This window comes from Colossoma macropomum, unplaced genomic scaffold (genome assembly GCF_904425465.1).
Source record: "Colossoma macropomum unplaced genomic scaffold, Colossoma_macropomum, whole genome shotgun sequence".
Classification (NCBI taxonomy): domain Eukaryota; kingdom Metazoa; phylum Chordata; class Actinopteri; order Characiformes; family Serrasalmidae; genus Colossoma; species Colossoma macropomum.
Window position 1 is genome coordinate 14,874,865 of NW_023494804.1, and position 72,089 is coordinate 14,946,953.

Below are 72,089 nucleotides of genomic sequence, written 5' to 3' on the forward strand. Positions count from 1 at the left end.
CACTCCTTAGATCTAACTTCATGAAGTACTTGGCGCCTTTTAATTGTTCTAATGATACTGGAACTAAGGGAAGAGGATATGGGTAAGTCTTGGTAATCTGGTTAAGTGCACAATAATCTATACATGCACGTAATCCCCCGTCTTTATTCTTAATGAAGAAAAAACTAGAAGCAAAGGGGGAAGTGGATGGTCGAATGAACCCTTGTTCTAAAGCTTCTTGGATATATGTATCTAAAGCTATTTCTTCCTCCTGAGTCAGAGGGTAGATCCTAGATTTGGGGAACATGTAATTATCCACTAGCTCAATAGCACAGTCGTATTCTCTATGTGGGGGTAGTTTGGTAGCATTCATCTTATTAAAGGCTTCCTTTAAGTCTGCGTATTCTGGAGGAATGTTTACTGTACTAATGGCGTTAGAGCTCTCTATAGAGGTGGATGAGATAGAAATTGTGGGTTGGGTGATACAGGCTTGCATACAAAAATCAGACCATCTGAGGATAGTGTGAGCAGACCAGGAAATAGACGGGTTGTGTTTCTCTAGCCAGAGCAAACCCAATATCATTTCAAACTCAGAATGTTCAAGCACTAAAAAGGGTAGAGTTTCTTTGTGGAGAGCACTGGTCATTAATGACAGGGGCTGAGTCACTTGAGAGATGGTTCCCAGGCCTACAGGTCCTCCGTCCAGTGCAGCCACCTTCAACAGGGTTTTCAGGCTTTCCACAGCAATTTGAAGTTTCTCCACCAGCCTGGCATGAATAAAGTTCCCCTCCACTCCCGAATCTAGTAGGGCTGAGACAACAACAGATTGGGGATGACAGTATACAATAACAGACAACATGAAGGACTTTGAAACCAACCCCTTTGTGGGCACACTCACATTACTCCACGTGCTGTCCAGGGGTCGGCGCCTTGTGCGTTTGTGGTCTGGCTCGGCACTCACGAAGCTGATGTCCAGCATTACCACAGTAATAACATAGATGATTCCTCATCCGGCGCTGTCTTTCCTCTCGTGACAAGCGAAAAGAGTCACACTGCATGGGTTCTGAAGTCTCCTGCGGTTCTGATGTGACTTTCCCTCTTGTCGGTGGTCCTTTGACATTTCTTTCCATCTTTGGTTTTTTACGGTGGTGCAGGAGATGGTCTAATCGGATGGCCAGGGTGATGAGCTGATCCAGATTCAAGTCATCATCTTTACACTCGAGTTCTACTAGAATATCCGGATTCAGTCGTTGTCTAAACATTGCTAACAGGGCTGCCTCATTCCAGCCACTGCTAGCAGCTGGAGTACGGAACTCTAGAGAGTAATCTACTACTGAGCGATTCCCCTGATGTAATTTGGATAATAATTCCCCACTAACCTTGCCTTCATACTGGTGGTCAAAAACGGTTTTAAACTCTTCAAGGAACTGAGAGTACGATAGACGATGAATGTTAGTCCAGCTTGCAGTTGCCCACTCAAGAGCCTTGTCCGTCAAGCGAGAAATTATAAACGGAATCTTAGCTCTATCAGAACTATTTGGGGAATTCTCAAAGTAAACTGAGCACTGTAGCAGAAACCCACGGCACTTATCGGGATCACCATCATATTTATCGGGTTTACTAACTGGAAAGACAGCATAAGTAGTCCTGAGATTGGGGGCGATTAATATTAACTTCTGTGGCAGCAAGGCTCATATTCTGAAGTTGAGTGGTTAACCCCTTCACCCTCTCGACTAGTTGGACTAATTGAGCCTGCTGTTCAGACTGCTGGTGAGCTAAGGATTCGAGGGATTGAGTTACTCCAGATAATACCTGTTGGTGTTGTCCCAGCATTTGTCCTTGCTCTGCCAGCGCTTTCTGGAAGGCCCCCAAATCCGCCGTCTGCATTGTAGGAAAGGTATTCTGTAACGTGCCAAACAGATTCAGACGCTCGCTGATGTAAGATACAGAAGGGGCTTTACTGAGAGAATCACAGTTCAAAGTCGTCGTCACAAAACAGGCAGGGGTCGAATCCAAAAGGCATAGAAAATACACACAAACATACATCTGACAATGCATCCAGTTCAAAAAGGGGACAGGCAACAGCGTGGTCGAAGATACAGGCAATGGGTCAAAAACAGTAATCCGAAATCAGGCAAACAAATCCAAAGGGCAGAGCAAAAAGGCAAAGTCGAGAAAACGAAAGACAAAGATCATACACAAGATAAATTCTGAGAAATGAACGCTCATTAGATCGCAAAAGTGGATACAATACCTCACAACTATTCTGAGCTAAAGCCTGGGCTTAAATACTAAACTAAGTATGTCATATGACAAATAACACAGGTGCTTCACATCAGTATTCGGGAGATCTAGAGCGCTGATAAGAGCGCGGAGTCACGTGAAGGGTCAGGTGATCTCCCAGAGGATTCTGGGAGATTGAGTCCGAATCCACCCTAGAGCTTGGTGGATGCGTGACAACCACAAAGAAAAAAACATATATAAACAGGATCCAGAAACACTGCTGCCTTCTCTGGGCCTGAGCTCACTTAAAATGGACTGAGGGGAAGTGGAAAAGTGTCCTGTGGTCTGATGAATCAACATTTGAAATTCTTTCTGGAAATCATGGATGCTGTGTCCTCCAGACTAAAGACCACTCAGCTTGTTCTCAGTGCACAGTTTAAAAGCCAGTATTCATGATGGTATAGCGGTGCATTAGTGCACATGGCATGGGTGACTGGCACATCTGTGAAGGCACCATTAATGCTGAACAATATATACATGTTTTGGCAACATATGCTGCCATCTAGACGATGACTTTATCAGGGAAGGCCTTGATTATTTCAGCAAGACAATGTCAAACAACATTCTGCATGTATTACAACAGCATTGCTCCGTATTAAAAGAGTCCAGGAGCTAAACTGGCCCGCCTGCAGTCACCACTGAAAACATTTGGCGCATTATAAAATGAAAAATTAGACAAATGAGACCCTGAACTGTTGAGCAGCTGAAATCCTATATCAAACAAGAACAGGAAAACATTTCACTTTCAAAACTACAGCAGTGTCTCCTCAGTTCCCAAACGCATCAAATTGTAATGTATTGCAGCAAGATGGTGAAAAAATGACAAGGCAAAGTAAAGTTTAACCAAACTGGCTCGACCAAAGGCTGGCGAATCAGGCTACTGAATTACATTGAAATAATGGTTGGGGGTCTTTCATTGCGCCAGCAAACTCACAAGTGCACTTCAAAAAACTTCATTCCAAAATAAAATGTAGTGAATTTCATTTAAAACATCAGTGAAATTTAGAGCTGGAAAATGTTCAGCCACCATCGTTAAATCATTCTAATTACTGTGTGCCTAGGCGGTGTAGGTAGCCGCAGTCTAAATAGCCATAATCACCTGTCCATTACTGAGGGTCAGTACTTCTGACTGGAGTAATTCCACATGTGGCATAGTCTAATAAACTGGAACATGCGTTATTATAGTAAAAAAGTAAAAATTTTAATAATAAATTGTCAACATGTGCATCCACTTTATTAAAGTTGAATGTTGCTAAAAAAATAAAACACAATGAAATCAACAAACAGTCTATGTGGTTACATGATGATTGAGTAAAATCATAAAAAGTGTGTAAAAAAATCTCAGAAAAGTTCTCAGAAGTATAAAAGGTTACATGATAAATATTCTAATGTCACATTTGAATTCACGCCTGAGGCGTCCACTTTACTGACCACATGAGCCGCAGTGTAACTTTTATTAGAGGATCCAGTCCAGATGAGCTCACTGTGCTGCATTTCATGACGTTTTTGTTGATGTTCTTCATATTTCTCTTTGCAGAACCAGCTTCAGCTCTGATTTGTGCATTCACTACGGTCAGTATTTATATCAGATTTATCTTTAGACAGGCCTGTCTCACTGATGCAGAGTCCAGCATTCTGCCTCGTTAAATACCTGATTCAACTCATCAGCTAACAAGCAAGGCCTTCATTAGCTGATCCTGGACCCCCTTCACACCAGCAGCCAGTTGCACCAGCTGAACTTAAGTTAGATAATAGTCTAGTTTGAGCGTAAACTGTCACTTCGTTCAAGTTTACGAGCTACTAAAATTTAACTGGTTGCACTAAGTAACATAAGTTCAACGTAGCTTTAAGTTAATGTAACATTTACACATAGCCTATAGTAGGTGTAAGTTCCGCTGTTAAAAATCTGTTAAAATGGCTGGTTGATTTGGTCGATGAGAAAACTAGCAAGAAAACCAAATACATCTCAATTTGCGTCAGCAATAACAGCATCTCCATCAGTGCTCAGATGTAACTAGCATAGCTAAAATTACCTGTCGGTCTCTCAGCAGATTGAAATAGCGATTAGAATAGCCGCAGCTTTGCTTCTTCACTGTTAAAATATTGTGCACGAGAACCCAGTTTGAACATTAAAAAATTTCAGCAGCAGAACAGAATAAACACGCATATGAGAGACAGACGTTTTGAGGACACTTTGAGGTCTTTTTGAATTATAGCTAATACGACTGACACACCTCAAGCGAAGTAAGCGTAGCACGTAAAGAGAAAAGCGTGAGCGATTTCATTGCACGTGGAGATCATGCGTGTACTGTTTCCTGTTTATGTCGGGTAGCGTTAACTGATTGGCTGCAGAGTGAAAACGTCATTCTGTGTGACAGTGTTTAGGACGGACTTTATAGCCCAACTTACGTTCAGCTGGTGCAACTGGCTGCTGGACACTTCATGCATCTTAAGTATCAGGATTATATCTGGATGAGGCCAAACCAGATCAACAATGCAAGTGCAAATGCATTTAAAGCAGATTAAATCTGAATCACTTCTTGAGGATAAATGTGGTTCTATATAGCACCAAAAAGGGTTCTTTTGTTGTTCCAAAGCAGAAAAAACTTCAAGGTTTCAAAAAGGTTCTGCATAACACCATAACAGCAGAAATGGCTCTATATAGTCCCAAAAAAAGATTATTTGGCTTGTAACAATAGCAGAACCCTTTTTGGTGCTATATAGCACGCTATCAAAAAGGTTCTGTATTGAACCATCTACAGCACATTCTTCATCAATCTGAAGAACGCTTTTCTGATGCAAAGAACCCTTTCATTATGCAAAAGCTTCTGTGAGTGTTTATGGTTCGATGTAGCTCCATTTTCTTTACCCTTGAAGAACCACCTTTTGTAAGAGTGTATACAACACATTCTATATCACTCTGAAGAACGATTTCACCATGCAGAGAACCATTAAGGCAAGCAAAGGCTTCTTTCAGTGATCACTATCATTTATCCATACACATCTTCTGCAGGTTGTATGTGGTTTTATATAGAACCAAAAAGGGTTCTTCTAGTGTTACTAGCTTGACATTATAACAATAGGAGAAAAATAGCTTCAAGGTTTCAAACAGGTTCTATATAAAACGACACACTCTTAGCAAAAAAAGGTTCTAAATAGTACCAAAAAAGAGTTCTTTGGCTTGTAACAATAGTGGAACCCCTTTTGGTGCTATATAGAACCCTTTTCAAAAAGGTTCTATTTAGAACCATCTACAGCACAATCTCCATCAATCTGAAGAACTCGTTCTTGATGCAAAGAAGCATTTAATCATGCAAAAGGTTCTTTGACTATTCATGGTTCTATGTACATCTTTCTTAAGATTGTATTTCTCCCGCTAGCGTCTGTCCAGCTGAAGGTAACGCTCTCCAGCGCTAACCTTATAGATGTTATTGATGTTGCTCAGTGCAATATTTTGCTTGAAAATGATAAACAAATAGATAAACAGAAGCTGGAAATAACACTTACCAGGAGAACCTTAACGGAGCTCACCTTTTAAAAGCTGTATCTGAATACATTCTTAAAGTGATAGTACTCTAGAAAAAAGAAAATGGTTCTATATAGAACCATGAACACTCAATGAACCCTTGGCATGGTTAAATGGTTCTTGATAGAAAATGTGCATGAATGTGCTTTAGATTGTTCTGTATAGAACCTTTTTAAAAAGGGTTCTATATAGCGCCCAAATGGTTCTTCTATTGTTATGATCCATCTACAGCGCATTCTCAATCAGTCTTTTTAACGATGCAAAGAACCGTTTCATGTGTCATGCTAAGGGTTCTTTGAGTGTTCATGGTTCTATATAGAACCCTTAAAGAACCATCTTTTTTAGGAGTGTAGTAACAGAACTTATAGCCACAGCATTATGAATCCTTATCAGACATTTGTAAAAGATTTAAAAGTGCTGTGAATAATTTATCGCTTTAATGTGTTACCATTGACTCCACTAAATCTACATCAGTGAGACCCGCCTGTCTTTGAAGCTTCCTACACATTGAAGAATTACGTTTCTCCAAGGGTTCTTTAGTAAAGACGGTGGTTCTATATAGAACCATGAACACTCAAAAAAACCCTCTGCATGATTAAATGTTTTTTTTTTTGCATGGAGAAATGGTTCTTCAGATTGAATGTGCTGTAGAAGGTTCTATATAGCACCTAAAATGGTTCTGCTATTGTTGCAAGCTTGACATCATAAAAATTGCAAAACCATTTTTGGTGCTATATAGAAGCATTTTTAAAAAAAGTCCTTATATAGAACCATATAAACTGAAGAACCATTTCACTACATAATGTGTTATATGGTTCTATATAGAACCTTTTTGAAAAGGGTTCTATATATTGCCAAAAAGGGTTCTTCTGTTGTACCCAAGCTTGACATCTTAACAACAGAAGTACCCTTTTTGGTGCTTATATAGAACCTTATACAACACATTCTAATCAATCTGAAGAACCATTTCACCATGCAGAGAACCATTTAAGCATGCAAATGGCCGTATGAGTGTTCATGGTTCTACATAGAACCATTGTCTTTACAAAAGAACCATCTTTCAGTGTGTAGATACAAATTTAGATGACTGTATTAAAGGTTCACCACCTGTCAGAAATATTTGGACAGTGTGCTTTTCTCTGATGTTTGAACTTTTCACTGTTACTTTAACATGAAAAAATCCCTGTTATTTATCATGAATCTGATGATTTGTGTTTACTTATCAATCAATCAGTTTCAAGTTCAACAAAGTATCTTCTCAGTATGAAGAGCAGGTTTTGTCTAAATGATGATTTTTCCAAACTACTGTTTACTGTTTAAAGCTCATATTAAAACTAGTTTGGCCCAAAAGTGCTTTAAACACCTGAAAGGTCTGAGTGCTGAAGGAAACATGAAGATTTCTATTCAAATCTAAAATCATTTGGAACGTGTCCTCAAACGTTGTTAACACACTGTGAGCTTATTGGGCTTTTCAGCATTGATTTGGTAAAGATGCAAAAGTAATCTACAGTAAATACACACAAGAAAGTCACTATAAATCCTCTGAGGTCACCCAAAGCAAAACCAAACACCAGGAGCGTCCATCGCCGGATTAAGTGTCAGGGTGATGCTGAGGGACATGTCTGGGCTTCAGTCAGTGCAGCAGTGGGTGTGGTGGGGCATTTGGGTGGGTCAGTAACCCGCTGCCATCCCTTTCTTCCTGTAGTCAGAAAAGGCGCTGATGCAGCCGTGCTCCTTCTCCACAGCGTTCACCACGTTCAGGAAGAACTCCCGGCCCTTAATGATGTGGCCTCGAGTCCTCATCTCCTCAATCAGTGACTGCAGGACAAATACAATATGGCAGCATTTTATGGACTTTTTATCAACTTTAAATGCAAAACACTATTCAAACTGTGTATTTACAGTTGCATTTCCCATGTGAGTACATCAGTCAAGACTTAAATTCAAATGCTAACTGATATTAGCGTTTGCATTTCTATGTTTATAATGGCTGTTAAAGTTAAAGTGGAAAAGCAAAGTGCTTTTGTGCACTTGCATATAACATGATGCTCATATGTTTCATATCAAAATACTCTGTTATCTTCATCACTGCTTTCCAAAACCGCTGCAGCAACTTCAGCAGCTGTAAACTCTCTGCACGGCATTTCATGTGTCTCTGATGTGGACTGAATGAAGAATGAAGGGTGTCCGGCGTGATGGTCAGTCCTTAGTGATTTCCTGAATGTCCAATGGTCAGTTTCACACAGAATGTAGACACACATATCCACCAGTTCCACATGGTGAAAGGCAGATGACGTGTATCTCAGCCCCTCTTCATAGCCTCATAAGTCTGGATTAACTTTAACAGCCTTTATACTCAGAAATACAAATGCTAATACACATTTTGCATTTTAATTTGAAGAAAAACAAGTCTACAAAATGGTAGGTTTACAGGAGAGGGCAAAAACATTCTTTACTTTCAACGAAAGTTAATGTGAAGTGATTTTATTTAAAGCAGTTTTGGGGCATTTCTATTGGTCCATTCATCATAAAATTGTCACACAATGTAAAGAGCAGCTCAAATTATGCAGAAAACTAAAAACTGCCAAAAATGGTATATTAAAAGCAATGCATATTAAATGTAATTAAATGCACATTACATATAATTAAGTGCAATATGTAACTGTGATTGTCATTGTTATGCTGCACCCATTTTCATGATTGCACTAAGCTGATTTCCACAGTAGAGTTTGGAGTAATGAGTTGTGAGAAGACGCCTCCTTACTGGCTGAACACTGATACAGTAAATATAAGGAGGCAAAAATATTCAGAAATATAGAGCCAAAAAGAAGAAAGTTATTTGATGAGAGAGGACAGTGCGTTCTGTCAGCTTTGACTTCACTAGTGTTTCAGCTGTGTTAGTGATGTTAGACTGTGTGTGTAGTGTGAAAGGCAGAACTGGTACCTGCTGGAATCCAGGCTCAAAATTCACTGAGTTCTGGGCATCTACAAACACCACCTTTTCACTGATGGCACCTTTCAGACTCTTCCCAAGCCACAGGTGGTTCATTACTGACTGAAATAAAGAAATAAAAGAGAAAGAGAACAAAAAGTTCAGTGAGTTTATGCTCATTAAAACTTCATCAGTAAATCAGCATCACTGATAATCTGCTGAAGGCCATCTAGATTTGTACCAATAAACATGAAAACTATGAATGCATTTAGTTTAAATGTGAGTATTAATGAGCTGAGCTTGTGATTGTTGCATTGCTGGCAAATATAAAACGGTCCTAAAATCTGATTGGCTGAGCCATGTTTGAAGTTGTTGTAAAATACTCAATATGCACACACCGAACGCCTCGCAGGAACTGAACTCTGTATCACTGCGCCACGAAAAACCCTTGTGCTGTTAAAGGAATAATCTTTAACTCTAATGCTGCTCACACGGACCACCAAGTGTACTGGTGAAGAAGTTCTGTTTAAACTGAGGGGCTGATAACTTACTTTCTTATCTAGAACTAGGCTGGTCAACTAGCTAACAGGCTAAAAGATAGCAAACATGCTAAACAGCTCCATCACTAAAATCACAGACTTGAATTAAAGCACTTACAATATGATTAACTGTAAAACTGCAATATAAAAGGCTAGAAAATGTCACTTGAATGTCTTGAATGTCAAACCCAGGCTGTCAAATGGCTCCATACTCCCTAAATAGTGCTCTAGGAAAGTTAAGAAATTCTAGCCTCTATAGCCAAACAATGCACTGGTAACACTTTATAATAAGGGTACATGAACTGGCAGTAATTAAGGCATTTACTAATGAATAACTAATCAGAAGGTAATGACTCATTAATCAGGAACAAATGAATAAGTCATATATTAACAACCACAAGACTAAATTACTAACGCATGTACTAATGAATGAAGATGAAGGTAATAAAGTTTTTATTCAGTGCCTGAATTTATTAGGAATTCATGTGTTAATTAATGTTGTCACAAGATCCCCCTGAGACACAGTGCTCTGGAATATTATGCCTATCAAAGTCAACAGTTTTTTCTTATAGCTCCATCCTCTCATCATCTTGTCCTTCTTCTTCATCTTGTTGTGTAAGCAGCCCTTGTATTTGCCTGTTTCTATCTGTCAGGTCTTCAGTTTATTGTTTTTGATTTATGTTACCTCGTCTGTTTCTACCCACCTAGTGACTGTTCAGTAAAATTAAAAGCTTACACTGACATTGTTTTGCAACTAGTCCTCATTTGTGACAGTTGCCATAGTTTTAATTCATCTTTCATGTTAGTAATATGACATGTTTTAACTCCTGTATTGATACACAGTGCCTCATGAGGGAATAGTTTAGACTACAGTTACCACTGAAATCAGAAATGAGTTGATTATTGGAGTGTCTTTCTCCTGGGGTCTTAAGAAGCCTTAATTGTATGCACATTTTTGTGCTTTCCCAGATCTAGTACACCTGATTGAACTCAATTGCTAATTTACAAGCTCCTGTTGTGCTGGTTGAGGTGTGTCAGAGTGAGAAAAATACAACACTATGCAGTGTCAATTCTCAATTCACTATAAAGAAAGCAGTGATTACTGATAACTCATGATGAATTCATAATGTTTGTGCCCCCTAAAGTAAAGTGATGAACCAGTCACACTTTATAACTCATTAAATACTGATTCTTCATGATGAGTTCATGTTTGTGCCACTGAAAGTGATGAGCGAATCACACTTTATTACTGATTATATACTGATTCTTCATGATGAGGTCATGAGCTAATAAAATAGCAGGGGTTAATCAATTTACTTACCAAAATGACAGTCATTCTTTTGCCCTCTCAAGAACAGTGATGAAGGATAAGTAGCTAACTACAATATGGCTCATATGAAAACATGACATTGACGAAATTCACAGGAATAAAAAAGCATATTTTATTATCATCTTATGACTTCTACACAATACACAGAACTAGAGCACGTGAATCTGTCACTGTAACACGGAAAATGAAGAGAAACCAACACACACTGGTTCTGTAGTTCCACAAACATCTGTAAAACGGACAGAACTGCTAGCTAATTAAAGTCACGAAGATATTCATACTGCAGCGGTGTTTCTAAATAACTCACACAAGCTGAAGATTCGAGTCTGTGACTCAGCTTTACTGACAAACTCAGAACGGAGCACAAAAGAAAGGGTCGAATATGGCGCTAAGTTAACGCTCGGCAGTTAGCGCGCCCCCTCGCTGTCTCGACTCAGTCTGTTCACTACTAGGCCCTGTGAAGCGCTGCCACCGCACACACGGCCCTTCACAATAAGAGTCCCTGTCAAAGGAGGAATAACTAATGAACCAAGCAGCATAAAATTAACATGATTTTAACCAGACAGAATAGACGTGCCTGACGCCACATATTACTACTACAATCACACGACGCTCGTGAGAAACACAAACACCTTACTATTAAATCCAAAAAGGTTTATTGCAAATAACTAAGCACCAAACCAAATATTTAAGCTACTTTATAACGAATTTAGAAATAATAGTTCCTGCAAATCCGTTATGTTTTACCACAGATAACAGCTTCATGTTTTACACTTTAGTCTAAAAAGAGGTGAGGCATGAACATACATACCAGCACTCACAACACTCAGACAACAAGACCACGTGTAAATATTATATCTGCAATGTAAATTACGTATATAATACAGTATGCATATGCATAACTCACCTTTAAAAGTAAGAAAAATGCGAAATATTGCAAAAAGGCGAAAAGATAAATATTGAATTTTTTTATTATTTCAAGTATTTTCATTTGCTGCTCTTAAACATTGTACTAGAGATATTCACTCAAGACTCTATGGTCGCTTGACATATAGCATTTAACGCAATTACTGCCATTTACTGGCAAAGAAAAATAGCAGTCATTTCCAGCTGTGGAAATGGTTGAAGTGTTACATTGCAAAATGCTGTGTTTCCATTAATAAAACATTTAGATATAGCACATTTTTAAAAAGAATAATAGATGTATAATGGGAAACACATTGTCATTTTCTGAAGGTGGTATTTCTCAGAATAACTGTGGCGTATATTAAGATAATTCACAGTTTTAATTAAATCAAATGCCTATTTTCAGTAAATAAACTAGTTTACAGTTTATTAAACATACAACAGTTTATGTTTCTGTTGTAACAGTATGACATTGCAGTATGACATAGGTAATCATAAATTGCATGAATAGAATGAAACTAACAGAGCTTCTGGCAGTTCGCCAATGTGTACTAACATTCTTTTTGTATGCTTAATTAACACATGAATTCCTGATTAATTCAGGCACTGAATAAAGCCTTAATTACCTTCATCTTCATTCATTAGTACATGCATTAGTAATTTAGTCTTGTGGTTGTTAATATATGACTTATTCATTTGTTCCTGATTAATGACTCATTACTTTCTGATTAGTTATTCATTAGTAAATGCCTTAATTACTGCCAGTTCATGTACCCTTATTATAAAGTGTTACCAATGCACTACTTGTTGACTAGTAATGTGTCTGAATCCCAAATGACTATTTCTTAGCTGTATTATGCTCTGTTAGGATGCAGGAACCAGTATTTAAATTCCTATGTAGTGCACTTTGTAGGGAGCAGGGAGCTGTTTGAGATCCAGCCCCAGTGTGAAAAGTGGGCGCCGCTGGATTGGTGCTAAATAAGACTCATGGTGGTAATTTGGTGACCAAAAAGTACCTTCAAAGCGAAGGTTTTTACATAACAATGCTGTGTTATGATTTGTTTATTGTTGTACAACAATAAGTTAAAAAGTTGACAAAATGACTGGCGTCTAAACATTTTACTCCTCGTTCAGCAGTCCATGGTTGCTTGGCAGCAATACTGTACTCTAAGGGACCTACATTTCTTTGTGAAATACTTTTAGTTTATGTTGATTATTACTGATAATAACCTAAACTATTTTATCATATTTTATGTTGGCCGGTGTTTAATAAAAGCAATAAGCCTCAAGAGGGCATGGGTTACAGTCATGGGGAAGGGGATTTAACTTCGCTTCAGAGTAGACATTGTGCCTAAGAACACCCTTCCCCGTGATAAAATCAAAGTAATGCACGCCCTCTTGTGGCTTAGTGCTTTATTACACTTTTTTAAAAAAGCACTGCTGGCTTATTCCCTTTTGGCCTGTACTGTGTGTATGAGTATTTCTTTTTTTGACACATGTTTGTTAAGATTTTATCAAAATATACATAAGTAATGCACATTAATACACATTATAAAACATCAAAAAGAGGCCAAAATGGTTTACTGTGGTTGCTAAACTCTTTTTAAAGGAATGTGTTTAAAGATGAATGCACAATACTACACCTTTGAACACACTCCGTTGATAAGAGTTTTGTAACCATAGACATTTTTCCCCCTTTTTGATTTTTGGAGTGTCAAAGAAAAGAAACTGATAAAATCACTGTAACGTACGGCCTCAAGCAGCTTATTGCTTTATAAAATGGCAGACAACAAAAAATATGATAAAATACACAAATTTACAGTAAATAATTAATGTTATTCTTTTTTCCAGCTACTAACAATGACTTTTTCTCTCAACTGAAGCAGCTAATTATTTTTTTCAAGGATATACATTTGTCTTACAATTTCTGCCCACTATTCTGTAGAAAAATTCTAAATCTTATACCAATTTCATATTGTTGCTTTTTTGCTGGCTTTTAGAATAATCCTTGTTAAATAGTTGTCTTCATCCATAACGTAGTCATTCACATCTTCAAGGTACATAACTTTGCATTCATAATGAACTAAAATAACTCAGATTGTCTTTAACCACATCACAGACATTTTCCCAAAAACAGCACAATTTATTACATTTACAAAATTTGTGTTTGTCTGATTGGCCTCCTCACCCCCCACATCCTCCAACATGGCTATCGATGACCAGTTTGTTCACTATTTCATGTGTTACAAAATAGCAAATCAAAATTTTTCATCCATCCTTTCCATATCCTTTAAGTTAGTGCTTGCGTGTTGTGTTACACACATTTTGGCTGCTGTTCCTCTGGAATATCAGTGCTTATTTTATCAGTACTTCTAATATTGAAACCTTGTGTGATTTCAATAACTGTAAATCTCATGTAAAGCTATTTATCTCCAATTTTCACTAAAGACAGGCTGTGTTCCGGTAAGTGAAGAGCAGAGCTGTGTTTCTGAGAGTCACTGTTATGATGTCTGATGAAATGCTGTGCAGAATCTGATCATGGCACTCTGGCACCTCTCTGTGGTGGGTTTGTTATGCAGCGTTATCCAATTTATTACAAGGAAATTACAAAGTGCTGTTTAATATGAGCTCTAGTTAGAACCATCTACAGCACATAATCGATCAGTCTGATCATGAATCATGAAAAGGGTTCTTGGAGTGTTCGTGATTCTATATAGAAACATCTTCTTTATCAAAGAATGCTTAGAGAACCATCTCTTTTGTGCGTGCAGGATTAAATCACTCAGTGTTTCTGGTTATCTGTCATGAGATTTAATCAAAATGTTTGAAATATGAGGAATTTTTTGGGAACAAGAGTAACTAAATTATAAATAATATGCCATGCTATGATTAATCTATTACATCATTTCTTCCAGCATGCTTCTTTTTTCAGAATTGGTGATTAAATGAAAAACGTCGACCTGCAATATGGTTCTTCAAGGGTTCTTTAGAAAGGACAATGGTTCTGTATAGAACTATGAACACTCAAAGAACCATGTGCATGCTTAAATGGTTCTTTGCATGGTGAAATGGTTCCATATGGCACCAAAAAGGGTTCTGCTATTGTTACATGGTTGACAACGTTACATTAGAAGAACACTTTTTGGTGCTATATAGAACTTTCTGACTGGTTTGTACAGGATAAAGGATCTCTGTGATTTCCCCTAAATTAACCCAAATAGCCCGGATCAAAAATCATCATGTGGATGTATACGTGAGCATTATGCATTATAATTCAGCTTCATCTTTTTTCTATTAGCCAGTTTTGTTATTATGTTACTGAGATGTGGATTTGAGCAAGACTGCTATTACTGAGAAGCTCTGAGTTTGGAGAATTATTGGAGGATGTATTACTGAGAGATTTCTCTTTTAAATCTATTGTTTTAATCATGTTTTTCATTTATATTCTCCTTTATTTTAATTTTAAATCTTGCTGTATTTTCTCATTTGTGAAGCGCTTTGAATGACAGCAGTGTTTGAAAGGCACTAGATGCCTGAGCAGACTGTAAATACTTCGGACATGGCAGATTCATACTGGATTAAAATCATAGAGTCAGTAATCACTCAAATTACACCACGTCCCAGGTCATATTAATCCAGCTCCAATAGGGCTCTATATGCAACCAAACTGGCTTCAACATGTATATATGTATATATGTATGCTAGAGCTAACTGCGTTAACTGTGTTAGAGCAAGTGTCCTGTAGGTGGTGCTAACCTGTGCAATGGCAGTGGTGATCATGCTCCCCCCAGATCCACCAATAACCAGTATCTTCTTTCGGTCCTTGGACTGCAGAATGGTGGGGGCCATGGAGGACGGAGGCTGCTCCCCTAAAAAATAAAGCAGGTTCATCATTATAGCATAACTCTAATCTTATAGAAATGGCGGTGCTATATAGAACTATTTTCTTTACTACAAAACTCTTGAAGAACCATCTTTTTAAGAGCATAGAGTGTTTTTATAATGTTTTAAGATGTGTCTCATCTGGTGAGCTGTTAAATCTGTTGTACTGCTACATCAGAACCAGGAAATACCCCCAAAAATCTACACAAATGAGCAGCTAACTGCTAACAGGCTAATAACACACTTCCCACCATAAAACATGTTTGATTCTGTCTGTCACTCCAACTCCAGTCTCTCTCTCGGCTGCTCTCAGATTCTTTATCCTCTAAATGGGTGGTATTTGAGCAACTGTTACTGAAACAGCCTGTACTGTGGTGGGTTTCATCTGTAGCCAGATTACTAGCTACATTAGCATTAGCATCGCCTGGCAGGGTAACCACAACAAGGCACCACACAACAAGTCTATTTTTTATCTTTCTGTCACTTCAACATTAGTCATTCAAATCCGTTATCCTCAAAACAGGCGTTTTAATCATCGGTTCTAGTGAACTGAGCCCACACTGCAGTGGGAGGCACTGAGCACTCGTGTTACCTTAGCCCAGGACTACAGAACAGCTTAAAGTACTAAAGAACAGGTTCACACAGATTCGGCTTTCTTACTTCACCATCAATCAGTCAAATTTGCTCTCGCTGTTGTAAGTTTTTATCATCTATACTTGTGATAGCAGAGCACCAGTTAGTCAAATTAAAACATGCGCTGGGTGTTTGGATCTCTTCAGCTATGCTAAGTTAGGAGTGAGGAGCCGGTTAGTATTAGCTTAGCTAGGAGGCTCCAGCTCCAGACACCAGAGAAGAGGTTTAATTTTGGCTTTCTGTCCCTCTAACATCAGCCGCTTGACTTCACTTCCTCAGATTTGTGTCATTATCATCTAAACTTGTGTCAGTAAAACATTTGTTAGTCAGAATTGAACCTGTTTTGTGGTGCACAGCATGCTAGCTCAGCTAATGCTAACCAGTTACTCTCTCCTGGTCATCAGTGCGGTTGAGCATTTAGAAATTGGTATTAGATTGAAGCTTTGACGTTCATTGAATGGTGCATTTAAAATAGTGCTCTGCTTATTCATTTGCCGTCCGTGTGTGTGAACTGAACTTACTTGATTGTTTCTTAAGTTTGAAATAACGCAACAGGATGTGGTGGCATAATACCGACATAAACATAGAACCAACCATAAAACCAGTTAGCTAACCGTGCTAAAAAGCTGGGCTGAGCCAGAGCCAGTTTATGAGGGTTCTGGCTACTTCCTGTTTCCTTTGTTATATCAAAAACATGACTACAAAACAGCAGAGGGAGCCCGCGAGCGCGTCCTCAATGAATGGGGGCGAAAGGAGCTAAACGGCTAAAAGGGAAACGTTGAAATAATTTCTAATTATTAATTATAATTATCTAATTATTCTAATCACTTGCTTTCCTTTAATTTTAAAAAGCAGAAGGATGCATTTCACTAAAAAAGCAAAGAAAATGTACCTGTCTTTCTTCCTTTTTTCTACAGCAAACGGGTTTTGGGTAGCAGGACGCTAACATTACTGCTACTGAGTGCTGATTTGTTGGCGAGTGGAGCAGCTCATTGGCTGTTCACACTCACTGATGTACATACATAAGCGTTGTTTAAAACTCCTATAACTCTAGTTTAAAAGCGTTTAAAAATATCACAGCGGCGTTAAAATATTTTATCATTTCATATTAAAAATGTTTAAGCATTTATAAACTATGATTTTGCTCAAATGCTCCATCTGAACAGATTCATTTTGGACTTGCTCAGAAGCGCCCTCTAGTGTTTGAGAAACCTGGGAGACATTACAGAGTAGTAATTCTTCTCTCTACAAGCTCTCTGGCTGTTCCCACTTTTTAAATGTTCTGTGTGGGTTACCTTCTGCGCTCAGAACCATTTGGCCCATGCAGTGGACAAGAGGCCAGAGAGCAGCGTCAGCCCGTCACACAGAACCTTTGTCACTGTGCACTGATGGGTAAACCTGAGCACAGATACAACGGTTCTCACCTGCAGATATAGAATTGGCTCTGCCGCAGAAATCTTCCAGCTCGTTATTCAGGATGATGCCTGTTCTACGAGAGAGCACAAACGATCCAAAACTGCACACAGAAACAAGAAACACAAACAAGTAAACAAACAAATAAACATATGGTCAAGAATAGCACTTGAAATCTGCAAATATGACTGATTAAGAATACTGGGCCTCATTCTCCAACATCTACGTGTAGATTCTGTTCTTACCTAAGAACAAACCCCGAATAAGAAAACATTGGTGAATGTCAGAACCTTAATGAAAACTGCATAATTGGGTTTTAAGAAGAAACTTCTTCTTAAGAGCGGTTGGAGAATGAGGCCCAATTTTCTTAAATAAAACTCTTGAAAAAATGTAGGAAGTTCTCAAATATTCTTTAAAGAAAATCTTTATTGTTTTTTTTACGTTAAAAGCTCCCTCACAGAAAGTTATTACATTAAACTGTTAAGAAGACATTGCCTGATGTCTGAGACACTGTTTTATGATTTGGGCCTAAAACATCTAGTTAATCAGCAATAAAACCCTAGTAATATCTCCAGTATGAATTATGTGATTTATAATGGACACCCACATGTGGTTGATGGTGCTAGTGACAGACACCGCAGAGCCGTCGGCTGCGAGGACAGAGATGTGTGTGGTCCCGAAGCGGTCGGTGGACGGTGTGATGTTGTAGAAGGAAGCTGGGTGTGTGGAGTGATCCCTGATCATCGCCCTGACCTCGTCAGCAAAGCTGGAGTCCATCATGTTGTCAACCTAAGAGAGGAAACATCCCAGCAGGAAGTCTGAGCAGCAGGTTTATTCAGTCCGATAGTGAAGACAGTGACTAATGTCACACTTAACACCACTTTCCTGTTATCCTCTAAGAGCTTTATCCTGTTTGTTGAGTTCAAGGCCGTTCGCTGTCACTGAGATAAAACTTTCACAGCTTCCAAAAAAGAAATTAAAGCGATAGTTTGGCAAAAAAAAAAAAACTCCCCAGTTCAAATGTAGTCGCTCAGCCAAGACTTGTTTGGTGTCTGAGGTTTGCTTCTTTAGTTTTAGCACTGGAGCTACGAGGCTAATGTAGCTAACAAGTAATGGAAGCTTAGACCCACCAATTAGCATGATGCTAACTGCACGCATAAATCTCTATATGGAAAAAAAATACATTTGAAATATACTCCCAAAAAATATGGTTCTTCAAAGGTTCTTTACTAAAGACAATGGCTCTGTATAGAACCAAAAAGGGTTACGTTACTGTTACAATACGAGCGTGTAACAATAGCAGAAACCTTTTTGGTGCTATATAGAACCCTTTTCAAAAAGGTTCTGTATAGAACCATCTACAGCACCATCTTCCTAAATCTGAAGAACGATTTCACCATGTAGAGGACCATTTAATCCTTTTGATGGTTCAATATAGAACCATTTTTGTTACTAAAGAACCCTTGAAGAACCATCTTTTTGAAGTTTATACATTTCAAATGCATTGCAGTTGATGCTGAAAAACATTTCAAACACTAAAATGTATTTCAGAATATACTGCCATATTAACCAAATATATTTTAAAATACATTAAATTCAAAATGTATGAGGAAATATTACACATTACTAAGTTCTTTTTTTACTCACTTTTGAAGTGTTTTCGTTATATATTTTATTGATATTTTATGCCGATTTCCATTTTAGCTGTTATTTTGATTTTCACTTGTTTTTGTTGATAAATTTCATTTGAACTTTGTTTAATTTTCTCAGCTACATTGTAAATGAGGGTCACCCTCAATGTACTTCTGAGTTGAAATAAAGGATGATTGATTAACTGTTTGATTTTGGTCCCAAAATTCTTCTTTCAAAGAGACACCATCAGCTTGTTCACCTAGTTTCTTGAGCGATTTAACATCAGAAAGCAGATCTGCAGTGAGAGAATAGTTTCAGATGAGTCCTCAAACAAAACAGGACAGAAATAAACCCTGATCTGAGTCCACGATTCACAGAGAGAGTCTAGCTACTACAGACATACTGCAGAGGAATACTAACAAGGTTCTGAGATTGTTCTTACGTTCTGAGGGCTGTAATGAGGGTCCTTTATCTTCATCCTTTGTCCATTTGCAAACTTGGCTGCCTCTATGTAGCGATGGAGGGTCAGGGCTGTCTGGTTACCCTGAAGGGATGCTGGCGAAAGGCCAAAGCCTGGACATCACACAAAGCTCAGAGTCAGGACTGTTTATAAAAACATGAGCTTTATCAGCTTCATAATGTTTAAACTGTTCAACATTTAACAATATATTAGAAAAGGAACAATTATTTAGGCATAATATACTCTTCTGCACAGCCCCAACATGGCAATACACACTTAAACATGATGGTTCTTCAAGGGTTCTTTAGTAAAGAAAATGATTCTATATAGAACTATGAACACTTATAGAATCTTTTGGGTAACACTTTCTATGAATGTCACCTTTGTAAGCTTCTATAAATGCATTCATAACATGTTATAATGCATGCATAAGACATTATAAACATAGCTATAAATATTTATAAAAATGCATTATATGTTATAGCCATGTTTATTATGCATTATGAATTGTTACCATAATGCATTATAAGTACTGATCATAACAAATTATAAGAGCTCATAAGTCGCATTTGTCTGCTCTAAGTAAAGTGAAGCATACTATACTAAAGCCTCCTCCATTGTTAAGAGTGAGGCTTCAAGTTGAAGTATTTACTGAGGAATTTACTGAAACACTAAAACATCACAATACAGCACATTACAGGCTTCAAATGTCAGAGTTTAAACTAGTGCTGCCATCAGTGTTTTACCCAACATGGGAAAGTCAATGTACACCACCGTTAGCTTGGTATTTGTCTTTACGCTCTCCAAGCTGGGACTGACTTCTTTGGCACTGACATTATAACATGTTATTAACACTATTTATAATGCATTATATTAACAATTCATAATGTATAATGAACATGGCTATAAAATGTAATTCAGTGTAATTCTTTTTTATAAATATTTATAACCATGTTTATAATGCCTTATGAATACATTATAACATGTTATAAATGTGTTTATAGATGCTTACATAGAAAGTGTTACCATCTTTTGCATAAAGAAATGGTTCTTTGCATGGTGAAATTGTTCTTCAGATTGATGGAAAGTGATTTGTATCTAAATGAATCTTTAAACCTGTAATGTTCTGATCTCACAAATATTTCATTTGATTATGATTCTTTAGCAAAGGAATTTAGGAATTTCAGCACAATATGACTTAGATCGATTATTTTGGTGTGATTCATAGTCTATATAAAATGTCGCTGATAACAGTGGTGGAATTTAATAAATAAAAACAACATTCACATTTGAAAAGAGCCCTTGGCTAAAAATTCACACAAATAGTTCACACTTAACTGATTTTCATCAATTATATGATTCCAAAATCAACACAGTTAAACCAGCACCTTTTAGATTAAAGCATATCACTGCTATTCAGATGTTTCTCCAGAGCTAAGAGACCAACCATGCATGATGTTGAGAATAAGGCTGATCATAGCGCCCCCTGCTGGCAAAGGAGGGATGTGCATCTTGTATTCTCCGAGCAAGACCGTCCGCGCTTCGTCCACTCTGACCTCAAAGGACTCCAAATCCTCCAAAGATAACTGTCCGCCTGTGAAACACATTTGAAAGCATTCTGATGCTGCTTCATGCTGCATGGACACTGATAACACCTCACTTTTCAAACTATTTTTAATCCAAACATTCACATATCCTGGTTTATAATAACTGACCATATTAAAGCTTAATCAGGTGTATTTAGAGAAAAACCATATCACTTGTGCATACATATACATAAACACCATCTATCGAGTTTGGACTGCGATGCTGAATTAAAGTTTAATTTGAGCTTGATTTTCTGAGTTGTATGAATGCATTAAATGCATAATGCATTAAATCAAGCTGACTATTCAGAGCTTCATCGTCATGGTTGCAGCCAGGGCTGGATGATGTGGCAAAAAAATCATACCACGATACTTAAAAGACATTTTCACAGTGTGCGATATGTATCACAATATTCTCACACACACAATACACTAGTAGATCTAGTAGTGCACTGACACTTGTTTATACACCCATGCATATAAAAAGTGTTAACATGTGTTATCATTTACAGTGTTTAATCTCTTGGTTCATTCACTGGATGTGACATGCACCACTGCATTGTCACCTGCATAATATTTATGCTATTTTATCTATCTATCTATCTATCTATCTATCTATCTATCTATCTATCTATCTATCTATCTGATAGCAAATATGAACAATATAAATGAGAGCAAATAGAAGTGAAACCAGAATATTACTGAGTGCGGTTACATGCACTCAACAATCAGATCATAGTCGGATTTCTGCAGTTATATTATTATTCAAATAGTCATTTAAACAGTGTACTATGATCTAAAAATCCAATTAAGAAATCCAATAAAGAGAGCTGGATTTTAGCCCAGTAATCAGATTTCTCAGTGCATGTAAACTCTTACTTTGATTTCTTTCGTATTTCTCAGTCTGCACATGTGCGAAAACAGACCAGAAATAAGTCAGCAGCGTTGCCACGAGATGGCAACAAAACACTTTTGGAGTGACATTGAAACCAATTACATGCTTGACGAAATGAGGGATTAAAATATTCTTTATTTTCTACAAGATGTATGTTCATGTTTCCAGGTAAAGTGGCGAGATGTTTTTTTTAAAAAGCTGCGACATGAAGTTTACGTTTACATCACGTCTTATTCTGTGAGTTTATTGGCTCGTTGCAAAGCAGAAATCCAACTACTGCCTCATGCAGACCCGGAATTTCCCCATTATGTGATTACTCAAGTGCACTGATGCGTTGACTGGATTACTGACAAAATCTGATTCTCTGCAGTTATCGGATTATTAAGTGCATGTAAAAGCACTCACTATAGCATCAAAAACTAAAAGCAACAGAAAAGGTCATTTTAAGTTTAAAAGTTCAAGAATTTTTTATTTGCACTTATTAATAACCCTGGGAACAGAAACAGATTTATTTTATTTTACTTTTAAGATCTCTGTGAGTCTGAATTTTGAGTTTTTTGAGTTGTGCGATCCTTTAAGCTTTGTCTTTGCTGTTGTACAGAATGATAAAGCTGCTGTAGTAAATTCTGTGTAGGACATGATCATCATTCAAAATCAATATATATTGTGACACGTATCATATCCTGGCCTCTGTATCGTGATACATACCATATCATGAGGTTGTAGGCAATACCCAGCTCTATTATTTACTATGGTATACAAGGAACAATCTGAAGGTCACAGGGTTGGTGTAACCTTAGTCATGTCTGCTGAACCCACACCATGTCTGAACAAGTGTTTAATAAATAATTTGCTCTGCCAGAAGGAGTTGGAGTGACAGATGGAATCAAACGTATTCTGTGGTGAGTAGTGTGTGTATGGCTATTAGCCTGTTAGCAGTTAGCTGCTTGTTTGTGTAGTTTTCTTGGGTATTTCCTGGTTCTGAGTTGGCGCTACTACAGATGGAAAAAGACACCATAACCGGTCTTACGGGTCAAGGCTGGCGCGGAATGACTAAACCACTGCAGATGTTCTTTCTGAACTCATTGAAAAGTTAAAATAATATATGGAACATTACATAAACATTACATTTAAAAATTGGCACCATGTCTTAAACTTGTTTTTACACATGCTTTACCTGCTTCCTGCACATCCCGAATCAGATCCTGTGCGACTTGGCCGGTGTAGAAGGCCTCGGCCCCCTGTTTGGCAATGATTTCCAGGGTGTCAGCGAGTTTGGGGTACCTGAGTGTGTCTCCCACACCAAGAACCGTTTTATTCTTGTGACAGAACAGTTCACTAAAGATGAGACAGAGAACCACAGGATGAAAAACCTCATTTATACAGTCCAGGCCGCCATTACTTATTACTATGTTATTATTTTAGGCTTATCATCCACTAAATATTTAACTATTTCAGTCTACCATGAAAAACTACTGTGGATTATTCAGTAACAACTATCAATTACTCTGTAAAAACTATGAATTATTCAGTATCCACTATAAATTATTCAATGAGTTTTTCAGTATTTACTATGAATCATTCAGCAACTACTATGAACTATTTAGTAGTAGTAGTAGTAGTAAAGTATTCAGTAATGTGTATGCATTATACAGTAACTGCTATGTATTATTCAGTGTCTACTACAAATTCATAAATATCTAGTATGAATTATTCAATAATGTCTATACATTATTCAGTAACTACTATTAATTATTTAGTAGCAACTATGAATTATTCAGCATCTACTATAACATATTCAGTGTCTAGTATGATTTATTCAATATTCTCTATAAATTATTCAATAATGTCTATTCATTATTCAGTCACTGCTATTACATATTAGTAAGAATTTTTAATTATTAAGTATCTCTCTTCAGTATTTACAGTTAATTAGGCATAACTGATGTAAATTACTCAGTAAAACTATGAAGTGTATGTGTAAGTTCTGTAGTTCTAAGAGTGAGTAGCTGATCTGTGGAGTTACAGACCCTCAGAGTTTAAATACATGCTATAAAACTATAAAAATGCTATAAAAGTGAATGTGTTGCTGTACCATAGTGAGGAATTTTGCACCATTGGTTTGATGAATTTATGCTGCAGGAATTGTGCGAGGTACTCCGGCATGGGGAAGCCGTCTCGGGCCAGTTTAATGATTGGCTCAAACAGTCGAGCCCATGGCAGTTTCCCATACAGAGCGTGAGCACGAGCATAACCACGCAACTCCCCTGGAACTCCAATCCACTGTGGGCCTGCAGGGGAGAAAAAACAATGAGAGCATTGAAGTAAAAAAGTCACAGATTAAAGCGGAGCCAAGACATGTTTGGGTTTCTTCTTATCGGCTACTGCACACTGAACACGTAGCGCAGCATCGCACTGTGTAGCAGAAAGTACAAAGCACAGCTACACCACTAAGTTCATTTTACACTCATATAGATTTAATGGAATAAAAACATCATTTAGTGAATTTATCATGTTTGGTATCTTCATAAACTAAAAGGCATGAGGTGAAGTTATTATGCAGCTAGGCTAGTAAGATTATAACAGATTAGCATGTGTCTGTTTATCTTAAAGACTTTACACTGGCCTTCGTGTTAATGTTACTGTAGCATGTCTTGCGCTACCCCAGGCTCAAGGAGGACACTGGAGGCAGGGTTTGCAGCAGCCATTTCAGTTTAATTCACAAACCAAATAAACACAACAACCAAACAGAACCAATGAAACCAAAACAAAACCAACGCTAAGTTGACCACTGTTCTGTGGCTTAAGCTAGACTTTTCAGTCCTTTTAAAAGTAAGCTTTTCAATTCTGTCCTCAGTGTTTTGTTGTTGCTGCTGCTGCCTGTCCCTCTCTCTCTCTCTCTCTCTCTCTCTCTCTGTTCCCTCTCTGCTCTTTTTAAAAGCGCTTGAGCTGAGAGGGAACGAGTATGGAAGGCAAATCCAGCCAAAAAAGTAAAAAGTTAAAACAATAAAATGTAAAGGCAAAGCTCTTTTTGCCATTTCTTTTTCCAAACATCTGCACAAATATCCTGCCAGAACTGACAATGAAATGAAATACCTGCTGGTGATTTACTTTTCATTTCACACTTTGCTTTTTCATTTTCAAACTGACCAACATACAAATATATGTTAATTAGCCGTAGGCAGGGCTACGGGGTACATTTTAGGACATCCTCAGACCTCTGCGTCAGAACGGCATCATTCCTCAAGCTAAACGACTTTGAGTCTGGAGAAAAATCACCGTCATGTCTCTGATCTGGTGAAACTGAATGTCAGACCAAACGGCCTGTACTAAAGCCTCCTCCAGTGTTAAGAGTGAGGCTACAAGTTGAAGCATTTACTGAAGGATTTACTGAAACACTAAAACATACACAATAAAGCACATTACAAGCTTCAAATGTCAGATTTTACAGTAGTGCTGCCATCAGTGTTTTACCCAACAAGGGAAAGTCAATGTACACCACCGTTAGCTTGGTAATTGTCTTTACTTTACTTGGCACTGACAGTATAACATGTTATTAACACTACTTATAATGCATTATATTAACAATTCATAATGTATAATAAACATGGCTATGAAGTGTAATTCATTTTTATAAATGTTTATAATCATGTTTATAATGCCATATGAATGCATTATAACATGTTATAAATGTGTTTATAGATGCTTACAAACGTGACATTCATAGAAAGTGTTACCACTGACTCCTTTTTAAATGCTTTTTAATAAGGAGATTTAAGCTATCAAAATATCCTACCTGGAGTTTTATTTATGGATCTACCAATACATAAGTGCTGCAGTAGAACATTTCGACAAGGATTCTCTCTAGAGTCAGTGTTTGGTTTGTCCGTTCTGGGCTACTGTGGGAACATGCCCAGAGGCCTCTGTTGGAAGAGAAGCTGCTCATATGTAGATTTAAAAGGGCTCATTCAAAGATAATAAATACACAACAACTCATAGTTACAGGTGATTACACACAAATGAAAATGTACTTTTGTATACTGTATTCCATTTCCGCCAATAGAGCCCCTGAAATCTCACGCACTGCACCTTTAAAGTGGGGGAAAATCCTGCCATACTGGGGTTGAGCTCTGCTTGAGATGCTGGCATCAGAAAGTGACTTTATTTATCCGTTTAGTCTTAAATCACCGAGATTAGGAAGAATTCTATATTCATTTTTAATTTAATTGTAGAGGTTCGTTCATTTTCACAACAAAAGCCTTTGTGCTGATGTCAGGAATGAAAAATAAACGTGCTGTTCCTCGTTTCGACATAACCCCTGTTATAGCTTTAATAGCAGAGTTTTGGAGGAGCGCCAGTGGTCTGGTTTCACAATCATATTGTTTAGTTTACAGAGCGGCTCCCACACTTAGTTTAGAAAAGCATGTGTGTTTCTTTGTTTTATTTCCGCCTTTTGGTTATGAATAGATTGTCACGTTTACACACCGGCTGCAGGTCTCAGATGTCAGAATCATCTCTCAGAACGACGAAGAACGAGTAAAACAGGCTTTCCGCGGTGATAAATTCTGTTTATCTTACAGATATCTGTCATCTTACACAGAAAAGACTCAACTTACAAAACAGCCAGAAAACATGAGCACTCAGGACACTCCGATTGAAGTGATAACGTGATTAGGTAACATTTTTTGAGGACACACTGTGACTGCTCACCATGTCATTCACCCCTTAAACTCTACGGGTCTCTACCTGTATGAGAGTAAGGAACTGAAGACGACAACAGCTGTGAGAAACCACGTTATTAACCCTCTGAGTTCATTCTCTCAATTTGCTCATATCTTCTTAAATCCTCCTTTAAAGGCTCTTCATATAACATGATGCTCATATGTTTTATATCAAAATACTCTGTTATCTTCACCACTACTTTCCAAAACCGCTGCAGCAACTTCAGCAGCTGTAAACTCTCTGCATGCCATTTCACATGTGTCTCTGATGTGGACCGAATGAAGAATGAAGGGTTTACGGCATGATGGTCAGTGCTTAGTGATTTCCTTTGTGTCCATTGGTCAGTTTCACACAGAATGTAGACGGACACATGAATCCAACAGTTCCACATGGTGAGAGGCAGATGACGTGCATCTCAGCCCCTCTTCATAGCCTCATAACTCCGGATGTAAGTCATGTATGATCTTGTGATAAGATGGAATAGAAAAGGCTGACTCTACAGATTCAGGAAATGTTTGCACTGTATTTCTGTGCTGGATTATCACAAAGGTACACAAACAAAAAGATCTTTAGAATTAAACAGACTGATCAGAGACATGTGAAATGGTGTGCAGAGAGTTTACAGCTGCTGAAGTTGCTGCAGCGGTTTTGGAAAGTAGTGATGAAGATAATGGAGTATTTAAATATAAAACGTATGATCATCATGTTATATGAAAAGCCTTTAAAAGAGAGTTTATGAAGAGATGAACAAATCGAGAGAACCCAGAGGGTTAAAGGGTTAAAGAGCCATCCATTGACAGGATCTTTAGAGAATTAAAAATGTGTTTGCTCTAAAGACCCCTTTTTTGCATGTTTATTTTTTAAAAGTGTAACCAGTGCCAGACAGGTAATTGGGAGGGTCAGGAGAATTCTCAGTGGGATGGTTTAGTTTTGGGTCACTTACTCTGAGCTAATGTATAAATGCATGTAAGCAGAAAGACACTCAGACAAACTATGTTTCAGACAAAAATGTTACATCATTAATTTATTCATTGTGTGTCTGTAGTATTTTAAGGCTTAAACCAGGAGGAAGGAGATTAACCCGTGGAGAGACATAAGACGGAGCTGAAGTTAGCTTCTCATTTATGTTTCCTGTTTCACCTGTACGAGTGCTAGCATGTAACTTTTTTTCACTGTTGTAACATGTGAATCATGAAGATGGACAGCAGCAGCAAAAACTGAAAAAAAACAAGGTGCTACTTAAGGAGGATGAGGACAGAACCGAGCAGGTGGGCAGTGAGAAATGTTGTCAGGACCTCAATTTACTTAGCTAGCATTTGTTTTTAGCATATTATAGGTCATGATTTTGTCACATTTAAGACAAAAGTGTTCACCAGTTTTTATTTTATGACTAGCCAGATACTAGAGGTCTGCACTGGACTGTTTTTAGTACTGCTCCCGCACACACAGTTCCGTCAAGGTGAACTGACATCCAGTATCTGACAATAATGTGTTTGTCTGTTCACAAATACATTATTCTCTGCTGAAATAACACAGCAGCCATGGTCATCAGGCTCACTGTGAGTAACTTTACCAAACGCCATTTATTCCCAGTAAACACAGATCGACTGCTTCACACCTCTTCAGAATGACTTTTTTTTACTGTTTTGCTGTTATCATTTTATATTGTTTATATATGATTTAGTGATTGTTCTATTTTATTTAGGCTGTTCATTAATTTGTGGGATTTCTCTTCATGCGTGCTTCGTCCCACTCCTGCATGCAGTGGGCTGGTTATCCATCCGCTCCCGCACACAACACTGAGAATTAGTCCCGCAGGATATTGTGGTGGGTACAGCAGGAGTACAGACCTCTACTAGATTCCTTGGTTTTCTCAGTAAAGCACATAAATAACAAATAATAGATAAGTTTGGAGCCCTGCTGGTAACATCCCATATAAATAAAAAATAATGCATAGCCACACCTTATTAACACGTGGGAATAAGATCCTAATGTGTGGCCAACACTTAGTAAGGCATGGCAATGACATCGTGCCTTACTAAGTCAGTGGTGGCCACACATTAGGCTCTTGTTTTCACACCTTACTAAGTTGTGGACACGCTTTATCTTTAATTTATACAGGATGTCACCAGCGGGGCTCCGTAGATAAGAGTAAGTAATTAAGAAGAAAATACATAAATTTTGGAATTACAAATTACAAGAGTTACAAATGCAACGTGTTACGGGATGGGGTGGTGGACCCAAGTTCAGAGTCGTTATTTATTTTTATTTATTTATTAATTTATTAATTTTGCAGACAGGGATTTTGCCCTAATAAAGGTAGAGGGTGTGTGTGAGACAAGTGATAATGCTATTCTGATACTCCGAGGCATCAGCCTATCGCGGATTCGAGCCACTGCTCGGTGTATCGGCATTTTACTACTGTGCCACTGGTGAGGTATAAGAAGAGGTGGAGAAACCACTTGAAGAAGTGGTGGGATGAAAATAATGGTGGGAAAGGGCAAACAAAGAAGAAGCCGAGATACAACGTGCAAAATTACAAGTACAAAATCTTCCCTCAGTCACAAAGGGAAAAGCTTTCTTTTTGTTCCTGAAAGGACAGAAAACTGAGAGTTCACCACAGCACAACACTGAGCTCCTAACTATTCAGCTCAGCTTTCTGCTCTTTTTCTTTCAGATCTCTTTTGCTTTTACCTGAATTTCTCTTTCCTTTTTCTTCTCCCTTTTCTGTTCCTTCTCTTTTCCTGTCTTTTTCTCCAATGCAAACCTCTGTCTACCGTGTCATTCATCCTTCTACAAAGGTGCAACAGAGAACTGTTGCTGGTGTGGGTTTTTAAGTTCAGCCCAACAAGTGTGCCTGCTCATTGCTAATTAGCACTGGGGATTCTGGGAATTGGAGTTCTTTGACCGAGATCCACCTGCTCTTCTACTGTGCTGCCTCGGCCCCATGCTGGCCACCGGCGGTACAGGCTGACCTCTTACACCATGGTGAGTGTGTGTAGAGTTGGTGGGCTGGTCTGCATCATATAACTTCTGGTAGGAAAAACGGTCCCACCCTGGCCCTGAGCATAACCCAGGATGCTAATGCTACCGATAGTCAACTGTTTACCGAATATTTTGTTATCAACATTTGAGCATTTTGGGATCAGCTATATAGGACTATTGCAATGAAGTGTCCCCCCCCCAGTTAAAGTTCGGAGTTTACATTTCTGGGCAAAAAAATTGGCCAAGCCCAAAATATAATAGTTGTTACTGATGGTTTTGGATGGTAAGAATCCATAGAGAAATGTTAAAATCTCTCCACACTTACTTACTGCAGCTGTTTCTTTAATGATTTGTTCTTAAGACCATTAAAAGATTAATGTTTGCCATTTTGGACTCTGCCTATTTTTTTGCCCAGGAGTTTAGAGACCAACCTGTGGTGAGTTTGACGGTTTTGGGACAGTGCTGCAGCAGGTCCTGCCTGAAGTTCTTTGGAACTGTCTCTCTGGAGCTGATTACTTTCACTTTTCCTGAAAAAGATGGACAGCAGATCTGAGACAGACTGGTCTCTGTGGAATTCCAAAGAAAAGCTCATCACAATCACAAATCACAATCCTTATATGCCAAGTACAAATGTACAGCAGATAATATACAATACTTCAATCACTCTGAAATACTTATTTAATTGCGTGTACAGATGCATCCCAAATAGGATGTGTATGGAAATGATGTGTCAAGAAAAGTTATTATTATCAGTGATATATGTGCACTTAAAGATATGCAGAGGGTTTTGCACACTTTAACAGTAAATACATTGTGTGCTGTTAAATATAGAAATGCAAATGACTCAATAAAAAATAAATTAGCAGACAAAAACTGGGGTTGGCTCCAACGGTTCTCTTGTTTCCCAGGAAAAACAGTCCTGACTGTAAATTAAGTTGCACATTATCTTGCATCAGCCCAAACAATAACATTGGCCTAAAGTCTTAATCTACTCAAGCATACAGCTGTAACAACACAAACACATCTCTGTCCCTGTAACCAAGGAATGAAAGAAGCATCAGTGTTGATCCACTCAGCATTGATGGCTTCAAACAGCTCAAAAACATTGCTGAGCTAGTTTGTGTTCTGTGTTCAGGCAAAAGTAACATTAGTTTTTGCTTACTTTAGTCTGGAACTCAGATAGGCTAACCTTAGCTAGCGTGGCTAGACACATTAACAAGGAACTAAACAACGCTAATGTTGCTAAGTCACAATAAAGGAATAAGAGCTTGAATTTCAAACTGAAAGTGATATATATACATCTGTCAACACCTTTCAGGACACTTGTGTTGATAAGAACTAATAAGAACTGAACTGTTTTTCTCAGGTAAACCCTTTTCAGCTAGCCGTTAGCTCCAGCTTGCGCTGAGCCAATATGTTTCATTTGAATTTTGAATTTGAGATGAGAGTGATTGTGCAACGGAGCAGTAGATACTTTTACTGATTAAACCCCTATTTCACCCACAATAAAGGGGAACTTCTCAATATTTCTGCATAATTCATTGTTTAAGATGTAAACAGAGTAATTTAAAGTGGTTTGGTGTGAACTGGCTCAGATTTCTTTACAGTGGTGGTGATAGGAACCAGGGGTCACCATACCACAAACATAGACATTTTATTTACTATGTACTTTACATAATGTGTATCGCCAGACGTTTTGAAGTATCATGATCTTACATATATGTAAGCCATGCAAACCTCACCCTCACAACCTGACCCCACTGATACTACTGCTGTTGCGACATGAACTAATCAAAATTATTCACTTGAACCAATCAATCATTTAAACTAATTCAAATTAATCAATCACCCATTGTAGAACTGACTCTGTGTTTTTCCTTTCTTTCCTTTGCCGAGTTGAACAGCTGCCCATCCTGTGCGTCTGATGCTGCTGCCTCTTCTGCCTTGATTGGGTGCCACTGCTTGTCGTGCAAACCTCACCCCCACAACCTGACCCCACTGATGCTGCTGCTGCTACTGCATGAACTTAACTATTCAAATTAATTGTTTGCTCCTCCTTTTACCCTGTTTTTGTACTATAATACTTTATACTAACAATGTTTTACTATCCGGCGTCGACCAGAGGAGGATGGGTTCTTGGTTCCTCTCAAGGTTTCTTCCTGTTTCTCTAGGGAGTTTTTCCTTGCCACTGTCGCCACTGGCTTGCTCATGGGGGCTTGGACCCGGATTTCTTTTCTTTTTAATGCTCATTTCCTTGTAAAGCTGCTTTGTGACAACAACGGTTGTAAAAAGCGCTATATAAATAAACTTTACTTACTTACTACTTACTACTTACTATATGCTCTATCACCCAGCATCAGTGCAGTTTTGTGTCTCATTTTCTCTCTCAGCCTGCTTTTTTGGGCAGAAAAAGGAGAGGTTCAGGTTTCATCTAGGTCTGCAAAACATCCTTAAATCTTTTTAAACCTGAAAGAGAATACTACCTCTTCAAAATGATAAACTGGGCCAACTTTGCTTCCATAACAGCCTCAGTGTTTTTGCATGTAACTGCATGAAAACAGCAGTAACTCAGAAATGTGATAAGAGATGAATAAATCTGTGCCCGGGCCTGATACGAGCACAGGTTACTGGCCTGGAGCTCTGAGTATGTATATCTCAGATTATGAATATATGTGTCCTCTGGGTGCTGCTGTAGAACCTGAGAGCGTGTATTGAGTTATTACAACAATGACACAGTTACTGAATAAGTAGCACTGCAGTCCTAATATTACTGACACTGGAGCTCAGATTCATCTGATTAACCAGACAAACTCCAACTGATACCACAATGGACAAGAAACCTGCTCACTTCCAGGAAAACACAGGTCTGATTTTAGATTTGTTTGAACAAACAAATAACAGAAAGTGAGGATTTTGTTAGCTGTGTTAGCTGAATGTATAAGTCAGTCTACCTGAACCCCTTAAACTCTGTATATACTGAATATACATACTGTCTGGATGTACTGAACCATTTATAGTAGTTACTGAATAATTCTTATTAGATACTGAAGAATTCATAGTAGTTACTGAAGAATTCATAGTAGATACTGAAGAATTAATAGTAGATACTGAGTAATTCATAGTAGAAACTAAATATTCCATAGAGTGTCCTGAATAATTCATAGTGGATCCTGAATAATTAATAATAGCTACTGAAATTCATAGTGGGTACTAAATAATTAATATGATATCATTAAAAATTCACAGTAGATACTGAATAATAAGTGTGAAAATTAATAACTGAATATTAAAGTTTGTGTTGAAGGGGTATGTTTGGTTTTTGCATCAACATCAGCAGCACTTTATGTGTGTGACTATTTTTCAGTGCTGTAAAAACATGTCAAGTTATTAGAGTACGTGGGCTGTGAGTATTTTTAGAGTGGAGAGGACATGTAGAGACATAAAAAAGCTCCTGCTAAAAATATTTCCTGCTAAAGGCCACTGACACAGGAAACGGTCAGATAAAGAGAGACCAGCTCAGTGACTAAGGGCTGAAATGCCCTGTTTGACCACAGAGCCGTTCACCTTCCTCAGCAGTTCTTCCTCAGATTTACTGCTGCAGTAGTTGTGGCTCTTTGCTTTTGTTGGCCAGAGTAACTGTTTACACTTTCAGCTCTCAGAGCTGCAGGCCAGTAACCTGCACAGGTAAAAAATGTGGTGAATGATGATGGGAACACATCTGCAGAACACTTAATGAGTAAATAATGTGCTTATGTGACATGTTAGGCTGAAATGGGCTTTTTATTCGCTAGTTTCTTATCCAGATTCTCCATTCCATTTTTTATTCTCTATTAAATAGCTTTTGATACCATTGAGCACAAGATTTTAATCTAGCATCTTGAATGCTGGGTTGGCCTCTCGTGCACAGTTTTAGAATGGTTTAAATATTTAGGTAATAGGCAGTTCATGGTTTCAATGGAAAATCATTCATCAGAAAGATTTGGCCTTTCTTGTGGAGTCCCTCAAAGTTCAGTTCAGAAACTTTAGCTTCTTATAGCAAACCTGAAGTAGGAAATCTGGGTTTGATCTTAGACTCTGAGCTCTGTTGTATCTGCATGTAAACACAGTGATTAAAGCAGCTTTTTATCATGTGAGAAATATCAAATTCAGCCTTTTCTCTCACAGAGCGATGCAGAGAAACTTGTTCAAGGATTTGTTACAAGCAGTGTTGTTCACTGTAATGATCTTCTTACTGGACTTTCTAAGAAAAGTGCCCATCCTAACAAAAACAAAAGAGAGATCATATCACTCCCATTTTAAAAGAACTGCACTGGCTACCTGTATCGCTCAGAATAGATTTTAAAGTTCTGCTACTATTTTTTAAAGCTCGAAATGACCTTAAAGCACCACTTACATCACAGAGTGTCTGCGTTTATGTACCTACAGGTGATTTTAGATCTGCAGATATTGACCTCCTGCAGTCACCTTCTGTAAAATACAGAAAACGTGGAGAGACTCTTTCTGTTATTCTGCTTCAAAACTCAGTTCACCTTTTATTAGCCAGTCAAGCTCACAGCTCACTTTTAAGAAGCATCTAAAAATTTGTCTTTTTTACTTAGCATTTAATTAAAACTCTACGTCTCATGGTGTTTATCTTTTAATTTGTGTCATTTTTTATGATTATTCATAAATTCATTATTATGATAAATTCATACTTACAATTTTTTGTATTACTGTTTATCACCTTTGTGTGGAGCAATTTGAGCTGCCACCGGCATGAAAAGTGCTATATAAATAAAAAATATTATTATATTATATTATAAATTATTATTCCACCTTGAATGGTGCGGCAGTTACAGTCTGGTGCCTAGCTGTGTGTATCCACTTGCAATTTTGCAATGATCTGATATGCGATTTGCTGTTGCACAGAAGCTTTTAATGAGACTAAAATACAGATGTGTGCTTTTTATGATTTTCAGATGCCTTTTAATGAACTGGGTCATTATCTGCAGATCAGTATCTGCAGATCTAAGATAATTAACAGACGGACATTCAGGAGCTTTAAGGTCATTTGGAGCTTTAAAACCAGCAGCAGAGCTTTAAAATCTCTCAACAAGTCAGTGCAGTGTGTAAACAGGGGTGATCTGAGCTCTGTGTGTTGGTGTTGTGAGGATCTGTGCTGCTGCATTCTGTATGAGTTGTTTGCTCCAGTAAGAAGATCATTACAGTGATCAACTCTGCTGAACAAACACAGTAACAAGTTTCTCTGCGTCTCTCTGAGAGAGAAAAGGCTGAACTTTAGTGATATTTCTGACATGATAAAAAGCTGCTTTAGTGACTGTGTTTACATGCAGGACTAAACAGAGCTCAGAGTCTAGGATCACACTCAGGTTTCTTGCTGCAGGTTTGGTGTGTGAAGCTAAAGAGATTAAGTCAATAAAAGCACAGAATAATGCTATTAACTGCTGTTTCATTTTGTTTTCTCTGAGTAATTTCCCCCTCCACCAAAAATACCTGGTCCAATCGGGTCACCCCATTAAAAACAATTTTGCTATGCCCCTGGGTTTTTTTTCTTCTGTACAGTAACTCATCTCAGTTCATAATTTTTTCCTGACATTCTGGTTGTTTTTGTGAATTTAGTGGAAGGAAACTTGCCGACTGGGGCAAGTGCTCAGAGCTGTGGGTCGCTTCCCGTTTCCTGTCCCTGGACATACCACTCGAGTCCATGATGGTGAAGATGGCTCCGCCCCCTAGCCCCATGCTCTGAGGGTTCACCAGAGCTGTGCACAGAAGCGCAGAGATCGCAGCGTCTACCGCAGAACCTCCTTCCAGCAATATGTCTCTGAAAACATAGAGATTCTGTTAGAACAGCATTAAAGGTTAATTCTATTCAAAATTCAAAACTTCTCCAGAATTAAATGGTTAATATGTAAACAGAGTAATTCAGAGTGGTTTGGTGTAAAACACTCCGTTGCCTGTAGTGTGCTGGTTACCCGCCCACTCACGCACACAGCACTGAAAATTAGTCACGCACTGCAAGATATTGTGGTGGGTCCTGCAGGAGTGCAGACCTCTATTACAGAGATCTATGCTGAGAAAACTGGGGCATTTGACTATAGAGCCAATGGCCTGAAATACTGAAGAGACCTTCACTGTTCATCAGTTCATAAAAACAAACCTCACACACATACATGCAATGTGTACTGTGAACAGTTCCTGCTGAAATATCACATTTCTGTTACGCAGGAACGCCAGTCTGATGAATGAGTTTGAGGGCAGGTGAGATTCAGAGGAACACTGATACAGTTCACTTGCCATCGCTCACACTCACAGAGCTGAAGAATCTCTGTCCTGTTCCTTCTTGTTTTGAACAAAAGCTTTAGAAACACTCACCATCAAAACCTCATCTTCTATTCAGCCATCTGAGTAAGGTTTGATTCTCACTGTTAGCTCTGAGCTGATACTGTGTATCTTTATCTTCTCAGCTTCATGTTCATCACAGTATCTTCCTCGGAATGAAGAGTTTTGTCTAAATAATGATTGACAGTTTTCTAAACTATTGCTAAAGGTCTGTATATATGTGAATGTGTCAGTTTTTATGGCATTACAAAATTCATAACACATAACGCTACTTTTAAAATAGTGAGGAAAATTAAGGCATCATATGAATTTGTCTCATCATCATTTAGACTAGGTCTCATCTTGGCCTTGTCATTATTTGGACTCTGTCTCATCTCGGTCTTGACATAATTTGGACTTGGTCTTGACTTGGTCTTGACATTATTTGGACTCTGTCTCATCTCAGTCTCGATAACATTTGGACTCTGTCTAATCTCGGCCTCAACGTTATTTGGACTTGGTCTCATCTCAGTCTTGACATCATTTGGACTTGGTCTCATCTTAGTCTTGACATCATTTGGACTTGGTCTTATCTCTGTCTCTCCATCATTTGCACTCTGTCTCATCTCAGTCTCGATAACATTTGGACTCTGTCTCATCTCAGTCTCAACATCATTTGCTCTCAGTCATGATGCTGAACTTTTTTCTTTCTTTCATTATTATATGTTAACAAAACCTTCGACAAAATTAAACTGTCCTTTTTCTACGTGTTTAACCCCATAAATGGCTAGGGCCCCCTGGTGGACTCTGGATGATAAGTCTTAGTATGTAATAAACCTAGGATTTTAAGGGGTTAAAAAAGTTCACTTCATTGGTTCCAAAGTTCAGTCATCCTCTGAGGGCAGATCAGATTGTTATTATTCAGTTTTTATCTAATAATAAAACTATGTGCTTGAGGTTTGGTTTATATTCAGTTGACTTTAGATGATGATTTTAAATAAATTTTAGAGAAGTGAGGAGGAAAACCTCACCATCATAATAATAATTAATACTATATTTAGGCTATACATTACTTCATGTAGCTATATGATATGCATTGTACTTATGCAAAAGAGACTTGACACTCAGCAATTTGCATGCTTTGTTATGTCCAATCCAGTAAGCATTGCATGTTCCAATGATTAAATTTTTTTGCCAGAGTATCATTGTACAGTATTATTGTATCAAGCATAATAATAGTACATGTAATATCAGTTTCAGTTATCTACAGTTCTGTCTCAATAACAGCACTCTCTCCTTCACAACACAAAGGCTGAGAAACTCTACCCTCAGACACTGAGAAGGACGTTGGAAAAGTGACCCCATTCCACAGTGGGCTGTAAACCACTCTGTGAATGTCCCACACTGTACCACACAATTACTAACATTTACATATTTCACCTTCCTAAACTCTGAGTAGGCAGGTCTCTTCCACTTCAGAGTAAAACGGAATATATTGCAATACGTTATACATATGTGTTAGGAGTAATGAGTTACAGAGTAACACGTTACTGTAATTGCACTTGTTACTTTGATAGTAACAGGTAACGTATCTACTTACCTTTTCAACTACAATCACTGAAATTTTAATTGTCTTGTTATTCGTTACTTTTATTTTGCTTGAAAATATGAATGGACTGCAGACTATACCAGACTAAAGCAGCCTGTTTCCCCAGCTTCTGTTTATGATTTAATGTCACACAACCTCATGGTGGCCCAATAAATGAGTAAATCAATCAATGTTAGCCCACATAGTGGCCAACAGTTCAGGCAGTGTGATCTCACTGTCCTGGAAATTTGGGCGTTATCCTCCCCGCCTCAAGATCAAGGACAGAAATACTCTAGTGAGCTGTACACTTAGTACTGGTGTGAGAACTTTATACACATCAAACAATAGTAATTGTAATCTTCTGAAGCAGCTGGTAGAACAACACTAATCACGAAAACCCCCAGTGCTATAGAGCTGCTGACCAACAAGCCCCCCATCCAAGCAGCCATGTCGATTTCAAATACAGGAATTCATCTGCATAGTCTATAGGCCAGGCAGAACTAAACAAACGTTTGCTAGATATGCTACTGAAGACATGCAGCCTATATCAACAGTTAGAATTTCGACATTTAGAAAGTTTCCCTAGTAACTAATTATGTTTATATGCAGTAATTGGTAAAGTGATTCAATTACTTTTAAAAGAAGTATGTACTAACTGTAACTAATAATTTCCAGTAACCTGCACAACACTGGTAATACATAGAATATATTACATTTTGTATGCAACTGTCACGTATTCGGCCAGCCAGCCTCTAAACTACGATTCCCAGAATCCTCCGCTTCATCACATGACTCCAGGAAGATCATCGACAGCCTATCACCGCTCTAGCTCCCCTGAATATTGATCATTTTCACCTGTGTGTTTGTCATGTGATCTATCTAGTTTAGTATTTTAGCCCGGGCTTTAGCGTAGGACCTTTGCGAGGTATTGTTTTCTAGTAAAACTACTGAGCGTTCTTTCTGGTTTTTGATCTCCCCTGTTCTGACCTTGTGTTTTGACTTTGTTTTTCGGATTTGCCCTTTTGTACTGTTGCCTGGTTTGCTGGATATGTGGTTTTTGACTTTTGCCAGTGTTTTGGACTCTGATCTGCCTAGCCCTATTGTGTTTTGTTCGCCTGCTGTGTATTTTGCTGTGACTGTGTACTGACGACGATAACTCTAAGTAAAGCTTCTTCACTTTTTACATCCGCGAGCGTCTGCTCTCTGGTCGCACGTTACAGAATACCTCGCCTTATATGCAGATGGCGGATTTAGAAGCTTTTCAGAAGGCACTGATGGAACAAGTACAACTACTCGGCAGACATCAGCAAGTTCTTTCTGGGGTAACTAACTCACTTGAATTGCTAGCTCAACAGCAAGCTGAACAACACTCTCAGCTAGCCCAGCTCTTAGCAAGCGTTAAAGGTTTAAGCAGTCAGTTACAGACTCTGAACGTTACTTAAACTGAAGTTAAACCCGCTGCTCAGGATCTGAAATCTCTTGCTGTTTTTCCAGTTAGTAAGCCTGATAAGTTTGACGGTAACCCAGATAAATGCCGAGGGTTTTTACTCCAATGTTCCGTTTATTTTGATAATTCTCCCGCTAGTAATGACCAGGCGAAGATTTCCTTCATAGTTTCCAGGCTAGCGGATAAAGCATTAGAGTGGGCTACCGCAAGCTGGCATAGAATACACCGTCTTTCTTATGTGCAATTCTTACGTGAATTCAAAACTGTAATTGACCATGCTTTTGAAGGGAGAATTAGTGGGGAATTATTAGCTCAGCTCAAACAAGGGGCTCGTTCTGTAGTAGATTATGCTTTGGAGTTTCGGACTTTAGCAGCCAGTAGTGGTTGGAACGAGGCTGCATTGGTGGTTGTGTTTAGACAAGGACTCAGACTCGACATCTTGAACGAACTAGCATGTAAAGATGACGATTTGTCCTTAGATGAACTAGTGAATCTGGCTATCAAAATCGATCATCTGTTACAACATCGGGCCAAGAAGAAGTATGACAAGAATGAGAGATCACCTTTGTCTGTATTGTGGGAAGTCGGGTCATCAGATCAAGGATTGTGCTGTGAGACCACAAACTAGCAAGGCGCCAACCCTTGGAAAGCACGTGGAGTCTACTCTGCGTGCTAATGTGGTGAGTGTTCCCTACAAAAGGGTTGGTCTCTAAATCATTCATGCTACCTATCAGTATATACTGTCATTCCGATTCTGTTATTGTTTCAGCCCTTTTAGATTCCGGAGCGGAAGGGAACTTTATTCAAGCCAGGATCGTGAAGGAACTCAACATTCCAGTGGAGGAACTGCCTAATGCCTTGAAAGTGGTAGCACTGGATGGAGGACCGGTAGGAGCTGGAACCATTTCCCAGATCACCAAGCCCCTAGTCGTCCAGACCAGTGCCCTTCATCAAGACACATTGTCTTTTTTAGTTCTAGAGCAAACTGAATTCGAAATCATTTTAGGACTCCCGTGGCTAGAGAAACACAACCCCTTGATTTCATGGTCCGAGCACACAATTACCAAGTGGTCAGATGAGTGCTTGCAAACCTGCATTATTTCCCCCTCACTCTCTGTTTGGTCCACATCAGTAGAAAGCCCAGATGAAGAAAAAGCCCAGTTCCACATTCCCCCTGCGTATCAAGACCTCAAAGAGGTTTTCAGCAAAGTTAATGCCACATAGAACCTATGACTGCACCATAGACTTGATTGAAAATCATACATTCCCTAAGGCCTGAGTTTATCCCTTAACCCAGGAAGAACAGAAGGCGTTAGATGTGTACATTCAAGAAGTGCTAGAACAAGGCTTTACCATCTACCTCCCCAATCTCTTCTAGTTTCTTCTTTATTAAGAAGAAGGATGGAGGACTTCGGCCTTGTATCGATTATCGAGCACTCAATAACATTACGAAGCCCTACCCTTATCCACTTCCTCTGGTCCCAGTAGCCTTGGAGCAGTTACAGGGGGCTAAAATATTCACCAAACTAGACCTCAGAAGTGCCTACAATTTAATACGTATCTGAGAGGGAAATGAGTGGAAAACAGCCTTTATGACCACTAGGGGGCACTATGAGTACCTCGTGATGCCCTTCGGGCTCTCTTTAGCGCCCTCTGTGTTCCAGGCATTTATTAATGAGGTACTACGGGACATGCTAGGTCAATTTGTAATTGCTTATCTGGATGATATTTTGATTTATACCCCAGACAAAGATACCCATGTGCTGCAGGTTCGAGCAGTGTTGGAGAGACTTCTTGAGAATAATCTGTATGTAAAAGGAGAGAAATGTGAATTCAATCTAGAGTCTGTCAACTTTTTGGGGGTTTGTAGTCAGTAGTCAAGGGGTTCTCATGGATGATCACAAGGTCGACGCAGTGGTTAATTGGCCAACACCCACTTCAGTCAAAGAGCTACAACGATTCCTAGGCTTTGCTAATTTCTATCGAAGGTTTATTCGAAATTTCAGTACTAAAGCCGCACCACTCACATCTCTACTCAAGGGCGCCCCCAAGAGGATCAGATGGAATGAGCAAGCCAAGAAGGCGTTTCAAGAACTCAAGGAAGCCTTCACTACAGCTCCCATTCTCACACACCCCAATCCTTCCAAGCCATTTGTGGTAGAAGTAGATGCCTCAGAGACTGGGGTGGGGGCAGTTTTGTCACAAAGAGTTGGATCACCAGTAAAGTTGCACCCAGTCGCCTTTTTTTCACACAAATTGTCAGCAGCAGAAAGAAATTATGGAATTGGGGATAGAGAACTACTAGCGGTAAAGTTAGCTCTAGAGGAATGGAGACATTGGCTCGAGGGAGCTAACCATCCATTTATGGTGCTTACAGACCATAAGAATTTAGAATATCTCAGGAACGCCCGAAGACTGAATTCCAGACAAGCTAGGTGGTCATTGTTTTTTGCCCGTTTTAATTTTACCATCACTTACAGGCCTGGGTCTCGTAACACAAAAGCCGATGCATTTTCGCGTATACACCAAGAAAACAGTCATGTATTAGACCCTGATGGCCAAAAGACCATTTTACCCCATTTTACAGGGAAGAAATATGTCCCTCTAGAATGTAGGGATCGTTTAATTACATGGGCACACTCCTCCATTGTGACGGGTCACCCGGGAGAAACACGTACCCATCAGTTAATATCAAATAGATACTGGTGGGAATCAATGAGTAAGGACATTCATTCATTCGTGCAATCATGTTCAATCTGCTCACAATGTAAAACCCCTAAGACTTTACCCGCAGGCAAGTTGATGCCCCTTCCAGTTCCTGACAGACCCTGGTCACATTTAGCCATAGATTTCATAACTGAACTTCCCGAATCCCAAGGTTTCACCACAATTCTGACTCTGGTGGATAGATTCTCCAGGGGGGTACATTTCATTCCGTTTCCTCACTTGCCCACGGCTTTCCAAACGGCGGAAGCCCTATTTAACCATGTATTTAGATTTTTTGGGATCCCGGAGGACATTGTCTCTGACCGAGGGCCACAATTTACCTCACAGGTGTGGTCAGCCTTTTTTGAGCAAATTGGAGTCTCTGTAAGTCTAACCTCTGGATATCATCCTCAAGCAAACGGACAGTGTGAAAGGATGAATCAGGAACTTGGAAAGTTTTTAAGGATTTTCTGTCACAATAACCCCACTGACTGGTATCGATTTTTAACCTGGGCTGAAATAGCACAAAACTCTTTGATCAGTTCCTCGACAGGTTTGACCCCTTTTCAGTGTGTGTTGGGTTATCAGCCCCCTTTGGCCCCATGGACTGGGATGGAAACAGAGGTCCCAGCGGTCGACGACTGGATGAAACGGAGTGAGCAGGTCTGGGAGGAGACGCACCGCCGGATTGAGGAGATTCTCCAAAGACACAAAGAACAGGCGGACCGGCACAGAGGACCCACTCCAGAATATCAGCCTGGGGACAGAGTCTGACTTACCACACAAGATTTTCGCCATAGAGAGGGACGTAGGAAGTTACTCCCTAAATATATTGGACCATTTAAAATAGTTAAGAAAATAAATGACGTGAGGTATAGATTAGAATTACCCCCTAGATTTCGAGTATCACCTTCTTTTCATGTGTCTTTATTGAAACCATTTGTTGCAGGGCCGTTGGATGAGGTGTCGCCAGATGCTACACCACCCCCGCCAGAAATGATAGAAGGGGCACCGGTATACGCTGTCCGTAGGCTGCTGGACTCCAGAAGAAGAGGCGGTCTCTTGCAATAGCTAGTGGATTGGGAGGGCTACGGACCTGAGGAGCAGTGTTGGGTGCCGGCCAAGGACATTCTGGACCCTGGGCTCATGGCGGATTTTCACAGCCAGCACCCTGAGAAACCTGCTCCGCGTCCCAGGGGTCGCCCGCGTAGAGGGCTACCCGCATCCCTTCCAGCTCGTCTGCAGAGACCACGTGAGAGTTCACCGGCGGTCCAGCGCCTCGGCTGCTCTGGGTCGGCCCCTGTTCCGAGGGCTGGTGGGGGACGGGGTGGTCGTCCTGGTCGCCCTCGTTCCAAGGCCAGCCAGGACTCGTTGGAGGGGGGTACTGTCACGTATTCGGCCAGCCAGCCTCTAAACTACGATTCCCAGAATCCTCCGCTTCATCACATGACTCCAGGAAGATCATCGACAGCCTATCACCGCTCTAGCTCCCCTGAATATTGATCATTTTCACCTGTGTGTTTGTCATGTGATCTATCTAGTTTAGTATTTTAGCCCGGGCTTTAGCGTAGGACCTTTGCGAGGTATTGTTTTCTAGTAAAACTACTGAGCGTTCTTTCTGGTTTTTGATCTCCCCTGTTCTGACCTTGTGTTTTGACTTTGTTTTTCGGATTTGCCCTTTTGTACTGTTGCCTGGTTTGCTGCATATGTGGTTTTTGACTTTTGCCTGTGTTTTGGACTCTGATCTGCCTAGCCCTATTGTGTTTTGTTCGCCTGCTGTGTATTTTGCTGTGACTGTGTACTGACGACGATAACTTTAAGTAAAGCTTCTTCACTTTTTACATCCGCGAGCGTCTGCTCTCTGGTCACACGTTACAGCAACACTGTTATTCCTCTTCTCTCTCTCCTAGCCTCTTCTTTCCCTCTTTCATCCACTTATCTGTATTGGAGCTCATTTACCTAAAAAGTATTCCAGAGATGTCTGCTTTTGAATAGATGGTAATGAATTAGATAACAAAACACTTGCAAAGGTGTTCAGCAAAAAATGGGAATAAACTGCAGTCTACTTCCAAAAAGGATACATATTCCTATACAATATAACTGTTTATTTATAGCTAATTGATGTCGAGATTAATTTTATTTCAAATTTACAAATAGTTAAGTTTGCTGCAAGTTGAGTTTGAGAGAAATATTCATGAATTCTGCCTTTAAAATATGGACTCAGCATGTTTTTTTCGACGTGGTTAGCTAACCATGCTCAGGGCCACAGAACCGTGCCAACTTACATAGCTATTCACTGATTGTTTCTATGTTCATGTCAGTATTCTGCTACCGCATCCTGCTGCATTATTTCACACCCAAAAATAATAAAATAAGTTCAGTTCACTCTCACAGACGCCAGATAAATGAAAGCAGTTCATTTTAAACCCTCCATTCAATGAACATCAAAGCTTCAATCCAACACCGATTTCTACTGTTAAACTGTGTTGACAACCAGGAGAGAGTAGCTGGTTAGCATTGGCTTAGCTAGAATAACAGCTTTGCTTTCCACAGAACAGGTTTGATTCTGACTAACAGATGTTTTACTGATGCACGTTTAGATGATAATGACATAAATCTGAGGAAGTGAAGATGAGCGGCTGGTCAGAAAGCTGAAATTAAGCCTGTTCTCTGGTGTTTGGAGCTGTAGCTTCCAAGCTAAGCTAATGCTAGCCGGTTTCTCTCTCCAAGCTAACAGCTTAGCTAGTGAGATCCAAAGACCACAGCGCAGGTTCGATTCGACTACCTGCTCTGCTATCGCAAATATGGATGATAAAAACTTATGACAGGGAGAGTGAGGTCAACTGATCGTGAAGAAACAGAAATTGCTAAATGTTAAACGGTACTAAAAGTCAGCTAATGTGCCACCAGCTGTTCTCACCACAGAACAGGTTCAGTTCTGACCAACAGAAGCTGCTGAGGCAAGTTTGATGATAAAGACTCAAATCTGACGAAGCGAAGTCGAGTGGCTGGTGAAATTAATCCTGTTCTGTGGTGTTTGGATCTGTCACTTCTAATGCTAACTGGCTCCTCTAGCCTAGTTAGCCTATATAATGGCCTACAGTTTTAAACACATCAGAACAGGTTTTGTTCCACCTGCCCGGCTGTTACAAATGTAGACATCAAAGCTGTTCAGTAGTGTAGCCTGCTGAGCTATAGCCTGCTGGGCTAGACTACTACTAGTGTAACATTAGTTAGCAGGCTAAAGGTTCCACACACTGCAGTAACCAACATATTGAGCATATATCGAGTCCGCTGGCTTGATAAGGTGGCATCCGGCTGACTGCAAACAGTGACCCACCATCCTCTTTCTATCTGGAACAGGCTTGGTTCCAGCAAACTGATGCTCAGAAAAACACCTATTTAGAGGATAAAGACTCCAAGAGCACCAAGTCGACTGATTGGTGTTGGAATGACAGCTGGAATTGAATGTGTTATGTAGCATTTAGCCTGTTAGCCATCGCTGAGCCACTGTTTTGTGTAGTTTTCTTTCATTTCTGGGTCTGATTTAGCAGCTCAGCAGATGGAAAAAGAAACTGTCACCACTCTCATGAGTCCAAACCACAGTGGCAGTACGGCCCTGAGAACCATTTCGCTCTACAATGGAAACAGGACCTTTGTGTTGAAGGTCTGAGCACAAAGAGTAACTGTTCCAATAGCTTTTCCACAAGGACTTATTTTGGCAGAGAACAGTTATCTAACAGTCCTAAAGGCCAGAGAACTGTTTGGGTGCTCTAAGATGAAGTGACTTTGAGATTTGGGAGGATATGATAAATTTGCAGGCGAATTTGAATGTCATTCTCACAGACAGGAGGACAGGCTGCAAAAACTATGTGTAAACTTAGATGTTTGCTAAGCTTTATTCAAACAGCGGAGTAGTAAAAAACTTTTCTATAAATGCTTTAGAAGCTATAAACACTATAAACATTATAAATGCTATAGACGCAATGAATTCTATAAACGTTACAGAAGCAATAACCTTTATAAATACTATAGACATGATAAATTCTATAAACACTATATAAACTACAGAAATTATACACTATACAAATACATTATACATATACATTATACAAATACTATAAATACTATAAGCACTATAAACACTATAGACACTATAAACACTACAAATACTATAAATACTATAGACACTATAAACATTATGAACACTATATAAACTATAAATACTATAAACACTTTAAAAACTACAAACACTGTAAACACTATAGACACTATAAACTCTATAAACACTACAAACACTCAGCAGCTCAGAAACCGATTTTAAGAATTAATGAACTCTGAGCAGAAAAGATGTCTAGATGTTTAGATCATGCACATAGGCAGTTTTAAAAGAACCACCTGCTGGGGACAATTTTTTTTTTCAAGTTCATGTAAGATTTAAAGTAAAGGTTTACTACAATTTGCTATGTTTTACTGATGTTTTGCAGTCCAGTTCTATATTGGGCCTAATAAAAAGATAGGTGTTCTCTGGCTCACTGATTTATTGAGATGTTTTAAAATGGCCTTTTTAGTGATCGAGTTTGATCTAGAAGATGAAGAATATTTAAATCCTTCACTTCACTGAGCATGGAGTTAGTTTCAGCATGACTCTATGAGAAATAAGGCTACACTTTAGTGAACACAAAAAAAAAAAAACAGATTTTACTTTAAAACACAGACACAGAGTGTTGACCCTTTCCTTTAAAATGGCTGAAGTGAGCTTTCCTGCCATGCTGAGTCGGAGGATGTGTTCCTGCTTGTGATTTTTGGTTCCTCACTTTATAAAGCGATTGGTTAACAGCTATGACTTTAGAACAACAGTGAGTAATGTGCCATGTCAAGTTTCTTTAGCGAGAACCTGAAGGCAGGAATATTACACTGCTTCAGTATTTGGCACTGAACGTGTTCTTCTTAGTCATTACTGCTGTTCGACTCCAGGCCTGTTCTAGACGGAGCAGATGTTTAATTTGGTGGAGCTCCAGTTATTTTTTGTTTTTGCTGGGAATGACTAAATGCTTATAGGGTTCAGGGAGCTGACTAAGGGGGTTTGATTTTGGTGGGGCTCTGAATTTTTTCTGACTCCCACAAAGACTTTAATGAGAACTAAACGCTCAGCGCACTCTTTCAGGAATCTGCTTTCCATTATTTACACCAATTGTGTGGCCCAAATTTTCAACAAGTCAGTATCTTTCTTTGCTAGTTTTACAATATGTTCCCATTATAAGCTTACATGGATCTGCCAATGATTAGTTCACATGTTCAAAACTCTTTACTCAGTTAGCAGCGGTCTGAGTCAGTGAGTTTGTGGACCCCAGAGGGTTAACAGAAAGTAATAAGTAGGATCATTTCTAGGACTGTGCCGGGCCCTGTGTTTGACATATGGGATCTTAATGATGTATATGCATATTTTTCGCTAAAGTAACTTGATGTTAAAAACACATTTGAGTTTTATGTTACGTTCACATCATGTCTTATTCTGTGAGTTTATTGGCTGGTTGTAAAGCAAAAATCCAAATACTGCCTGACTCATGCAGACCTAGAATTTACCCATTATCTGATTACCGAAGAGCATGAAAACGCACTGAAGCAGTTACTTACACAATCTGATTTTTTCTGCAGTCCTCAGATTATTAAGTGTAAACACACTGAACCAGTTACTGACACAATCTGGTTTTCTGCAGTTCTCAGATTATTAAGTGTAAACACACTGAACCAGTTCTGACACAATCTGGTTTTCTGCAGTTCTCAGATTATTAAGTGTAAACACACTGAACCAGTTACTGAACCAATCTGATTTTCTGCAGTTCTCAGATTATTAAGTGTGAACACACTGAACCGATTAGATTATGACTGTAAATGTTTTTACAAGATTTTTTTAGTTACACCATGAAAAAAATAAACACACAGTCTGAAACTGTTCAGATGCAAAAAGAAATCCTCCTTAAACAGGCAGACGGTGACGTTGTGTCTCTACATTCTGTGAAAGCTGAAGGAGAGCTGGAACTGAATGAGCTCTTTCACTCACAGCTCTGATCTCCGTAACTCAGTCTGAGCTGATTTTGGAACTCCACACGAGATGAAGCAGGAGACACACAGACCCTCCTGGTTTGTTTCTGGTTGCTGAGACACGGCTGATCTGTTAGCATGGTTGCCAATGTTGGCCGAACAGTAAAATTTCTAACATGAACCCACTAAAGTGTGGTAAACTTTAACTGTCAATGACTTCATCCTGCTGTCTTAAACTAACATACACAGTGCTATGTGTTTAAAATGTTTTGGTTTCGACTAAAAGGCTGCGTGTTATTATAATTAATCCTTTTGTTTAGTGCGTTGAAGTTCAGGAGTGACGCACTGCTAAGAACAGAAAACAGTAATGTAGCATCACTGCATTAAAATGACATGGTATGCTGTTTTTTCTCTGTACATAACTTCATCTGTGCATCATTCCCACATAAATAAAATATGACATCAATACAACTACTACTGAAAGTGAACTGAAACTGTGTTCATGTAACATATTTTAGTCATTCATGAGGAAATTATATGTTTGAATCAAGTCAATTAAGTGCACAGTGTAATCTTTTAGGCCAGAAACAGACTCAATGCACATATCCAGTTTGCATGACCCGAAGACATTCAAAGACCCAATGTGGATTTTCTAGCAGGACAATGATCCAAAACACCCCTCAAAATCAACACAAAAATGGTTCACTGACCACAGAATCAAGGTTTTTCCATGGCCACCCCTATCCCCTGACCCCAACCCCTTTGGAAACCTGTGGGATGAGCTGAAGAGGTGAGTCCACAGTGTGGAGGTCTGAATCTGAAGGATCTGGAGAGGTTCTGAATGGAGGAATGGTCTCAGATCCTTTACCCTGTGTTCTCCAGTCTCATTAAGTGTTATAGGAGAAACTCAGAGCTGTTATCTTTGCAAAGAGTGTCTGCACAAAGCACTGAATGAAGGGGTAACAATCATGGCAGACACAGATTTGAGAAAAATATTTATTTCCCGATGCAATTTACATTTTTTTAAAATCGTTATACTTCAAAAAAAGGTTTCTAGGTTAGATTAATGTGAATATTTTGAATGAAAGTTAAAAAAAGTATAAAAATATAAAGAATGTTTTTTACAGCCTGTTTTGGTCATGTTTACCAGGGGTACCAATATTTATGGAGGTCCCTGTATAAAGCATTTGTTTACTTGAATGCACTCTTATGTTAAGGTCACTGATCTTCTGTTAGGAAGTAAACAAAACAAAAATCTGTTGTGTTGTGTTTACTTATTTTTTCGATGAGTTCAATGAGTTTGATTTCAGCATGTTTACATTATTTTTTAAGTTAAGACACCAACAATTATTTCACAGTATGCCCACATTCAGAATGTTAACTGTTTGCTTTTCTGGAATAACATTTTTCCCACAGTGAGCAGCTGTGTGCAGTAACATTGCATTCAGGCTGATTTATTCAGTTGGCATGGAGGACAGGAGGCTGGTCAGAGACTAAAGAGCAGCGTCTGTGCTGCCTCCTTCTGTTTATTTTTCAACACAAACAGCTCTGAAGGGTGTTAAGTGGACACCGGAGACCCCTGACAAGGAAATGCTGTGTTCAAACTCTGGCATCATATTCAGGAAGTGAGACACACAAAAATAGCAGTTGAAGAAAAGTGACAGGGTTTCCTGCATGCCTCTGATCTACAAAGGGGTTATTGTTCTTCTGCTGACCTTGTTAACTTTTCTTTTCAGTTTATAAACCTCTACTGTTGATGATGCAACTGAATTATTTCAACACCTCGTCAACCTCACAGGTCCATCATTGTGTGTAAACCTCCAAACACCTCTTGGCATGTTTAGTTTTACTGTTTCTGATGCATAGCCAGCTGATGGCAAGGGCTACAGATGTAAACAAAAGCAACTCAATATTAGAAAATATAATAAATGTAGAAAATATTCTGAAACATTTACTGTAATTCTGGTAGATTAAAGTGTCAATATCCTACATTTTTCTCCCTTTTCATTACATTTGTGTGGTTTCATATACCAAAAATATTGTTGTAAATATGTTACATACAACCCCAATTCCCCAAAAATGTTGGGATGCCATGTAAAATGTAAATAAATGTAAATAAAAAGGAATGCAGTTTTATTCACAATAGAACCCATGTGTCAAACACAATGCCCACGGGCCAGATCAGGCCCGCTGCACAATCCTATCCGGCCCTCAAAAGTATTTTAATTTTCTATTAATATTAGCTCGTTTCACAATGTGCTTCACTACAGTCCCCAGCATGCACTGCAACGTAATCTTTTCTGACTTGTACACAATTCTGTGCAATTCCACACCAGTCATATCATTAAAATGCATTTCAGCTGCAGTTCAGCCAACATAAACACTTAACATCAGCGCAGCAGCTCAGAAACTGAGCCCAAGTATTAACAAACTTGCAGTAAAGAAAAGATGCCAGGTGTCTAGTTCAAGCAAATAGGTAGGTTTAAAAGACTGAGCTCCTGGGGACTTTTAGATTTTGAATATTTCAAGTATCCATGTAATATTTCATCTATGTTATTAAGGTCTACTACAAGTGTCTGTATTTTACTGTTTTTTACAAATTTTGAATAAACAATGGCCAGTTTGGGTTTTAGCACAATATAAATATTTTTTTTTTCTCTGGCTCACAGATTTGATGAGATATTTTTAATGTGGCCCTTTTACTGGTTGAGTTTGACACCCCTGCAATAGAACATAGAACACATCACATGCGTTGCTGCAATCAAGTACAAAATAAGTTAATATTTATCATGAAATGGCAAAATGTCTCACTTTCAACATCTGATGTGTTCTATGTTCTATTGTGAATAAAATATGGGTCTATGAGATTTGCAAATCATTGCATTCTATTTTAATTTACATCTATTTACATTTTGCACAGCATCCCAACTTTTTTGGAAGTGGGATCGTATTGTATGTAAACACATCTTTATATAAATTATTACATTTACATTTTCCGACCACTCTTTATCCCTTACAATTAAACAGACTGTGCCTTTAAGACTGATATGCGTAAACAAGCTTTGTTCTGATTGGCTTTTTATTATGCCTCAGCAGCCTGGACTGAAACACTTAAGCCTAAGTGTGCTGGGCTAAATTGCTGTAGGCTGAATTGGCGGGGCTAAACTGCTGTAGGCTAAATGAGTGGGGCTAAAGTGCTGTAGGCTGAATGGGCGGGTCTAAATTGCTGTAGGTCATGATGGATGATCATGAATCTGAAGTTCTGAAGATAAACAAAAAACAGCTCTGGTTTCAGCTTCTGGATTTTTTAACTATTTCTTTTCATTTTTTTTCTCTCGTGAACCAATAATTTCAGCTTCAGTGACCTAAGGCAACGTGGCTGTCACGACGAGGGGTCAGAGAGAGACAATGACCATGGGAGCATGTGAGGGAGGTTGAAGATGGCTCAGAGGTTGAGAAAACAAAGAGTGAAATGAAACCGAGAGGCTGCAGGATGGGAACAGTAGGCCTAGCAGCAATGAGAGATGAAAATGTACTTAATGGCAGAGATGACCGGGTCAGTGACTTTTCAGTGCTCGTAACTCATAACTTTGCTAGCTTAGTAGTAAAAATGTTTCTCATTTGTTTTTTATAGCTGAGGCACATTGGTGGGGGAGTTTGCCCCCTACTCAAGTAAGAACAGAGAATGTTGTTGATTCTAAATTTCAATCCGTACCACATTTGTTTTTGTAAGTATCAGCATTTCAGTCAAATTTGATATTCAAATTTTTAACCATTAAAAAAAGAACAATATTCAAAATTAATAAATAAAATTTGCTCGTCAGGACGCCACGCACGGTCCATATTTGGAAACTAAACTGTTTGAATTCACTGTTTTTTGTGATGTCGCTCAAACCATCACAATTACATATATCTGCCGAAACTAAGACACAGGCTCTTCACTGCCCTCTGGTGGAGTACAGAGATCAGACAGTTCATGGTTCTTTAACATAAGAATTGATTTGACTCAATATTACATAACACTTTACAGGAAATGAACAATAATAACGTTGGGTTTCTAAAGGTTAACATGTGCTGTGAGGTCATGAGTGACTAAGGTGAATAAAGAGAGCTGCTCTGTGCTTTATCAGAGAGGAGATTAACTTATCAGTGCCAACTTTAGCACAGCAAACAGCAGAATAAGCCCAGATCGTCAGGTTGGCTTGATAAAGTCCTTTGCTTACTGTGCACCACTGCTGGTCCACCCTCGGACTACCCAGTTTACAGTCCTGCACATAAGGTCTAACTAGTTTTAAAGCTTGTCAGATTTTAAATGCACACTGTGGAAAATGTAAATAAAAACAAAATGCAACAATGTGCAGATCATTTAAACCCTATTTTTCATTAAAAATAGTACAAAGACAACATATCAAATGTTGAAACTGAGAAATTTTATTGTTTATTGAAAAATAGATGCCCATTTTGAATCTGATGCCAACAACACATTCCAAAAAAGTTGGGGCGGGGGCAACAAAAGTCTGGTAAAGTTGTATAATGCTGAAAAAAACACCTGGTGGTTGATTGGCAACAGGTCAGAAACATGATTGGGTAAAAATGAGCATCTCAGAGAGGCTGAGTCTTTCAGAGGTAAAGATGAGGAGGGGTTCACCACTCTGTGAAAGACTGCACAAACAAATTGTGCAACAATTCAAGAACAACGTTTTTCAACATAAAATGGCAAAAAAACAAAAAAGTCGCACATTGAGAGACATTTTACAAGAAACTCACGGAAAAGTTTCCTGACTAAGGTGCGAGAAAAGAGGCTATAGCTGAGCTAAAGGTTAAAGCAGAGCAAAGTAAGTCTGCGTTTTCGTTTATATTATATTTTTAGTCTATACTAGCACATCAGCACATATTAAGACTTATTTATAGCCAAGATGGTAAAACCGATATAAAATGTTGTGGCTCCCAAGGTGGTTTCGTTTTTGTTGAAAGGACAAAATATCTCTTCTTAACATTTGGGTTGCCAACCCCTGAGCTAAGCCTCCTAGTAATGAGTGATATTTCCTTTAGAAATATGATTTACATGATTTGCATATCACTTCTAATTTGCATCAAAATCAGTGAATTGGACTGTTAGTGGGAAATGAATGATGAAAAGTGTAATTTTCTCTACCATTCTGCAAAAAGCCAGTAGCAGGCTGACAGAAGCCCACTGTTCTCTTACTGTCTGTAAAGACAGATAACTCTGCATTAAAGTGAACTGCAATTTTTCAGAAAATCTAATCCCCCCAGTCCCGCTCCCCTCTTACGCCAAGTGTAGTCGGTCAGCAAAGACAGATTTGGTTTATGAAGTTTGCTTCTTTAGTTGGAGAACTGGAGCTACAGGGCTAATGGAAGCTTATACCCAAGTAGCATGGTGCTAACTATAACCCTAAATCATCACATTGGCCTCAAAGTCGTTCAGTATTTCTAATATTCTTGATTATGTGATTCTGACACTGTTTGAACCACTGTTATCTATAAACATGGACAAATAAACTGCACAACCTCAGCAGCTTTGTTCCTCTGTTCTGAGTCTGCACACTCACTGTAGAGCAGCAGACAGCGCTGTAGGTGCTACTTATGCACATCTGATAATCTCCAGAGATTACAGCTCAGATTATCTCAGTGTGTTATCACACACTTACCGTATGCTTGTGCTGCACTGCTGACAAAACTATCAGTAACAGTAGCTTTAAATACTGTACAGAGAAGATTTGAGACAGTTCCTGCTAAAAGAAGTTTGAACCGTGTCAATTTAAAGTGATTTATTAATCACTTACATTACACAATCTGATAAATAATTCTAAAACAAAGATTAATAGAAGATACTTAATCGTTTATACTAGATGCTAAATAATTACTAGAAGATACTGAATAATTAATAGTAGATATTGAATAATCCATAGTGGATAAGGAATAATTCATAGTAGATGCTGAATGACTCACAGTAGATACTGAATAATTCATATTAGAAGGTCAATAATGTATAGAAGACTTTGAATAATTCATAGTAGATACTGAATAATTCATAGCAGATGCTGAGGGATTTACAGTAGTTATTGAATAATTAATAGTACTGGAACAATTAATATTAGATACTGAATAATATGTACTAGTCACTGAATAATAAGTGTTTTTGTAATAAATGATTAATAAGTCTTAAGTTTGTTAAATGCACATTCAGTGAGGGGTTAATAAGTTGACAGGCTGGAGGTGTGAGGTGTGTGTGAGGAGTGTGAGTGTGCAGGTGTATTCAGTCTTACCTGCCGATGTTGGAACACCTGAGTGAGTCGGCGGCGACGGCTGCGTGGGAGAATCGCTCCCCCGGACATTTAGAACGAGACACACACACAATGATCAACAGCACCGCCACCACAGCCACGACTAAACCGCAGCACACGCACACCAGCCTGCGCCTCTCCTTCCCCATCCTCACACTGTCCCGCACTACACACAGCGCGCCATGCACACCGGCGGGGAAGGAAAAGCCTCCCTCACTGCTCCTCCTTAACTCCTCCCTCATTACTCCCTCACCCCACCTCTCCTCCTTCTCTCCTGCATAACTTCTCACTCACTCCTCCCTCTCTTCTCGTCCACTCCTTCTTCACTCCTCCTTCACTGCTGTCTTACTCCTCCTTCACTTCTCCCTCACTTCTCCCTCACCCCTCCACTCCTCCTTCTGTCCTGCTTAGCTTCTCACTCACTCCTCTCTCACTTCTCGCTCTCTCCTTTCCTCCTCCTTCTCTTCTGCTTAACTTATCCCTCACTCCTCCTTTACTCCTGCCTCACTCCTTTACTCTTGCCTCACCCCTCCCTCACTCCTCCTTTACTCCTCCCTCAATCCTCCCTCACTCCTTTCTCACTCCTACTTTACTACTCTCTCACGCCTTCTTCAGTCCTCCTTCACTACTCTCTCGCTCCTCCTTCACTTTTTCCCAACTCCTTCCTCACTCCTTTCACTCCTCCTTTACTACTCCCTCACTCTTCCTTTACTACTCCCTCACTTCTCCTTCACTTCACCCTAACTCCTTCCTCACTCCTCCTTCAATTCTCCTTCACTCCTTCCTCACTCCTCTTTCACTCATTCCTCACTACTTCCTCACTTCTCCTTCACTCTTCTGTCATTCCTTCCTCACTCCTTTTTCACTCCTTCACTACTCCATCACTCTTCCTTCACTCCTCCCTCACTTCTCCCTCACTCATTCACTCCTTCCTCACTCATCCTTCACCCCTCCTTCACTACTGCCTCACCCCTCCTTCCCTACTCCCTCCCTCCTTCTTTACATTTTCCTCAGTCCTCCTTCACTCCTCCTTTACTCATCCCTTACTCCTTCCTTATTCCTTTTTCACTCTTCCTTTACTACTCCCTCACTCCTCCTTCACTACTCCTTCATTTCTCCTCAACTACCCCCTCACTCCTCCGTCACACCTTCCTCATTCCTCCCTCACTCCTCCTTCACTACTCCCTCACTCCCCCTTCACTAGTCCCTCACTTCTTCCTCACTCTTTTTTCACTCTTCCTTCACTAACCATCCCTCCTCCTTCACTGTTCTCTCTCTCCTCCTTCACTTCCTCCTTCACTACTCCCTCACTCCTCCTTCACTCTTTCCTCATTCCTCCTATACTCCTGTCACTCTTCCCTCACTCCTTCCTCACTCTTCTTTCATTCCTCCCTCACTCCTCCTTCACTCCTCCCTCACTTCTGCATTATTCCTCCTTCACTTCTCCTTCACTCCTCCTTCTCTTCTTCCTCACTCCTTCTTTACATTTTCCTTAGTCCTCTTTCACTCCTCCTTCACTCTTTCCTCATTCCTTCACTACTCCCTCACTTCTTCTTCACTACTCCCACATTCCCTTACTCCTTCACCACTGCCTCTACTCCCTCACACTTTACATTTTCCTGTCCTCCTCCACTCCCCCTTCACTCCTCCCTCACTCTTTTTTCACTTGTCCTTAACTCCTTCCTTTCTCCTACCTCAACTTCTCCTTTTCCCTTTTTTCTTTTTCTTTCCTTCCTTTAATCTCCTTCACTCTTCCCTCTCTCTGCTCCTCTTTATTTCCTACTTATACTTTTTCTCCTACTTTATTTCCTCATTTCCCCTTTTCCACCACTTTCTTTCATGCTTCTCTGCTACTTCTTTTCCTTCTTTCCACTTTCTCTCCTCTTTCTCTCCTTCTTAACCCCTTTCTCTTCTTGTCCTCTCTTTTCCTCTCCTTTTTCTCTAACTGTCTCTGTTTTTAATAAATTAATAAAGCTGAGTGTTTAAACCGGAAGTTAAGGGCTCTGTTTCCCAAAAGCTTTATTAAAGTAAGATCATCTTTAGCATCAAGATGTGATGCTGGTTCTACAATTTGACAGGAAATCCAGTCCAGATCATACCAAACACATCACTGACTTTTTCTCACAGCTGTCTTTAATGTCACAGCAGTGGTTCTTCGAATGGTTCTCTGAGTGGTTCTCAGATATGTTAATGTTTCTCTCACTCTGACTGGCCTGACTTATAAAGGCCTGTGTAATAACCTGATGAGCTGAATCAGTGTGACAGAGCATGGAAAACACAGTTTTGCAACGTCTGGAGAGCATTACACCAACAGGAATGTCTGAGGACTTCACAGGGAAGCTAGCGTGAGAACATAGGCTGTCCAGTGAGGACCGTCCAGCAGGAATGAGCTCCTCACTCCTCACTGGCCTTGACTTTTGGCTTTTTTATTATCTGACTAATTCAGAAATCCTGTCTGCGATACAACCATGGAGAGCCATAAAACTGAAGAGTCATTAGCATTAGCATTAGCTCCATAGCCTGTTTGCATATGATGTCATGCCATTGCGTTACTGTGGCGCGAACTGCAGATGGAGGGCAGAAAGTGATTTTCTACACAGGAAGCTGTCACAAGCTCTCTAAATGTCTGTGGTTTGAATCATTTACAGCTGCTCAAATTAATCTAACCAAGAAACCACATGAAGCTTTTACTGAGGACCAAAATTGTTGTTCATAGGCAAGAAAAACACAAGAAATTGACTGAAAAACAGCAGTAAAAATTTCTTCGCCTCTGGTTTCTGTGTTCTGGACAGTTCATCTGTGCGAACTCTGTGGGAACAAGTCACTAAGTTGCAAGTAACAAGTAAGTCTCAAGTCTTCACACTTAAGTCCCGAGTCAAGATAGTCGAGTCTTGATTCAAGTCCTGAGTCAGTGAAGCCGAGTCTCAAGTCGAATCCCAAATCAATAGTCCTAAACTTTGAGTCAGTCCGCATTCTTCAGCTAATTTAAGGCCATGACACTGAAAAATTGTAACAGTACTATAGCCTTTTTATGACATTAGCAGTGTGTGTCTGTATATTACTACTACTATTATTATTATTATTATTATTATTATTATTATTATTTTACCCTTCCAACTAAAATACAAAATCCATGGTACACAGATAACCACACTCTTAAATAGGATGTTTCTTCACAAAGGTTCTTTGCATCATGAAATGGTTCTTCAGATTGATGGAGAATGTTCTGTAGGTTCTATATAGAACCTTTTTGAAAAGAGCTTGTAACAATAGAAGAACCCTTTTGGGTGCTATATAAAACCCTTTTCAAAAAAGTTCTATATAACTCACCCTGCCAGGCAGCTTGTTGTTCAGATTTTCCTGTTCCTGTTCCACCTTAAATGGTGCTGCAGTGATCCTGCGTTTCACACATGCGGTAGACAGATGACAGAAAACTGGATGTTTTATTGTTTTCCATGGAGCTGCAGACAGCAGCGTTCTACAGATCGCAGGGGAGAGTGGAATGTTCTATTAAGAGTTCAATTTTCCCAACTTTTGCCATTAATCGTAGATGTGCAATAAACCGGATGTAAATTTTTTGGGAAGCCGTGGACGCCAAACATCTCATTGTTGAATTCCAGAAGAGTATTATACAACAACAATAAAAGAATACAGAGCGTCTCCTGCCTTTCTCCACCTTAATTAAACAGCCTACAATGATAAAGATCCTCTAATGATCAGACATTTTTGCCGGCACTGCTATCTCCATGGCAACGTTACATGGCTTCATGCTGCTGTCAGTTGCTTCCCACTATGATATGTGGAGTGATTTTTTTGCAACCATGTGAACACTGCACTTACAGTCTGACACCAGGCGTAATAATAATAACTGCTGCACCATTTAAGGTGGAACGGGAAAATTAGAATAGGAAGGTCATAAAGTTGTGCCTTCACATTTTTGTGTGTTTTCATTAGTGATCTTGAGTAGAAGGACGTCTGAAGGGTGATTAAGTTACTCACTTTTGTAACAGAAGGATCTCATCTAACATCTGCTGTGTTTTTCTGTTTATATCTTTCTCTGGTAATATGGTCTAAACTAGTGCAGTACGGGCTCGTCTCCATCTCATCCACTCTGCTCTTCACTTCTTGCCCTCCATCTGGACCTCATGCATCATCAGAATCTTGCGATTGTAAACAGCGTATTAATTTCAGCGAGATTAGCTCAGTGTTCTTGTACCTCCAGAAGTACATGTTCTGGATGCTTCCATCTTTGCTTCAAGGGCAGCGGCCATCCAGACCAAGGGGGCTCTAGAGGCACATAACATCAGATAGGGGGGTGTTTGATATGATTTTGTGATTAGAAAAAGTTTTAAAAAGATCATAGAGCATAAGCATCTTTCTGCATTTCAGGAAAAATGCTAAAATGTTTGTAGTATTTACTACTACACTAATGGTATACTGCCTGGATCTTTTAGGAGAAATTGTTAAGCTCTGCTGCTGGTTTTTAAAACTCTAAATGACCTTAAAGCTCCTGAATGTCTGTTTATGATCTTAGATCTGCAGATACTGAGCTTCTGCAAACACCTTCCATAAAATACAGAAAACGTGGAGAGATTCTTTCTGTTATTCTGCTTCTAAACTGTGGAGCTCAGTTCACCTTTTATTAGACAGTCAAGCTCAGAGCTCATTTTTAATAAACATCTGAAAACGCAGCTCTTTAACTCAGTGCTTCATTAAAACTCTACGTCTCTCTGGTGTTTATCTTTTTAATCTGATCTGTTATTGTCTTATATGATTTTAAATTAATGCTCATAGTTTCTTATATTATTGTTTAGCTTTATCTCCTGTCTGAAAAGCAATCTAAGCTGCTTCCACTTAAAAAAAGAGCTTAATAAATAAAGATTATTATTATTATTATTAGTGATTGCTCATGTCATCTGTCATGTTGATACAAGTCCATTAGCAACATCCGAGCAACCACCTTGGATACCATAGCAACTGCTTATCAATACCTTTGCAACCACCTAAAATATCGTAGCAACCAACTAGCAACATCCTAGCAACCACCTAGCAACTGCTTAAGCTGTGCAATCACTTTGCATTTACTTTTCTAGTTGTTATTATTATTATTATTATTATTATTATTATTTTATTATTATTATTAATAGTACAACCCCATTCCCAAAAAAGTTGCTGTGTAGAATGTATATAAAATAGGATGGAATGATGTGCAAATCATGTAAACCATATTTTTAAAAGAAAATACTACAAAGACAACAAATCAAATGTTGAAACTGAAAAATTTTATTGTTTTTGAAAAATATATGCCAGCGACACATTCCAAAAAGTAGGGACGGGTACATGTTTACCACTGTGTTTCATCACCTCTTCTTTTAACAACACTCTGTAAGCATTTGGAGGTGGAGGAGGAGACCAATTGCTGTAGTTTTGAAAGTGAAATGTTTTCTCGCAATTGTTTGATACAGGATTTCAGCTGTTCAGGGTCTCCTTTGTTGTATTTTTTTATTTCATAATGCACTAAATGTTTTCAGTGGTGACAGGTTTGGACTGCAGGCAGGCCAGTTTAGCAACCGGATTTTTTTAATACGGAGCAATGTTGTTGTAATACATGCAAAATGTGGTTTGACATTGTCTTGCTGAAATAAGCAAGACCTTCCCTGAAAAAGACATCATCTGGATGGCAACATATGTTGCCTTCACAGATGTGCACGTCACCCAAGCCACGTGCACTAATGCCCCCCTATACCATCATGAATACTGGCTTTTGAACTGTGTACTGATAACAAGCCAAGTGGTCCTTAGCCAGGAGGATGGGGTATCCATGATTTCCAAAAAGACTCAAATGTTGATTCGTCCTACCACAGGACACTTTTCCACTTCACCTCAGTCCATTTTGAATGAGCTCGGGCCCAGAGAAGGTGGCAGCATTCCTGGATCCTCTTTATATGTGGTTTCTTCTTTGTGTTTTAGAGTTTCAACTTTCATTTGTGGATGCAGCACCAAACTGTTTTCACAGACAGTGATTTTAAGAAGTGTTCCTGAGCCCATGCAGTGATTTCCACTACAGAATCATGTCTGTTTTTAATGCAGTGCTGCCTGAGGTCCCAAAGATCACAGCCAGCCAGTACAGGTTTTCAGCCTTGTCCTTGCATACAGAGATTTCTCCATATTCTCTGAATCTTTTAATGATATAATGTACCGTAGATCAGGGGTGTAAAGAGTACTGAAAATCCCTACTCAAGTACAAGTACTGGTACTGTAGTGATAATGTACTCAAGTACAAGTAAAAGTATTAGTAAATAAAATTACTCAAGTAAGAGTAAATTAGTAGTACATTTAAAAACTACTTAAGTACCGAGTTACTTAGTTACTTTTTTGTATTTCTGCTGTCACAACCTGAACGTATTTCTGAGTTGACTCAGCTACATCACTGGAAATAATTTGTACAGAAAAACACTAAAGCAGAACATGATATTACGTGGGAAAAAGTTCTGAGAGCTGAGACTGAGCACAGTTCGCTCTGCTAGTACACATTTACACACTTTCTGTGAGCTGTGTAAGGAACAAGATTTACGTTACACTGCATGCATTTCATGGTTAGATGATTATATAAAATGTCCTAGTTTGTCTGTTTCCAATAAAGTATTTTAGAATCCCTAAAAGACTGAGCAGAGACTGTTACTGTTTAATTAAGTTAATTTAAGAGAAATTATGAGTTTAGTTAATAATGTAATCAACTCCCTGGACTCTAGCTTACGTTAATAAGTGTGACCCTCTACATGCTGATCACTTCATACAGAATCAGACATTATTACTGCATTTGACAGTTAAACAGCTAAGCAGCTAAACAGCCTCTCACAGTTAAAGACAAACACCAAGGCAGAGAGAGAGGAAGAGAAGAAGAGAAAGAAAGACAGAGGAAGAGAGAGACAGAGGAAGAGAGAAAGGAAGAGAGAGGAACAGAGAGAGGAAGAGAGAGAGAGAGACAGAGAGAGAGGAAGAGAGAGAGAGAGAAAGGGGGGAGGAGAGAGAAAGAGAGAGAGAGGGAGAGGGAAAGGCAGGGAGACGGGTAGGGATCAGATCAGGCCGGTCATCTTAAACACAGACAGCGCGACAGAATCACTGTCCAGACTTGTATTAAAAAACCTGTATTACACTACATTTCTTGTCTCACAGCCGTTCACGACCATTTATCTCCAAAACAATCTGTAGCCTGTGGGTGACACCTGTTAGCTAAAGCAGCTGACAGGCACTTGTAATAAAATATACACAACAGATTTAACGCAAGTTTAATAAACAGAAACATTATAAAAGAAAGAAGAAAACCGTAAACACGGTACCTGTTTAGCTCAGATTGGTTTTTGAGCTGGTACACTCATAATTTATTTTTACTCTGTAATGTTATGGAAATTAAAGTAGTGAAGTAAAAGTATTTCATTAAAAATTAATTCAAGTAAGAGTAAAAGTACTATGATTTAATTCTACTCCAAAAAGTACCGTTACAGGGAAAACTGTACTCAATTACAGTAATGAAAGTAAATGTAATTCGTTACTTACACCTCTGCCGTAGATGATGAAAAGCAAAAGTTCTTTGCTATTTCACGTTAAGAAACGTTATTCTTGAATTGTTGCACTATTTGATCTTGCAGTTTTTCACAGTGTGGTGAACCCCTCCTTATCTTTATGTCTGAAAGACTCTGGGATGCTCTTTTATACCCAATCATGTTACTGACTTGTTGCCAATTAACCACCAGGTGTTTTTTGAGCATTACAGCACTTTACCAGCCTTTTGTTGCCCCCGTCCCAACTTTTTTGGAACGTGTCGTTGGCATCAGATTCAAAATGGGCAGTTTCAACATTTGATTTGTTGTCTTTATACTATTTTCAATGAAACAATGCTCATTGTTTGCTTGAAACAATGAGCAATAATTAACATTAATAAAGCTATTTCCATTTCCTTCAACAGTCGCATATACTCATTGTATATATTTGCGATTGTATATTAACAGTGCAATTGTATATATTGACATTTTAAGTTATTTAAGACATTTTAAGTTAGCAAGCTAAGTGAACCACTCTCTCATGGGTGACACCCAACTATGAAGACCCAGCCCCACCCAACCCAGCTCCAAAATTTCAGCCAGTGACAGAAGTCATAAGCTGTGTCCCTTATGACACATGTGAAATGGCGTGCAGAGAGACACAAATTCCCCTTTGCAAAGAAAAACCACATATATTGTAAATAACTGCAATGATAAACTGTGATATACTCTAAATAACTGTCTGAGGAGATAAACCGTGATAAACTGTAATTTCCCCTCTGCAAAGAAAAACCACAAAATACTGTAAATAACCCTCTGCAGAGATGAACTCCGGTCTACCTTAATAAACCTGTACTTTCCATGTCAGCTGAATTCATGATGAGCGTAATACACGCTCTCAGGAACCGAATAAACTACTAAACTGCAAAAAAATCATACAACCCTGTTTCCAAAAAAGATGGGATGCAAAATGTACAAAATGTACATAAAACAGAATGCAATGATGGGAAATACTTTGATCCATACATGTATTTGAAAGTACAATGACAACATAACAAATCTTGAAACTCAGAAATGTTATCATTATTATTTTTAAATATATGGCATATTTACCACTGTGTTGCATCACGTCTTCTTTTAACAACATTCCATGAAACATGAGGAGACCAATTGCTGTAGTTCTGAAAGTGAAATGTTTTCCTGTTCTTGCTTGATATAGGATTTCAGCTGCTCAACAGTTTGGGTTCTCCTTTGTTGCATTTGTCATTTTATAAAGCGCCAGATGTTTTCAGTGGTGACAGGTCAATTTAGCACCTGGACTCTTTTACTACAGACCCATGATGTTGTAATACATGCAGAATGTGGTTTGACATTGTCTTGTTTAAATAATCAAGGCCTTCCCTGAAAAAGACGTTCATCTGGATGGCATCATATGTTGCTCCAAAACCTGCATATACCATCCAGCATTAATGATGCCTTCACAGATGTGCAAGTCACCCATGCCATGTGTGCTAATGCCCACCCATATCATCACAAAGGCTTGTTTTTATACTGTGCGTTGATAACAAGCCAGATGATCCCTCTCCTCTTCAGTCTGGAGGATGCAGCATCCGTAATTTCCAAAAAGAATTTCAAATTTTGATTTGTCGGATCACAGGACACCTTTCCACTTAACCTAAGTCCATCTAAAATGAGCTCAGGCCCAGAGAAGGTGGCGGCATTTCTGGATCCTGTATATGGTTTCTTCTTTGCATGGTAGAGTTTAAACTTGCATTTGTGGATGCAGTGATGAACTGTATTCACAGACAGTGGTTTTCAGAAGTGTTCCTGAGCCCATGCAGTGATACACTACAGAAACATGTCAGCCAGCATTGGTTTTCAGCCTTGTCTCTTGCAAACTTTTATGTACTTATGTACTGTAGATGATGAAAAACCGAAGTTCTTTGCTATTTTACATTGAGAAACATTAAATGCGGTTATCACAAATATCAGCAAGGTTACAACACTTCTCAACCAATCAGACTGTAAGGTCAGGACTAACTGTTGTAAAATATTCAGCAACTACATGGGCTGCAGTTCAAACAGGCTGAGTTTTTCTGAAGTTATAAAAGTGTTTGATAAATGTTTGGACCAGCCTGCTACTCCTGGCCATTTAAGGTGTTAAAATGGAAGAAAATGGCCACCACAGTGAACACATGGAAATATTCAGCAAAAAAATACCTTGCGGCAGTTTTCAGCCAGAAGTGTCTTTTACATTAATATCAGAATGTGATTTTTCTGCATCAAAACTATACACACTGGGGAAGAATGGGCAGAATAAATAAAAATATATAAGTATTCAAAGTATTGTATTGCCTCATTAAGAAGATCACACCTCCATGTTGGTAGGTGAGCTGTAACTCTGATTGTGTTCTGATAGAGCTCGTCTCATCACAGTTACTGCAGATACAGCCCTACAGGTGGATAAAAAACAATAAAACAGACCAGAATGACCACAAAAAACATGAAAAGATATGTGGACACTTTAGATGCGTCTCCAGAAAACACAGGAGAAGATCCGCTGCATTGGTGTTAGATCTTTCTTACCCTCTGCTGTAAGGCTCTACAACGAGTCTCCTTACTTAAGATAAGCTGGATATTTCCACAGTTCTGTGGCTCTGTCTGTTCCAGAGAAGCTGAGTGTTACAGTATCAGCTGTTATCGTGGACTATTTACAGGACCCAACAAGGCTCAACAGGCTCGGAACTGTTACTGTTGCACAGCAACAACTCATTTATTGTGGAAATACTTTTTGCCAAAAGGTGTTGTCAGTATTAAAGCAAGTTCAGTGTGAAATTCAGTGCTCCTTTGATTTATTTTATTTCTTTATTTTGTAAAAACCATTGTATAAAAGCAAGACTTTTACATCGGTGCTGTGTTAAAGAGCACCGTGTTAGATCATTCTTACCCAGTGGTGTAAGTCTCTACAACAAGACTCTTTACTGCAGAGATGGTACTGACCGCCTGCTGTCTGAACTGTGCTGAATCACATCACTATATCACCTTGGTGGTCAATAAACACTGTGCAATATATCATAGCCTGCTACTGTAATGACGCTCTCACTGCACACTTTAGACTGTAAATACTGCTGTTATGGTTATGTTTATTGTAACAACCACATACCAATACCTGCTCCAGAGGTCGGCAACCCAAATGTTAAGAAAAGCCATTTTCTGCTTCCACCAAAATCAGTCCGCCTTGGGAGCCACAACATTTTATGTCCATTTATTTAAGTAACATTTTACCATCTTGACTGTAAATATGTCTCAGTATGTGCTAATGTACTAGTATAGGCTAAAGAAATATAATGTAAACAAAAACACAGACTTTGCTCTGCTTTAAGCTTTAGCTATAGACGCTTTCCTTGTATCTCTGGCAGGAAACTTTTCCACAAAAGTAGAACAGTTTCTTGTAAAATGTCTCTCAATGTTCCACTTTTTACGAGACTGAAGTCACTTCTCATTCACCAGCTTCTTGTTCTAATTTTCTCGTTCCACTCTAAATGGTGTCTGAGGTGCCAGAATGTAACTGCTGCACCATTTAAGGTGGAACGGGAAAGTTCTAAAGAGAAGCTGGTAAATGAGAAACTCACTTCAGCCTCGCGACTTTTTAGTGTTCGACAGTTTCTCATTGCAGATTAAACGTATCAGGAAACAGCTGTAGTGATTATTAATGCAAACAAGTCTATTCGTCTCCAAATTATCAATGTTGGTCTTAAATCTTTCTCTTTGCCATTTCATTAGCTACTAGCTAGGCGAGATTGTTGTCTATGTTGCCATGGTGACCAGCAGTCTGTGCACTGATCTTCAGGGTTAAAGGGTGAATTAGCAGTCATACATTAACTCTAGCATTTAACTCGAGCTTTATTTTACTGCCAAGGAGGATTATTTTATTTTTACCTAAAAATCTAATTCTGCTGTGCAGCCGCAACAGGGCAAGAAAAACCTGCTCTCATGTAAATACAACAAATTTGTCTTATATGCTAAGTAACTATGCAAATCTATCTATCTATCTATCTATCTATCTATCTATCTATCTATCTATCTATCCATCCATCCATCCATCCATCTATCTCATTGTGAATAACATCAAAGCTGTGATGATCTACGGTGACCAAATCACAGCCGTGATGTTTTTTGTGATAACACACTCCCTCTCACGATCTCTTGCTTTAAGCCTGACGTATTAAACCTGGAATTTTAAGGGACTAACTAAGTTTGTAGTAATGAGTGGGTGTTGAAATATTGCCTTTATTCTTAATAATAATGCTTGGTACATTTACATAATTTGGTGGGCGACTGTTAACAAACCCTAAGAGGAAGACTGGCTCATGTTTGTTTGGCAACAATAACATATGAAAAATTGACATTTTTTATAATTGTTTCCATCTGTGTCAACTCTGCATGTATATATACACTTTTATAAAAGACGGTTTTTCAGGGGTTCAGTTTAGTAAAGACAGTGGCTGTGTATAGGTCCATGAACACTCAAAGATCCTTTTGCATGGTGAAATGGTTCTTCAGAGTGTAACTATAGTGTAACTATAGCAGAACCCTTTTTGGTGCTATACAGAACTGTTTACAACACAATCTGAAGAGCCATTTCACCATACAATCAATCATTTAGGCATGCAAAAGGTTCTTTGAGTGTTCTAGGTTGTATATAGAACTGCTGCCTTTAATAAAGAACCTTTGAAGAATCACTTTTTTATATACATCCTCAGTTTTATGTGGTGTATTTGTTTGCAGGGTTTTGTATATGTTACGCCTGCATTCTTCTTTCCTTTCTTCTGAGCTCTGCTGTTTTCTAGCCTTGTTCCTCGTTCTCCGAATTTCTAGTCTTGTCAGTTCCTTATGTTCCTGTTTTTGTTGCTCCGTGCTCATCCTGTAGTTTACAGTCTTTACCTTTTGCCTGCTTTCTAGAGTGTGGATAGGGGTGCACAGGGTATGAACGAATGCAGGGTAAACATGGATTTTTATGTAGTTAAACAGGTTCCAGTAGAACGTGCGGCTTGTGTTCCCATAACAACGTGATCTGTGAACTTTCACAACAGTCAGTCAGATGTTTATCCAGATTCACCCTGAGGGCTGTTTTAAAACCATAAAAGTAACTTTTTTATCATAAGTGTTAGTGAGCTGTACTGTATTCGCTCCAATATTATTATAATCTCTTCTCTCTTGGTGTGTGGTATCAGCGTTTAGAAGCAGATAAACAGCTCACAGTGAGAGGCTAAACTACAGCCTCCACATGGGGCAGGGGGGGTCCCATTCTAAATCCATAGGCAAATCACTCTGCAGCTATAACAGCTTCCCCTCTTCTGGGAAGCTTCCTACAAGATTTTGGAGAGTGTCTGTGGGAATTTTCAGCCATTCATCCAGAAGAGTGTTTGTGAGGTCAGACACTGATGTTGGACGAGAGGGTCTGGCTCACAATCTCTGTTCTAGTTCGTCCCAAAAGTGTTTGATGGGGTTGAGGTCAGGGCTCTGTGAGGGCCAGTCAAATTCGTTCACATCAAACTCAACCAGCCATGTCTGTATAAACCTTGCTCTGTGCACTGGTGCACAATTATGCTGGAACAGAATAGGGTCTTCCCCAAACTTTTCCCACAAAGCTAGAAGTGTACACTTTTCCAAAATGGCTGAAGCATTAAGATTTCCCTTCAGTGGAACTGAGGGGCCTAGGCCAACCCCTAAAAAAAGCCCTATATCATTATCCCTCCTCCACCAAACTTTACAGTTGGCACAATGCAGTCAGACAGGTAATGTTCTACTGACTTCGCCAAACCCAAATTCATCCATCAGACTGCCAGATAGAGAAGCTTGATTCACTCCACAGAATACGTTTTCATAAGTTTTTAAAATTACAATTTTTAAAAATCTTATTAAAAAGGACATGATGTGCATTTTTATATCTGCATATATATATATCTGCATTTCTATCTCTTTTTTTAATCTTCTATCTTAAATATAGTGAGTGTTATCAAATCTTTAACTGCCTGTTTCAGTTATTACACTGTGCTGGTCTGGTTGCTCCATCTGACTGACTGGTAGAGCCGCCTGACTTTTCAGACAAATTTCAGATTAAACAGGCATCTTCTTAGACACCCACAGAAATATTTGTCCATCAACTTGAGTTTATACTCACATTTTATCAGATAAATAAACATTATTATAATAATTCCACATTGTCATGGTTCTCCTGTTGTCAGACCACCTGACATGGTAAACTGAACCGTTCTTACTACAACTCAAACATCACATATTTAGTACATTTGTGGCCTCTGCACTGCACCATGAAGGCCACTTGGGGTCTTTTTTTGATGCAATACCCTTGCCTACGCTATTGTAAAAGCATGTCAAAGTCCTCTATAAGGTTTATATTTACAAGGTTTATAAGGTTTTATTTTTAAATTTTACATAAAATCATGCCAAACTGTTTGATTTAGAATTTTATATATTTAAATTATCACTTGGGAGATACTTGCTTTGGAAAATCCCTGTTGTGGAGACCTTTGTGATAGTATATATATATGCAACACTTTATCTGCTGTCTATCCAACTCTCCAGAGTTTTGTCTCATAATGCCTAATCTTGTATTTTTTAATTATGGCAAAGCCGTCTCTACAAATGAGACAGAGAGATTTACCTACACTGAAAGTAAAAAGGTATTTGACCTCCAACCTGTCTTGAAATCCCCTCCATTCACTGTCCACTTTCACTTTTAGTGGAGTAGGTGGTTTGTTTAGTTGAGTGTTTATGTTGGTTTAACTGCAGCTGAAACACAGCAGGTGTGTTTGGTGACTTGACCAGTGTGGTGGAATTGAAGTGTAACCACTGTCCCTTAGATTGTTGTTGGGGGAGGTGGGGTTTCCACATTATGTTGCAGTGCATGCTGGCGAATGTACTGAAGTATATTGTGAAACAGGCTGATAATAGAAAATTAAAGATTTCGCAAGCTGGACGGGATTGTGCTGCAGGCCATGTGTTTGACATATGGGATCTGGTGTAAAGCCTTCCCAGGAAAGCAGAGGCTGTTACCGCAGCACAGGGGGCAAAAACTCATAATGATTCACTGGTAAATTTATCTACTGCTAGCACTGACTACACAGTGAACTGGCTGCAGAATTACAATAGTACGACAAAAACACTGATTCGGGAATTTTAGCAACACTACAGTATGGCTGACACTACACAGCACATTATTTCTAGGTAGAAGCACTTTAATCATGCCAAGAATGATTTAATGAAATGAAATCATTCTATATAGAACTCATGGTTCTACAAACCTTGAAGAATCTTTTTAAGAGTGTAAGCATTAACCCCTTAAACGCTGAGGGTCTGTATGAGGGTCCACAGTTCAGTTACTCACTTTCAGCACTACAGAACTTACACATTAGTTTAACAGTAGATACTGAATTCATAGTAGATTGAGGTAGAGTGAATAATTCACAGCAGATACTGAATGTTTCATAATAGATACTGAATAATTCATAGTAAATATTGAAGAATTCGTAGTGGATGGTGAATAGTTCATAGTAGATACTGAATAATTCACAGTTGATATTGAATAATTCATAGTAAATGCTGAATAATTCACAGTAGTTACTGAATAATTCATAGTAGATACTGAATAATTCAAATTAAATGCTGAATAGTTTATAGCAGTTAGTGTGTAGTTGTTGATCACATGTCCTCACAATGATAGAACAATATCACAATTTGTTGTCAGAGTCGTTTTCACTACAAATTAAGTTGTAAAAACTAAAAGCTGAAAATTACCTTTTGGACACTTGGGTTAAGCTTAGGATTACGTTCAGGTGTAAAGGTAGTATTACTGCTAAAGTAAGTCAAAAATCAATAGGATTTAATGGGAGTTCTCACAAGTAGTGTAAGATAAACATATCTGTGTGTGTGTGAGGGACTTTCCTAATCACTGTTAGAGTTAAACACTCAGTTATGTGTTTTTGTTATGTAAAATGATACTTAGAGGAGGTTTTTGAAGAATACGGGCTAAAAACATCCCGCACATTCAGCACTCAGCCCAAAGTTCAAGGAGAGTTTGAAGTCGTTCTACTGTTAAAGCGCTTGTCTGTCACCGGAACGATGGTGGTTTCAATCTTAATCTGTGTCTAAAACTCCATGTCTGAAACTACATACGGCATAGCTTTGTGTGAAACCATATTCACTATGTAGGGCACAACTTTGGGTTATGTCCAAAATTTTACATTGCACATCATTGGTCTGTTTGAAACTATATCCTGCTCACTACATAGTGGAATTCTCTAGGATATGTCTAAAACTATATCCTGTTCACTATGTAGTGCACTGCATTGATCTGTTTGATACTATATCCTGTTCACTATGTAGTGCACTACATTGGTCTGTTTGATACTATGTCCTGTCTACTATGTAGTGCACTACATTGGTCTCTTTGAATCTATTCACTGTGTAGTGCACTACATCGGTCTCTTTGAAACTATACAGTGTTCACTATGTAGTGCACTCTTTGGGGTATGTCTATGCCCTATTAAATACGGCATGCAATACTTTGGTCTGTTTAAAAGTGTACCCCATTCACTATTTAGTGCAGTACTTAGGGCTGTGTCTAAACCTGCTCTGTTCACTACATAGTGCACTACTTTGGGCTTTATTCGGTACAGTTCCCTATTTACTAAGTAGTGCGCTATTTTTTGCTGGATCCTCAACTCTCTCATCCAGCCTCATGTATAGAACATGCTAAAAGTGATAGGAGCCTAAGCCTGCTCTCATTCAAGAAATATTAATGTCCAACTTGGGAGCACATACTTTAAGAATTTCAATTATGCAAACAATAGTAATAGATAATATTTGCAAAACCAAATCAATAAGTTTTCTTTAAGTCCTGACTATGAGATATTGCTCAAATCCAGACGTTTAGAATTACTGTAAATTCACTATAATCATACAATTATTCCATCTGTGGAGGGTCAGCCATATCCTGTTTTTGTCATCAAATGCCATTGTGATCGTAAAAAGTGATTATACATATCTGTGTTTGATAGGTTAATCAGTGTTAGCTTGATGCTAGCTAAAGCTAAGTGAGCACTGCTAATGTTCTGGCGCACACTCATTCATTATTAACCCTCTGTTATCCACAAACTCGATGTTTCTATCTCTGTTTCTTATCTTTGTGATAATTCAGCACAGAAACACATTTCCTGAGTCTGTAGAGACACCCTTTCCATTCCATCTAGTCACGAGATCATACGTGACTCACATCCAGAGTTATGAGGCTATGAAGAGGGGCTGAGATACACATCATCTGCCTCTTACCGTGTAGAAATGGTGGATTTGTGTGTCCATCTACATTCTGTGAGAAACTGACGAATGGACACTCAGGAAAACACCAAGCACTGACCCATCACCCTGGAAACCCTTCATTCTTCATTCAGTCCACATTGGAGACACATGTGAAATGGCAGGCAGAGAGTTTACAGCTGCTGAAGTTGCTGCAGCAGTTTTGTAAAGTAGTGATGAAGATAATGGAGCATTTTGATTGATCTAGACATAACTAGCTTGATTGCAAAAGTCAATCACCATTTAATGTCAGTTATCAATCGCGAATGACTCTCTGCACTGTAGGATGATCAGAGCTTCAGAGCTCCTCCGTCTCCTGACTGTCCTGCTGTGTCAGACTGATGAGATCAGACTTTGGTAGCGTTATGTGGAGATGCTGAAAGTTTCTCCTGTTTATTCTCCTCAGCCTCTTGCACCTCACAACGTCAGACAGCCGGGGCAATTTAAAGTTTAAATTTATTGTTTTGTTTTTAGTTGGTGTTGTTACTACAGCCATGCAGGGAGGATTACTGACCAGGCCAGTGGGGCCAGAGCCCAGGGACAGAGTCAGAGCAGACATGTTTTCAGATCTACTCTAAACTTTACACACTCACACACACACAGAGTAGGTAGGCCAACATCACAGATACAATTTCAAACCGCACTGATGTTGTGCAGTGTCCTTACATCAGGCTATGGGCTGCTCATCACAGCAGGGCAGTCAAAACAATAGAAATCAACCAGAAAACTGGATTCACATAAACACAACCAACACTTCACTATCCAGCAAACAGCACCCTTCACTGTAAATCATGCACCCGCTCACCACAGACACAACCTCTGAGAATATGACAAAACTAAGGGTTCTTTTGCACCTGCCTTGTTTGGTCCAAATCTTCAGACTTTTGAGTTTGGTCAGAACCAAAATGGCAGGTGTGAAAGGTGCTTCGCACAACAGTCAAATGGATCAAACTGAACCATGGTTCTGTTTATTTGCAGTGTGAAAACATTTTGCTGCCATTGAAGCATTAGTACCGCTATGGTGAGTGAGTTAGCAGCCAGCCAATGCTGGATTAGCCAGC

At 39.0% G+C, this 72,089-nt stretch overlaps 1 protein-coding gene across 1 annotated transcript; it reads right to left on the bottom strand.

Annotated features, from left to right (window-relative positions):
• Positions 1-6,766: 6,766 nt before the first annotated feature.
• Positions 6,767-54,369, bottom strand: ggt5b (gamma-glutamyltransferase 5b). The gene is made up of 12 exons (XM_036594740.1): positions 54,095-54,369; positions 35,397-35,524; positions 30,135-30,230; positions 24,092-24,287; positions 23,174-23,334; positions 20,963-21,109; positions 19,498-19,628; positions 18,031-18,212; positions 17,435-17,526; positions 15,252-15,364; positions 8,733-8,843; positions 6,767-7,606 (listed from the first exon to the last, which is right to left on the bottom strand). The coding sequence occupies exons 1-12, from the start codon at positions 54,352-54,354 to the stop codon at positions 7,460-7,462; spliced, it is 1,764 nt and encodes a 587-aa protein (XP_036450633.1). The 5' UTR covers positions 54,355-54,369; the 3' UTR covers positions 6,767-7,459.
• Between the last annotated feature and the right edge of the window lie 17,720 nt (positions 54,370-72,089).

Excerpts from the sequence above, each read along its gene's own strand:
- ggt5b (XM_036594740.1), bottom strand. The coding sequence starts at position 54,354 with ATGAGGGAGGAGTTAAGGAGGAGCAGTGAGGGAGGCTTTTCCTTCCCC. Across the intron at positions 21,110-23,173 it reads TCGGGATGTGCAGGAAGCAG|GCGGACAGTTATCTTTGGAG; the intron begins GTAAAGCATGTG and ends TGTGTTTCACAG. Across the intron at positions 8,844-15,251 it reads TCACCACTGCCATTGCACAG|TCAGTAATGAACCACCTGTG; the intron begins GTTAGCACCACC and ends TCTTTATTTCAG.